This window comes from Xenopus laevis, chromosome 9_10S, assembly GCF_017654675.1.
Source record: "Xenopus laevis strain J_2021 chromosome 9_10S, Xenopus_laevis_v10.1, whole genome shotgun sequence".
Classification (NCBI taxonomy): Eukaryota; Metazoa; Chordata; class Amphibia; order Anura; family Pipidae; genus Xenopus; species Xenopus laevis.
Window position 1 is genome coordinate 28,442,100 of NC_054388.1, and position 72,089 is coordinate 28,514,188.

Genomic DNA, 72,089 nt, shown 5'->3' on the forward strand with positions numbered 1-72,089 from the left:
AATACTTTTCCTGCTGCTTTAAAGAAATAAAGCTACGTTTTTCATTGCCAAGCAAGCTTCAGCAACCTCTGTTAAAGGGCCCACACCACACTTGGTGTCAGAAGTGGGATGCCATTTCATTGCTGAAACTAAGCATGAACAGAGATTAATGCTGAAGTATGTTGAGAAGGCGTGCTCCTAAAGCTGGTGCAAAGAAAATAACCGGAGTACAATCGCCTGGCAGTATAGCTATTCGAAGGCAAGAACAGCTAGAAATAAAGAGAGGTCTTTCAAAGAAAAGAGCTATGACTTCTGAGATTGATCGTCAGGAAGAGGTTGCAATTGCATCATCTGAACCTGTTCCACTGATGGAAGAAACATCTGCAACAGGTTATGCACAACCTTTATTCCCAGATGTAAAGCCTAAAGTCACTCCAACTATCCACCCACAGACTGAGACTTTGCCTACTCAACCTCCAGAGGATCTCGCTAGCCTTCTAAAATGGATGGTCTTGCAGCAGTTAGACGCAGAGTCCAAAAGAAGGGAAGCTGAGGAGAAACATAAAAAGGAGGCACAGCAACGCTTTGCTGAAGAGAGACATCTCAGAGCTGAGCAAGAGAGAAGGTGGGAGGAGCACTTGAGAAGGCACCAGGCTGAGATCACTATGTTCCAGAAACAGCATGCCCAGCAAATCACAGAAATTCTAAAGATAATGAGCAAGTCTCAAGCCGAGCCTACAGAAGAGCTAGTGGTGAAGGGTCTCAAAATTCCCAAGCTTACTGCAGATGATGATATTGAGGCATATTTCACCATGTTTGAGCGTGTGGCTAAAGCCAGTCGATGGCCACCAGAGCAATGGGTAATACGTCTTGCTCCAAATCTGACTGGGAAGGCACAGAAGGCTTACAGCTCACTGAGCCTAGCAAATGCTGCAAACTATGATGCTGTAAAAGAAGCCATACTTCGAAGGTATGACATCAACTGTGAGACATTTAGAAGGAGATTCAGAGAATACCGTTACCGGAATGCAGATGGACCTAATGAAGCCTACGCCCAACTGGAAGAGCTGCTCCTGAAGTGGATCAAACCAACAGGAAAAAGTAAGGAGGAGATCCTGGATGTGATCGTCTTAGAACAATTCCTTAACATCCTGCCAGATGGTGTGCGCATCTGGATCCAAGAGCATCGTCCAGAGTCAGGATCCAAGGCAGTAGCCCTGGCTGAGGATTATTTCCAGGCTAGGAAGAGAACTGTTCAGCAGCCTGTGGTGAGATTACCCCATGTGACTACCCCTCCACATAGTAGTGATGCAGGAGCAAAAGCTCTTACTGCTCCGCAGGTCTGTTTTAAATGTTGGGAAAAGGGGCATATTGCTCGCTTCTGTAAAAAAGCTAAAAACCCAAGTCCAGTATCAGTAGTGGGTGGGAAAGGGCTCTTGAAAATGGTTAAAGTTAATGGAAAACCAGTTGAGGCCCTGATTGACACTGGAAGCCCACAGACCTTACTGAGAAAAAATGTCTTGAGGCATTTACCCAGAAAGGGCAAGATTTTTATCAAATGTGTCCATGGTGATACAAAGTCTTATTTAACAACTCAAGTGACTGTTGATCTTGGACATGAGTTACAGATCATTACTGTTGGAGTAGTTGATAATTTGCCCTATTCTATGATTTTGGGTAGAGACTTTCCAGGGTTTTTTCAAATATTGAGTGAAGCTTCTATGCCTGTTATAGCTGTGACCACACGATCTCGAGCAAAAGAGGCAAAAGATGAAAACAAGCTTTTGCATGAGATTTTTCCATTTGAAGGTGACGTTTTCCAAGGTGAAGGGAAACCCCGTAAGTCTAAAAAAGAAAGAAGAAAGCTTAAAAAAAAAGGGAGACCTGAACACCTTGTGAAAATGTCACCTCATATTAATTGGGATGCTGATATTGCAGATGAGCAATATAAAGATGAAACTCTTAAAGAATACTATAAAAATGTGATTGGAAATGACAAAGAATGTGCAAATATACCAATGTATGTACTGAAAAACAGAATTCTGATGAGAGTGTGTCAACACCCCAAACTTGGCTACAAAGTTGAGCAGTTAATGATACCAGTAAAATATCGCAGAGAAATCCTTAGACTGGCTCATGAAATTCCTATGGCAGGTCACTTGGGTAGAGACAAGACTCTCAAACGAATTTTGTACAGATTTTTCTGGCCTGGTGTGCATAAAGATGTAGCCTCATTTTGTGATACCTGTTCCACTTGTCAAATGACAGCACCATTAAGGCAAAAAGACAAAGCTCCACTGATACCTAGTCCCTTGGTTGATAATGCTTTTGAAAAGGTGGCTATGGACATAATGGGTCCTTTAGAGATAAGTAGTAAGGGGAATAAGTATATTTTGGTTGTATGTGACTATTGTACAAGATATCCAGAAGCAATTCCTCTTAGCAACATTACTGCAAAGAGAGTTGCAGAAGAAGTTGTAAAAATCTTTAGCAGAGTAGGAATTCCTAAAGTTGTATTAACTGATCAAGGTACTAATTTTACCTCTGCATTCTTAAAAGAATTATATAACCTGCTAGGGGTAAAAACCGTTCGTACAAGTCCATATCATCCTCAAACGGATGGCTTGGTCGAACGAATGAATCAGACACTGAAGCGCATGCTTCAGAAGTTTGTTGAGGAGGACCCAAAACATTGGGACAAATGGCTTCCATACTTAATGTTTGCCTATAGGGAGGTTCCACAAATGTCCACTGGATTTTCTCCTTTTGAAATGCTTTATGGGAGACAACCCAGGGGAATTCTTGATGTGATAAAAGAAAACTGGGTTGAGGATACTGCAGAGCCTCAAAACTTGGTAACTCACATTATTAACATGCGAGAAAAATTATCCAAAATATGTGAAATAGCTCAGGAGAATCTAAAAGAAGCCCAACATAAACAAAAAAATTGGTATGACCATAAGTCAAGATACCGCACATTTCAATCAGGTGAGAAGGTCTTATTACTGTTGCCAAATAAGGAGAACAAGCTACTAGCAAAGTGGCAGGGTCCTTTTCCAATCACCCGTAAAGTAGGCCCTGTTGATTATGAGATTGAAATGCCAGGTAAACGTAAGAAAACAATTTACCATGTTAACTTGCTGAGAAAATGTAAAGAGAGGGATGAGAAAGCATCAATGGTGGTATTAAAGGAATGTACTCCTGATATGGCAGAGCAAGCGTATCAAAGGTTATCTTCCTCATGTGAACCTTTAAGGGATGTTGATATTGGTCCCCTTGATGATAAAATGCATTATGATCTTTTAATTTTATTAAATCAACATAGAGATACGCTAGTAAAAACCCCTGGACGTACTTCTTTAATTGAACATACCATTTACACTGATGATGCCAAGCCCATTCGGCAGAGACAATACAGAATGCCTGAGAAATATAAGTCAGTGGTAGACCAAGAAGTTAAAAAAATGTTGCAACTTGGAGTTATAGAACCCTCAAAAAGTGAAAGGTGCTCACCTATTGTCTTGGTACCAAAAAAGAATGGTGAAATAAGATTCTGTATTGATTTTCGTAAGCTAAACAGTGTATCTAAGTTTGACTCATTTCCACTACCCAGAATTGATGACTTAATTGATCAGTTAGGTGGGGCCAAATATATATCCACCCTAGATTTGACAAAAGGGTATTGGCAAATACCTCTGGACTATGAATCCAGGGAAAAGACTGCTTTCAGTACCAGGAAAGGTCTTTTCCATTTTGTAACTATGCCATTTGGCCTACATGGAGCCCCCGCAACTTTTCAGCGCCTCATGAATTCTCTCTTAGAGGGTCATAGTGAATACTCAGCAGCATATCTTGATGATGTGGTGGTGTTCAGTTCTACATGGGAAAAACATTTAGAGCACCTAAGTAAAATCTTGTCTGTTATAAAGTCAGCTGGTCTCACCATTAATCCATCAAAATGTGCCTTTGCCTTTGGAGAGACACGGTATTTAGGCTACATTTTGGGTAATGGTGAAATTAAGCCAGAAAGTGTGAAAACCAAGGCTATCAAAGATGCAAAGGAACCAACAACTAAAAAAGAAGTTCGTTCTTTTTTAGGACTAGCTGGCTACTATAGGAGATTTATTCCTCAATTTTCCTCTATTGCAGCACCTCTTACAGAGCTAACCAAAAAGGCTAAAAACAATAAAGTTGAATGGAACAGTAAGTGCGACGAAGCTTTCTCCAAAATTAAAGAAATTCTTTGTGATGGTCCTGTGCTTAAAAGTCCAGACTTCTCCAAATCATTTATTGTTCAAACAGATGCATCTGAAAATGGTCTTGGAGCGGTTCTAAGCCAAAAGCATGATGGAGAAGAGCATCCTGTGCTGTATATTAGCCGTAAATTGTTTCCAAGAGAAACCCGATATGCAGCCTTAGAGAAGGAATGCCTAGCCATAAAATGGGCACTAGAATCCTTAAGGTGCTATTTGTTGGGTCAGGAATTCCAGCTGATAACTGACCACCGTCCTCTCATGTGGCTAAATTCCATGAGAGACAAAAATGCTAGAGTGACAAGTTGGTATTTGGCACTGCAGCCCTTTCGTTTTTCAATTTTTCACAAAGCAGGCAAGGAACATAAAAATGCTGATTATTTGTCTAGATATGGAGCAGTCATAGACGAAACAGTAATGTAATTTTTTTTCCTTGCTTGAGAAAGTGTCCTTTCTCTTAAGGAGGGGGATATGTGACAGAGTTATGTCACTTAAATAAATTTTTCTTTTTTTTGTTGTTGAGATATGTGTGGAGGACAGTACTTTCTTACTTTCTTTCTTCTCTGTCTTTTCTACCTCTGCTGGCCAGCGCAAACTCTTTCTTAATCTGTCTTTCATTACTTCTTGTGTCTGTCCTACACCATTCTCAGCCTTGAAATATATTTTTTCTCCTGTGTTCAACGTGGCAACAACAGGGTTAAAAGCCATGTGAAAGCAGTCTGTTTGCAGCTCTATAAAGTTAGATTTAAACATTAGTTTTTCCTCTTAGAAAAGCAACTTGCCACTAAAAAATACCCTTTATATATGAGTTCAAACTTTAACATTTAAAGTTTAAAATACTTACCTGAGTTTCCCAAGTTGATCAGTCTGCACAGGGTTTGGTGAAACACATGGGTGTAGCCTGATTGTTGTCAGCTGTGCACAGACATTTCACAGCTTGGAATTCAAACTTTGTTTAAATGTGAGTTTCTTTTTACCTTTTTTATGTTGTAATCCATGAAGACTAATATGTAAATGTATATGTGGAAATTGCAATTATTGTTAAAATGTAACATTTGTTTAATGTGAGATGTATGATGTCACAGAACCACAAAGCATTCTGGGAGCCTTGGGTATAAAAGGCCGCTCCCAGTCAGCAAGACTCTGTCTGATGTTGGCTCTCTTCAAGGAAAGACCTAGAGAAACTGCTCTGCTTTTCTGATGCCATGCTGAAATTGAGCTGTGTAATACTTTTCCTGCTGCTTTAAAGAAATAAAGCTACCTTTTTCATTGCCAAGCAAGCTTCAGCAACCTCTGTTAAAGGGCCCACACCACATGTATCATATGATGTCACTTCATTGTTCACATGTACACCTACAACAGATGTATAGGAAATCGACTGCAGCAAGATAACACCCTCAGCAGCAGAACAAAGCTCAGTCCTAACCAAGTATGTTTGTTGCTAGATTTGTGCCTTAACACCACATACTTCAAATACAAGGACCTCTTTTATAGACAGAAACATGGCTGTGCAATGGGTTCTCCAGTCTCTCCCATTGTAGCTAACTTGTACATGGAGGAAGTGGAAAGGAGGGCCTTACTTACATTCCAGGGCACTGGTTCAGGTATGTGGATGACACTTGGGTTAAAATCAGATCCAGTGAAGTGGCGGCCTTTACAGAACACATTAAATCAGTGGACAATAACATCAAGTTCACAAGGGAAGATGTTCACGCGAACAAACTCGCCTTTTTGGACTGTTTGATATCCATCCAAGAGGGGGGTAACTTGAAAACGTAAGTATACAGGAAACCCACTCATATGGATCAATATCTGTTATTTGATTCCCACCATCCGCTGGAACACAAACTGGGTGTCATTAGAACTCTGCACCACAGGGCGGAATGTGTGGCAACTGATACAGAGTCCAAAGACAAAGAACAAAAACATCTCAGAGGAGCTTTGAAAGCTGTCAAAACAGCAGCAACCAAGCCCAATAGAAATAACCACCCGAAAAACAAAGTAATGTGGTTTACAAAGTCCAGTGTAGCAAGGAGTGCACATATCTATACATTGGGGAGACAAAACATCTGCTCAACAAACAAATGGCTCATCATAGGAGGGCGAACTCTACAGGGCAAGACTCGGCTGTCTTTCTAAAATACATGGGACACTCCTTTGAAGATAGTAAGGTCCAAATCTTGGATAAAGAAGAGGCAATTCATGTCAAGGTGGAGAAACCATCTCTGAACAAAGGCTGGGGCCTTCAACACCACCTGTCTGCTACATACCCCGGCAGATTCAGAACCCTTAACATATTAAAGGAACCCTTAATTAAATTAAAAACTATTTTAAGTGTTTTAAGTCAAAATGGTATTCTTGGGTTTATATCCCCTTTAGGGGTGAACTAAACCCTAAAAACAAACATGTCTAGAAATTCTGTATTTCATATAATAAACTTAATGCACCAGCCTAAAGTTTCACCGTCTCTATAACAGTAATGATTTAGGCCTTCAAAGTTGTGGACAAGAGCTCCATGTCTTGGATTTTGTAAGTGTGCTCTGGGCAGTTGCTTAGACATTCATTAAGTAGAAAATTAGGTTCACATGTCATTGAAGCTGATGATTTAGGCCTTCAAAGTTGTGGACAAGAGCTCCATGTCTTGGATTTTGTAAGTGTGCTCTGGGCAGTTGCTTAGACATTCATTAAAGGAGAAGGAAACAAAAAAAATGACACCTACATCATAAGGTTTGCCATCAGGCCCCCTTCTGAAACGCCACATTAAGAACTCCTTTATCCCTGCAGTTTTTGTGCACCTGCGTTGTGAACTTTCGGCTCTGTGAACATTTGGCGCCGCCATTTTCAAAATGAGCATCACTTCCGCCCTTTACTGCACATGCGCCCCCTGCGTGACCCACAAGTGACTACAGACCTCACAGACAGACCGAATAGCTGGCTGCCTTCTTTTAAGCTCCCCTCCTCAGCTCCTGCGCTCGCTGACAGACTGTAAATTAAAAGCAGAGCGAGCGCAGGAGCTTCAAAGATAGTTTTTTTTAGCAACGGAGAAGCTGCACGGGCTATTGGTGCTTGTAATTAATGAGGCGGGCAGAAGGTCAGCTTGTAATTTATGAGGCAGGGGGAGCATAGTCATCGCTATAAAAGATTCTTGTGCGCATGAGCACGGCACGGCTGGAAACTATTGCGCATGCGTGTGCCCTATCCAGACGGTTTTCTGGACAGAAACAAGGGTATGCTTTTTAATACATGTTTTAACTTTTTAAAAAATAAATTGCAGCAAAAAGATTAAGGGCAAAACTAATGAGGGAATGCTTGCTGGTAAATATATATACTATTTATTGGCAACACTTAGAGCTTAAGTATTTTTTTGGCTTTCCTTCTCCTTTAAGTAGAAAATTAGGTTCACATGTCATTGAAGCTGATGCTACATGATTATTAAGAATCGCACTGGTTTCTGATGTGCCATGTAATAAAAATCTGAATCAATTACTAATCAGCCTTGTATAGTAACTGTTATATTCTATATATTATAACAATATTATAATATTATAAGTATATTGTGAGTTGATCCCTTAATTAATTGCCAGCAACCCAGAGCATGTGTAGTGAATCAGCAGGAAATAGGATTAGAAGCTATTGGGGCATTTGAGTAGCATTCTACTTTGTTAAGATTTATTTACAAAAACATAAATTATATAATTAAGATTTATCTCTTAACAGTAATTTTTTCCACTGGACAATTAAAAAATGCAAAAAAAAAGATTAAAAGGACTAATTCACAGTTATAGTGCAAAGTGTTGCAATAAATGTAAAATCTATATATGTGCCCATACAAACGTCTAACTTGCAGCCCTTCAGCCTGATCTAATGAAATATATACAACTACTTGGACCTGGTAGTTAAAAGAACAGTTCAGTGTAAAGATAAAACTGGGTAAATAAACTGTGCATAATAAACATGTTGTCAATATAGTTAGCCAAAAATTTTATCTAAAAAGGCTGCAGTGATCAGATCTATAACATAATAGCCAGAACCCAACTTCTTTATAGCTCTCTAACCTCACAGTTAATCAGTGATTGGTTACTGACTGGTAAAAGTTCCAATAATACCTTGGCTTCCTAGTAATTAACTCGACTTTCTTGTGGGGAGCACATTGAACACTAATGCTGCTTCTAAAGCAAATACCATCCCCACTGAATTAGTGTGTGAATCTGTGGGGAAATAGGTAATGGCTTTGTATGTAATTCTGGGGAAAAGGGAAAATTGTATCATACTTACCATAATTTTCCTTTCATGGAAAACTCCATGTCATACGTAGCGGGATAGCCCCCGCCCCAGTGCTCCCATCAGAAGGACCCTCCCCAAAGCTTTAATAGCTTAACCCTACCCCCCAATCTGGTGTCTCGTAATAAGCTTCTAGGAACTACTGAAAAAGGGATGGGAACTATGACATGGAGTTGTCCATGAAACGAAAATTACGGTAAGTATGATACAATTTTCCCTTTTCACTGGACAACTCCATGTCATATGTAATGGGACGTAGCAAGCTAATATCCCCAATGGGAGGGTAATTGTTCCACAAAAAGAAACCTGGCCAATTGTAATCTGTTCCAGATAAAACTCAGAAGAACGAAACCTCTACAAGTGAACAGAGAAACACCTTGTAGAAAACTAGTGAACTCTTTCTTCAGAGGAAATGGACTGCCAGAGAAAAAGAAGAAATAGGATTCTTTAGAGAACCCACACCAAAGTAATGATACCAGTCTGACACTTCCACCTGAAAGGAGACAACTACCTCCACTGAAAGAGAAGTTGAAAAAGAAGTGGATAGAAACCCAGAGTAACACTTCTCCAGAGTCACACTTCCACTACTTACCAGCGCAGCTGGGCCAACCGTGTACCAAACACAAGAATGCTCAGAAGCTCAAACAGCTCAAAAGCATGGTACCTGCAAAAGATGACTTAGTAGGGGAGTTGTCCAGTAAAAGTGTTTTTCCTAATGTGAAACTTACACTTACGCTTACAAATACATGTTTATTTTTCTGGTACTCATCTACTTTGGTGTTGTTAAAACAGCAGTACTGGCTTTATGGATTCAGCTCTAGACAAATTGAAACAAAAGTCACAACAGAAACAGTGGAACAAGTGTCTCCAATGATATTCAATACTTGGTGGCTACACCTATTGTAGCCTTGTAAAATGTTTTTGGAATCTTTATTGGAATAATCAAGTATAATAAAGTATTTTGAGAGTTTTGCCTGAAAGGAAATCTGTTCTAGGAACTGATTTCATCTAGCTATCCACATAATTTGGGTGATTGATAAGTGTTCCTAAAAGCGAGCAGTCACGCGATTTACTAAGTCATATTTAATGAGTTCCTCCATATTTGCATAATGTTTAATCCTACCATAAAGCTAAGGCTGGTCCTTTTCCCCCCATTATTTATATTTTTCTGAATGTTCATTTCATTTTCAAAGTTTATAATTTCGCACTGTTTTTCTGTTTTACTCTGTGCACTTTCATACTGGTATTTAGTATTTAAGTCAGGCATTAAAGTTTATCTTAAAGTGTAAGAGACAACCTAATGTAATATATTTACCCACACCAATATGGGACTTAGCCTCCAAATGCGAATGAACAATACTAGATAACCAAGGCCATACAAATAGTATTAAAAAGCAATATTTATTATCACCATGCCAAAATTGCTAAAACCATTTAAAATAAGCAGCGCTGCTTGGGGGGTGGGGATCCCATTATCCCTATTGTTTCTCACAATGCTGTAAGGGAGGCTACGTGCACACTGTTAATGGAAGCCACCAATTATTTCAGTTGTAACAAACTTTTGATCAAGTGCACGGAACATCAATCTGGATAGATCCGTAATTAAATGTTCATGAGAAGAGGAGAGCGATAAATCATCGCAGCTGTGGTATAGGTCACCAATAGGGTACTGTGAGGCACAGCGCTGCAAGGGGAATTCCGGAATCCTGCTCTCCCCCCTTTTTCTCCTGAGGATGATGCTCAATAGTGGAACAAGCAGTTGTGAGATTCGGATGTGAGCACGAAGCGTTGAGTATTCGGTGTGGGAGGTGATCCATCACGGTCAGTATCTTTTCTGTTTTGAACAGCGGCTTGCTGCAGTGTGGTTGGACGAACACGATTGCACAGCGATTGCACAGCGATTGCTACACCACCAAGGCATTGGGATCCGGATGTCCATTGGATGTTTATAAGTGATACTCCCTTTCAGCGCCTTATGTTCATATCATACAGCCTGAACTATTCTGGGCACTAAATATTTAACCCCACACCGGCTCCGCCCTCACATACCATTATATATCATACTACTCAATAACTTTATTGGATTAACTACCTCTTCCGTCACGGAATTGAGTACCCTATTGGCGACCTATACCACAGCTGCGATGATTTATCGCTCTCCTCTTCTCATGAACATTTAATTACGGATCTATCCAGATTGATGTTCCGTGCACTTGATCAAAAGTTTGTTACAACTGAAATAATTGGTGGCTTCCATTAACAGTGTGCACGTAGCCTCCCTTACAGCATTGTATCTAACAGTGAGAAACAATAGGGATAATGGGATCCCCACCCCCCAAGCAGCGCTGCTTATTTTAAATGGTTTTAGCAATTTTGGCATGGTGATAATAAATATTGCTTTTTAATACTATTTGTATGGCCTTGGTTATCTAGTATTGTTCATTCGCATTTGGAGGCTAAGTCCCATATTGGTGTGGGTAAATATGTTAATGTAAAGTAAATGTGGACACCACTTCAATGCCGGCTACAAATCAGCCACTACTAATTGTATGCACCTTGCTTGGGTTAAATGGGTACATGAACCTAATGTAATATTTAATGGTATCTGGGCATAAGGTTTCTGCATCTTCCATTGGTCAGCAGCCACATGCGTCTTGAGCTAATCACACTTTAGTGGTTACCTTATTTGTCTTTGCAAATGGCCAACATTGCAGTCTATGTTAAAGCAGCAAGAGCAGAAACATAAATTGCTCAATCCCTTGTTCAGCTCCCCACATATCTCATAGGTTGCTGTGTCATGTACTCTTCTTTCTTTGAAGAACATAGTGTAGGCAAAGTTCTTAGCAGGGGGCACTCTGCATTCACAGTGGCTGGTTTCTATGTAGTGGATTGAATGATGAACTGAAAGACAATAAGAAAGGAGATGAATGGAAACACAGTTCCTGTGACTTTGTCCTCTACTATGCTACCTGCCCACTATTGCTGATCATAACATACAGTACATACATATAGAACTATGTTGAGGCACATAGATCTGCATAATTGCTGCAACTATGTACCTTACTTAGCTGTTTTTTTTCTCCAGGGTCATATATACTATGTACAAGTTTCTGCTTGCAACATGAAAGGTTGGGGGCCTGAAGAAATCACCGACCCACCATATGCTGCACCTTCCAGTAAGTTGCATTGATTTGTAATAAGTGTACGGCCACTGAGCTTCTGTGTGGTAAATGAGTTTGGGGAGGTAGAAATTCCCTTTTTTTAACTGCACATAATTACTGTTAATATGTTTGATATTTGTTGAGTTTTGATTATAGAAGACAAATACTGGGGCTGTGTGTGTGTGAAAAAATACAGTAAATATTAAAATTCTTGCCATAGGTGTTTTGGCTGACAGTTCTTTCTCTCCCAGATGACGAGAAGTCCAATGTCCTAAAGAACAATGTTTCTCTTCTAAAGTATAGAAGTTTAAAGGGATAAAGTTGATTTACAGTTCCCGTCTGTCCCCATATCAGGACCTAGATGCCCATGGAAACGTTTCCCCATCTACAGCTCATTGGTTTTTTCATCCACCCCACAATTGATAGCTGCAGTCATTTTGCCAGTAGACACAAGGTAAAACATGTGGTTAAGGGGAAGTGACCAAAAAGTAGATTAGCATGATGTGCTTTAGGTATCAGACGTGTTTAGGCATCCTGGATTTCAGTGGTAACCTTAATTATCATTATCCTGATATATACACACACACATACATAAAGGATTTCATGAACCGTCTGGCACGCCTATCCTTTTCTTTTTTCCACACCAAAATGAATGTTGTGCTTTAGTATAGATAGATGTACTCTAAAAAAAACACCTTTGTTAGGGCTGGCAAGGCAGGAGTTATGTGTTGGTGACAGAGTACGAGTCAGTGCGGGCTGGCGAAGCAGACTATCAGAAGTGAACACAGGTTTTTTAAAAACCCTACGAGCGCATATACCTGTGCCAGTTCAATTTGGTTTTGTGTAGTCGCGGCTCCCGGGTCCTCTTCTGTAGTGGAACTTCCTCACTGCTCGTTACTCCTGCCCAGTCACTAACATTCTCTCCTGAGTAGTCTCTCCTTCCTGGAAGGTTACAATAGTGTCAGCTCTCAGCCATTGGGATTTGCAACATTGTAACATAAGTGTGGTGTAACAACCTTATTGATGTGTCTGGTGCAATTAAATCAAAATTCTTTTCAGTAGGAAAAAGGATGTGGTAGCATGTGCTACATGCTTCGGATAAAGGATCAGGCAAAGCCATGGTAAAGTTTTTCAAATTGTTCCCTGAAATTGGTGCCCCAGGTTGTCCAAAGGATTTCATTCATCCAGGCCATGGTATATGTAATAGAAATAAATCTAGAGAAACTGGACTTGCTGATTAATCATTGAAGATGTTTCTCTACTCATCTGAGCAGCTTCTTTAGTTCAATTGACTGGTATGGAGCCCCACTCAGGCCTATTGTCAGCAGCATCAACTCAGCTAACATCTTAACAAAACTTGGCTAACACCTTAGCCCCATTGGTAGGCAAAACCGTACACGACATTCTGAATTCTAAAGAATTTGTCACCAATATCCATGAAGTCAAATTAGAGGTATAAGAGGTGATGGTGTCATATGATGTCACTTCATTTATCACATGTAAAAATACCACAGAGGCTATTGAGACTGTAAGAAGTAGACTGCAGCAAGATAACACTCAGCAGCAGAATCAAGCTCAGTCCTAGCCAAGTATGCTTGTTGCTGGACTTGTGTCTAAAAACCACATACTTCAAATACAAGGACAACTTATACAGACAGAAACATGGGTGTGTAATGGGTTCTCCAGTATCATTGTGGCAAACTTATACATGCAGGAAGTGGAAAGGAGGGTCTTGCATACATTTAAGGGAACTTCACCAAGTCACTGGTTTAGGTATGTAGATGACACTTGGGTCAAAATCAGAGCTCATGAAGTTGCAGCCTTTATAGAACACATCAACTTAGTGGACAACAACATCAAGTTGTCAGGTTGTCCATGAGAACAAACTTGCTTTTTGGACTGTTTGATATCCATCCAAATGGGGGTAACTTGATAACAAAAGTATACAGAAAAACCAAACATACGGATCTGTGCTCTGTGTTAGCTCTGCTGCAAAAAAGAATATGAAATATGTCTTGTGCTACAAATAAAATAAATATGTACCAGTGGCATCTATGTAATATGAATTGTGGATTTGTTTCTTGTAGGGCTATCCTATAATTTAATGTTCGCAGCAGGTGACATTTTTAAAAAATTAAACATATTTCAGCAGAGCTGTTCAGTTAACGTCAGCTGGTAGGCTTTTGGAAACAAAGGAAAAATACAAAAAACACAACTTACATCATAGTAATCATTTACGAAATGTTACGCAAATTGGCATTGACACTAAATCTGCTTGTTGCACTTTCGCACAGTTACAAGCACGAGTGCATCTATTGATACAGGGCAACCCTGGATCTACCACAGCCTTGAAGATGATGGTTCCGGTGTTCCACAGTGGTCAAATAACACATTGAACTTGCACCTAAAGAATTGGTGAAAACATTATTATGATCATCATAGTTGGAAAAAACCATTGCACTCAAAACTACACTTTGCATACAGCACTTGCTCTCTGAAATAAGCCTTACATATTAAAATACAGGTGTAGCCCTATTCTGCTACTGGAAGGAATCTAGTACTGATTTTCCTGGTGCCACTACAGGAGTCCTGTATCTCTGCTACTGGTGAGAACAGGTACACTATGATTTGGTGTCTCCACCCACGATCAGGATATACTGGGCTGTAATAAACCTTCTTGGCAGGCCTGAATTTGTGGAAAGCCCACCAAGACCTGGGCCTAGGGCGGCAGTATTTTAGGGGCAGCATATCGCCGAACAACTTCCACAGCTTTGGGGCTGCTCACGAGACAATGTCATTTCCCGTGCATTAATCCCCAGTGCTCCTGACCTGATTATTATGTGCATGAATGAAGGGAAATGAGACAGGGGTGATGAGCGGCAGCGGGCCTAGGGGTGCCCACTATGTAAATCTGGCCCTGCTCCTTGGGAATTTATCTGATCTGCAATCACACACACACAGAGGAAAGGTTTATGGGTTTGTTTGCAGGACACTGTACTTTTAAATAACTGCAATACATACAGCCTGCCAGCCAGGAGCAACTTTACATAATATTTTAGATGGTTTTATCTCTGAGCTGCTGGAGGGGGATCCCCATCTTTTGGGGCAGTTTCTTCAAAGTCCTGAGACAGACTCCCTTTGGCTTTCTCTGCCCTAAGTGCACGTTTTGCTCTTTTGAGCCCTGACAAGGACCCCCTTTCAGCAGAGCCGGACCAAGCGGGCCGGGTGCCCTAGGAAACCCAATTGGCTACCTAGCCCCTCCCGTGCATGTTTGTTGATGTAGTGATGTCACATTGGGGTGCCAGAGTGCACAGATACAATCTGCAGCATGGAAAAGAGGCCCCGGACTAGGGGTAAGCAGGTGGAGGTACATGCCCAGTGTGCCCTTCACCTTTGCACCCTAGGCATGTGCCTCTTCTGCCGACCCCTAGTTCCGGCTCTCCCATCCCTTCCACATCCTAAATAGAGTGCGCTTTTATGCCACTTGGGTTCCTTACTGAGTTTTTTTACACAGTAATAACTGGGACCTTGCAGCACCTTTTTTCACTCTGCTGCTTCTCTTTCCCAGCAGCACTTCCTGTGCAAGCCTTCCTTCCTGTCAGCTCACAGGAGTGGGGACTCCTCCCTCTTTTTTCACAGAACAGTACAGAGGAGAGACAAGTATTATACATAGGGTAGGACCCGTCCGGTTTGACCCAGACAGCCCGTTTTCAGAAGGGCTGCCCGGGTCAAGACAGCCAATTGCTGATCACAATGTCATAGCCTCGCCCCGCCCGTAACGTCACCGGCCCACCCTTTTGTGTCACTGACCCGCCCATGTGATGTCACAATTCCGCCATCTTCCCGAATCGTGGACTACAAAAGGTGGCAATCCTAACACAGTTTAATTATGTGGTGAAAAGAATAATTTTTCATACATCGGCAGTCATTGTCATGTAAAAAAATGTCATAAAAATAGGCAATTTTTTTACATGCTTTTTCTTTAAGCAACTTCCGCCTGAACTTAGTTACAAAGGTTTGAAGCAATGTAAGTTAACAGCAGAAAATCTGGCGTTTGAATGGCATAAAATATCACACACTTAATTAGTTCGCCATTTATTTTACACTGCATTTTACAATGCTTTCTGACGCATTTTGTTTTACACATCATAATAAATAGGCCCCATAATGTTCCCCTATACAGGGATTCTTGCCCCATGCTTATGTGATATGAACATCATTAGAGCACACTTTAGAAATAATGATGCTTGCATTCAGAAATTCTTCTAGATTATAAAACCAGCATGTGTGAATTTTTTAGTGTAATGTGGCACCTAGAGATGAGCGAATCTGTCTGTAAAAAATTTGTGAAATGCATTGAAGTCAATGGGCGTTTTTATGCGCGCAACAATTTTTCTCGCTCCAGATGCATTAAAGTCAATGGGCTTTTATTTATGTAACTTCTTAGTATTCCACAACACTGCTGCTCTTATTAAATTTTTTTAAGAAATCATTTGAAGTCAGTGAGATTGAAAGATCGTTGGATTGTGAGGGGTAGAGAGATCTACGTTGACTTCTATCCAAATGTACCCAAACTTGTGGTGTATTATTTCTATGATTTGAATTTCAAGATTTCACATATTTACTGACATGGCAAAGGGGGGTTGCATTTACAGTTATAGGTGCTTGGTAGTTTGAAAAACCCTTCCTTCATACGAAGATATACCAGCGCTAAAAGCTTAGGGATAGACACCAAGAAAAACAAAGATACAATATAGTGTAGTATTATCAGATATGATATGCACCCCTCTGTGCAGTTGCTATATGATGTGATTTGAAGTCTTCCACCAAGGGATTTAATACCCTTTATCCGTGACTTTTATAGGTATACGTGGCCACCTCCTCTGTGGGGTAGTGGGTACTTACGAGCGTTTAAGTCTGCCACTAGCATATAGTAAGATTCTTTGTCCCAATCCTGATTAGCTTCAGATTTCTAAAAACATATGCTAAAATCGTGTAAAATCTTCTTTAATACAATAAAAAGATAAAAATACAAATTGCACTCACATATGTGTGCTTAGAATAGGGGTTCTCCAGTCCTGCGTTCCACTTTAGATGTTTTAAGTTGTCTGGCGTTTGTTGGTGGGACACGCGCTCTTGGTCTCCCTCTGATGACGGCACTGTTCAGCCGACGCGTTTCGTCTATTGCGACTTTCTCAAGGCTTTACAATTTTCTACTGCGCAAATGCGCCTTTTGTGGACGGGTCTTACCATGGGTGCGCATGCGCATGCACAACTCTCCCTCTCATGGAACGCACGCGTCTCCATGGCAACCCGCCACTCAGTGTAACACGATAATAGCATAGAATTGGGGTTTTTTTCTTCGTATTCATTTTCTTAAGAATTTGTAGTAACTATAATTTGATTATATTAGGATAAGTGAACCTTTCTGGTCTACCATATGGGAAGTACTGTGATCTACAGTTGCCATGGAGACAGAGTGTTGTATGTCTAAATTGCATGGACATCTATGGTTCATCTGACTTATTTAGACAATTTAGACATACAACACGCTGTCTCCATGGCAACTGTATATCACAGTACTTCCCATATGGTAGACCAGAAAGGTTCACTTATCCTCATATAATCAAATTATAGTTACTACAAATTCTTAAGAAAATGAATACGAAGAAAAAACCCCCAATTCTATGCTATTATCGTGTTACACTGAGTGGCGGGTTGCCATGGAGACGCGTGCGTTCCATGAGAGGGAGAGTTGTGCATGCGCATGCACACCCATGGTAAGACCCGTCCACAAAAGGCGCATTTGCGCAGTAGAAAATTGTAAAGCCTTGACAAAGTTGCAATAGACGAAACGCGTCGGCTGAACAGTGCCGTCATCAGAGGGAGACCAGGAGCACGTGTCCCACCAACAAACGCCAGGCAACTAAAAACATCTAAAGTGGAACGCAGGACTGGAGAACCCCTAGACGGACTGTTTTTATGCTTATTCTAAGCACACATATGTGAGTGCAATTTGTATTTTTATCTTTTTATTGTATTAAAGAAGATTTTACACGATTTTAGCATATGTTTTTAAAAATCTGAAGCTAATCAGGATTGGGACAAAGAATCTTACTATATGCTAGTGTCAGACTTAAACGCTCGTAAGTACCCACTACCCCACACAGGAGGTGGCCACGTATACCTATAAAAGTCACGGATAAAGGGTATTAAATCCCTTGGTGGAAGACTTCAAATCACATCATATAGCAACTGCACAGAGGGGTGCATATCATATCTGATAATACTACACTATATTGTATCTTTGTTTTTCTTGGTGTCTATCCCTAAGCTTTTAGCGCTGGTATATCTTCGTATGAAGGAAGGGTTTTTCAAATTTTGGTCGATCTGAGGGAGAACAGATCCTTTACCGGCAAAGGGAGTGAACTGCAGAACCTTGGATTTCACTTATCTTTCATAGCTTGGTAGTTTGGATGTAAAAGTTATGCAGCCCAAAGATGAGGACTTGGAGAATAAATCATTACTTTTATTGGCAGGAGGAGAGATATATTTGCACTAAACTTTATGGAAATGTTTAAAAAAAATACAACATCCATTATTTATTGTGGCAGTAAGCCTTGGTGAACTCTAATTTGGGGGGCTGAACCTTCTTTCAGGGTGCTGTATTGCACCTATGCAATAGTGCATTAACAGAAAAGTTTGGTTGTTTGGTGTATGCTTTCTCTTTTAAGTGAATGTTTGAGTTAACATTACACACTTCCCTATGGAAGGAATTTCCAACCTTCTACATTTTGCATGATGTCTTGGAATTTCCCAACCATCTACATTTTGAATGATGCCTTGGCCAGTGATTATGGAAGTAACATGTTGTCTCTTAAGTAACCAGACTGTGACAGCTCTGTAGCTGTAGAGCTGCTATCACATCAGAAGCACTTTAACATATTCTACTCTGTGGTAATGTGTCTCTGTATCTGGGATACTTGCTCCCCTCCAGTAGTGAAAGAAAGTTACAAAGAAAGGTGCCAATTTCTTCTTACTAATTGCAATGTGTAAGCAAATTGCTCACGTACGCAGGGACAAAATTGTGATGGGGGGAATAGGCGTGCACCCCCAAGCTTCTATGGCATAACAGACCAAACAGTATTCAGACTGGGCAAATTATACAATATAGCATTTTGGAATGTCAGACTGGGATTTCAGGGGCCCACCAGAAACCCTTAGATCAGGTATCCCCAAACGTTTTTATCCATGAGCCACATACAGACGTGAAAAGGGTTGGGGAGCAACACAAGCATGTTCCTGGGTGGGGCCAAATAAGGACTGCGATTGGCTTTTTGTTAGCCCCTTATGTGGACTGGAAGATACAGGAGACTCTGTTTGGCAGTACACATGGTTTTATGCAAGCAAAACTTGCCTCCAAACCAGGAATTCAAAAATAAGCACCTGCTTTGATGCCACTGGGAGCAACATCCAATGGGTTGGTAAGCAACATGTTGCTCACAAGCCTTTTTCTTATGTATTATCATAAAGCCTTCTCTGCAGTTTTATACTTTGTTCTCATACAGAAAAGAGGAATGATAAAGGTTTACACATACAAGGCAAAATGACTGCATTCGAGGAATGGCTACTGACAAAAGGGCCCATCAGGAGTTTTCCTGGTGGGCCAGTAAGACACTCTATTCTTGCATCTGTGTTTTTCTATTGAAGTAAACCACCAGTGACAACTGAGTTTGGTTTCACAATCCATGATCGCAAAGGGCCCATCCAAAAGATTAGCCTGATAAATGGGAGGGTGAGTATTGTCATTTCTGTGGTGACACAAGTCCATGAATAAATGGCTAATACCTAGCAAACATAGCTCTTTCTGCAACTTATACAGTATGCCCTGCTTAAAAAGTGGTAAAATATTAAGCATTAAACACAAAACAGCCCCAATTGCTGGTGCTGTCACCTAATAATTTGTAGTAGAATTGCAGTAGCACTGTGTTGGTGTTCCAATTGCAAGGGTTGAGTGATACATGTAGTGATTGTGATACCCCACAATCACTACATGTAGATATGCCATAGACCTTAAATGGTAATAACCTTATTTATAAAAATGGCAGAGCACCATCTGTTTCCCCATGGATTGTGCAGCGAGTATGTGTTAATATCATAATTGCCATCCGGGATTCGGCTTGGGATTTGGCCAGTATTCGGCCTTTTTCAGCAGGATACGGATTCGGCCGAATCCTTCTGCCCAGACGAACCGAATCCGAAATCTAATTTGCATATGTAAATAAGGGACGGAGCGGGAAATCGTGTGACTTTTGGACACAAAACAAGGAAGGAAAAAGTATTTTCCCCTTCCCAGCCCTAATTTGCATATGCAAATTATGGTTCGTTTGGTATTCGGCCGAATCTTTCTTAAAGGATTCAGGGGTTCGGCCAAATTCAAAATAGTGGATTCAGTGCATCCCTAATGTAGAGCTGACTTGATGGTAAAGACTGATCAATAATAAAGCAATTGTCATTTAAAACACTGAACCGTGTTTGGTTTCTGGCTGATTACTTACCTGATTACACACAGTTCTATCTGCAGCTTTTTTATGATCCTGAGCTTTAAGAATCACCGGAAGGCTTTCTATTAAGCCCTCTCATGGCAGGCTTGTCATCAGGTAATCTGGCAACACATTGTTCCAGTGTATGCAAAGCCTGGGGGTAATGACATTTCTTTTCATGTCCCTTCCCAGTGGAAATGAAACCCTTTCAGCTACACAAAGTGTGTTGATGGTACATTCTCTATGGTAATTAGTATCTACTTTGCTGCGTTCAGTACGGTGTCACGTTGAATAAAAGTCTATATCGCCTTGTCAAAGTGTTTTACAGAACAGGCATTGCTTAATCTCATGTATGGGGTGGCGGCAACCCTCTCCCAACCTATTAGTTAAAACCATATTTCAAATCTTTTGCAATATGCTGTAATAATCTCACGCAATGTATGCATATTCTAGTTTAGCCACCAAGGCACCCTATGCTGCTGTATGAGCCAATGTATTAAAATTCAAGTACTTATATGTTTTAATTTTAAAATTGCTTTTCTTACTATATGGTATTGTTGGTTTTTAATGAGTTGTTTTAGTGGCCAAGTAATCTTCCCTAATTGTGTCCCACAATATGCTATAATATGGTTCTTTTCAAAGACGTTTTGCCTCTGTGTTAAATGAAGCATCATGCCCAATGAGAAGATGATTTTCACTCTTAATGGTCATATTAAAGATCACAGAAAAGTAAAAGTCTAGATCACCTCATCAATGTGTTTTACAGAGCAGGCATTGCTTAAAGGAGAACTAGCTTAACTAAAGAAGTAGCTAGAAATGTTATACATTATGTCACCATTAGAATTTTTTCATCCTTTATTTTATCTTCCAGTAGAATCTATATTTTAATGTTGCATTTGGGGATGAAAATTTTGCACATTTACAAGTCAAGCAAAATTATTGGTGACACTTGGTTGGGGCAGAAAAAAGCATGGCATTATGGAAAAGAGCATTTCACTCTGTATATACTGTAGATCAGTGCTGTCCAACTTCTGTGGCATTGAGGGCCGGAATTTTTCTGACCTTCATGGTGGAGGACCGATAATGGAAGCCAGTGTTGGCCACTCCCTGTTTTTAAACACACCCACTTAAAACCACACCCATGTTACTACAAGACCACGTCCACATTAATGGTGGTAACACACCAAAAAAACAAATGATTGGTACTCACTGCAGGGATATCACTCTATACTATATGCCTCATGCTTCCCTGTGGATAACACAGCCCTCAGCACATGATTAAACACGTTTGGGGCCCCTAACAATAATTTTCAAATGCTAACAAACCCCCAGAAAAAATACCAGTCTTATGTTCCACAGGTAGAACAGGGCAGAGTATGGCACACAAAGGAGGGAGTATGGCACACACAGAGAGCATAGGACAAGCAGAGTATGACACACACAGGGAGCATTAGGCAGGGAGCATAGGGAAGGCAGAACAAAGCAGGAGACAGGGAAATATATCAGGACCACTCTAAGATGTACTACATGCAGTGACACAGTACTGGTGCCCCTTCAGCACTTTGTATGAGTGGGAACAGATGAACAATGTGGCCAGTTTCAGTCTGGGTTTTAGGTGTGATGTTACAAGTGGGAACAATGCAGGGGGGATTACAGGTTGAATACAGGGGATTACAGTCTGAATTTGAGGTGTAGACAATGCAGGGGCCAATTAATCTCTGTAGTGATACCTTAAATCTTACACATGGTAAACAGACACAGCAGGCAGACTTTCATATGGGAGGCCACACAAGAGGAGGTCGCAGGCCGCATGCAGTTGGACAGCCCTGCTGTAGATCATGAGTATGCTTTGGAAAGTCAATAAACTGGTAAACTTACCCTTCTTTCTTGTTCTGGTCTCAGAAACCCTTGCTTCCATCGAAAGCAGTATAATCATTGAATCCAATAGGTGGGTAATGAAACCATTAAGCGCAGGGATTCTGCTGCAAGGTGCTTTTATTAACAACATGGCATGTTTTTAGCTTAACAGCTCTTTATCAAGTGTCACACTGTTAAACTCAAAATATGTTGTGTTGTTAATAAAAGCACCTTGCAGCAGAATCCCTGCGCTTAATGGTTTCATTACCCACCTATTGGATTGAATGATTATGCTTTGGAAACAATGGACTTGTAAGTGAATATGCAGATGAATGCAAAAAGTAAGCAACAGTCCTCTGTAAAATGTACATTAAAAAAGTATTATACATTTGCGACTACACCAAGCTGATTACAAATTGCCACAATGCTTAATAATCTGTGAAAGTACTTTTAACATCAATCAGCTCTCTGTTGTGATGCATTATGGGTTGATTATTTTAGACACCGTTCACATTCCATTCCATATATTCCAGAATTGAGCTTTTGAAAAAAAGATAAGGGATCTTTCTTTAAACTGGACCTCCATAGCTTAAGTGTATTAAAAATCTTTTTAAGCATTAAATAATACCTAACTGTATTGTTTTGCCTCCAATAAGGATTCATTAAATCTGACTTGGGATCAAGTACGAGGTAATCATTTTTAAAAATAGGAATTATTATTATTTTCTTTCTCAATATTTTTATTAATGCGTCATCAAAGAAAAAGTATTACAATAGAGATAATTTGTCCAATATAATTTACAAGTCATAAATATTACTCTGTTACAATATCTCTTATTAGCATAGAATCTCATGACGCAATTTTTATATAACAAAAAAATAAAGCAATAACCGTAAGATGTAAACAGAATGTAAAAAATAATAAAAAAAAGAAAACAAAAACAAATTTCTCCTGATATCTCATTGCTAGCTATATGGAAATGAGTGGATGTTTCATAAAGTATTACCTGTTAGACTTACACTCAAGGTGTGAAAAGGCCAAAATAGCAGGTTGATGCCTAGGACAGAGAAAATCATGGTATAGATCCTGATCCAATGCCTCACTACCCTCGGACAAGTCCACCAAATGTGATACATAGTGCCTATAAGGCGGCAACCTCTATAACAATTACCATCGGCATGTGGATAAATCCTGGCTATTCGAGCAGGAGTCATGTACCATCTAAACAATACTTTATACCCTGCTTCCAACATAACTGTATTAATAGAACTTCTCCAATTGTTTTCCTAGGTCTTCAACCACTGTTGTTCAGTAGAAGAATGACCAATGTCTATTTCCCATAACTTAATGTATTTCACATCTAGAATTTGGGTTGGAGTATTAAATTGTTTATATAGAAGAGAAATGTCTCCTCTCGGTGTTGTCCCCCCTAGACACAATTTTTCATAAAAAGAGTAGGGCCTCTCATGGGGTGAACCTGTTTTCCAACATGCCTTAATAAAATGGAGAATTTGGAGCGCTCGAAAACTCTCAGATTCTGGCATTTGAAAATGTTCTTTAAGACCCTCCAAAGTATAGGGTCCTCTAGGTGTAATTAGGTTCTTATGGGTCCACCATGTAAACTGATTTTTAGAAGTCCCCAATGGGAAAGAGGGGTTACCCAATATTGAAGCAGCTGGAGTATATAGCGTTAACAGAGCTTGTTGAACTAAGGGATTATCCCACAGCAGAAGAAAATGGTGGAAACAGGGGCTTGTATGCTTTGGTCTGTGAGCTTTAGGCAACCATAAATAAGTAGATGCATCATATGGGGATGTATAAGTATACATTGAGAAAGTTGAGCTGCTAAGTAGTGATGGGCGAATTCGCGAATTTTGCGAAACGGCGAATTTTTGCCGCGAATTTTCGCGGGCGTTTTGCGAATTTATTCACTGGCGGCGAATCGCGTGAATTCGCGCCTGCCGAATAAATTCACCCATCATTACTGCTAAGTAATAACTCCAAAGATTAGGTAAGCCCAACCCTCCATGTGACATGGATCTATATAATACTGTTCGGCTAACTCTGGGAGTCTTATTGTTCAAGATACATTTACGGTAAGAATCTTAGAAACACATTTATACAAATCACCTAGTTTGAGTGGAATGGGAAGGACTCGGAAAAAAATATAAAAGTTTCGGAAATAATGTCATTTTGACTGCCCAAATCCTGCCAATCCATGAAATATGGTATTTACTCCAGTCTTTCAGCATTTTCCAGAGTTTATGATAAATTCTAGGATTAATTAGCTTGGTAGAGCGAATCATAGCTATTTGTTAGGGAAATTCCCAGAAAAGATATTGCAGATTTCTGCCATTGGAATGTAAAATTAAGGGCTAAAAGTTTAACTACATCTTGGGAAAGACCAATATTGAGAGCTTCCGTTTTTTCTGGGTTTATATTCCAAACCTGAAATATGACCGAATAATGACAGTAAACTGTATAGATTCGGTAAGGATGTCATTGGTTGCATCAAGAACAATGTCACATCATCAGCAAATAAGCTGACTTTGTGGTGATGAGTTTTGATGTCTAAGCCCTCAATATTGCTGTTAGCCCTGATAGCGATCGCCAAGGTTTCAATAGCTAAATTGAATAGCAATGGCGACAGTGGGCACCCTTGGCGAGTTCCTCTAGATATAGGAAAAACCTCTGACAAGTTTGGACCTATGTGGACTCTGGCCGTAGGTTTTGTATAAAGAGCAGTAACCCATTTCAGAAAGTTATCACCAAATCCCCATTGAAGTAATACTGTTCTCAGGTATGACCACAGAATAGAATTGAAAGCTTTCCTAAAATCAAGTTTTAGGACCATGGCTTGCCGCGATATCTGTTTAGCTCGGGAGATTAATAATACTAATCGTAAACTGCATCGGATGCTTGACGACCCCTCACAAACCCTACTTGGTCATTGTGTATTAGTTGAGGTAAAATGGAGCTCAATCTAGTTACTAATATTTTTTATAATATTTTTACGTCAATGTTCAGCACAGAGATGGGCCTAAAATGACTGCAGTCTACCGGTTCTGATGAAGATTTAGGGATAGGTGATATATATCGGCTAAAAGTGATTCTGCAGTAAATTGTGTTCCTTGGAGTAGTCCATTAAACATTTGAGTAAGGTGAGGTGCCAGGATATTAACAAATGTTTTATATTAAATGGCCGAGAAACCATCTGGCCCTGCTGTTTTAGTGAGTTGTAACGAGCTGATGGCTGAAATTACTTCTTCTATTGTAATCGAAGCTTCCATAAGTTATGTCCTGAATCTAATGATGGGAGTCTATACTCTTGGAAAAACTGTAGCATCAATTTCTGTGAGGGTTTAAATGGGTTAGAATATAGTTTACTATAGTTAAAATTCTTTAACGATTGCCTCCAGAGATCTGGCTATCTGGCCAGATGCAGTTTTAATTGAGGTGATTGGGGTAAAGTCTAATTTATGATTAGGTCTACGTGCTAATTATTTCGTTGGTTTGTTCGATTCTGTATATAGTCGATGCTGTGACCATCTCAAAGATTTTTCTGCCCTTATAGTTAAAGCGAGATCTAATTTAGTTTTAACCGACTCAATTTGAACTTGTATTGCAGGGGCTGGGTTATCCACATTTTTGACTTGAAGGGTAGTTAGTAACTTTTTTAATTCAAGTATATGTTCCTCTCTAGCATTTTTCCTTAGAGACCCAATCTGTATGAATTTGCCTCATAGCACTGCCTTATGGGCCTCCCATAAAATAGTAGCAGAAGTCACCGAATTAACATTATCACAAAAGTAATCTTTCAAAGACTGTTCAACTTATGGTATTTTCAGGAGGGATTCATTTGAATTATTATTTTATTAAAAATAGAGTCTATGGGAGATGGTCTTGCTGATATTTGGAGCTTTCTGGATAATGGGTTTTCAGATAACAGATCCTATGCCTGTATATAATTATCTCTTGCTTAGATGCTGCACATGATAACATTCCCTCATGAGAATTCATAAATACTGCACCTTTTCCTTTAAACTGTCCAGACAACTTACAAGATTTTCATAACCCCTGAAACTTTCCTGTAAATCCTCCTGACCATTCTTTGTCATCCCGAATCTTTAGCCATTGAATTCAATGGGCTACGTACCAGGCAACTTTTAAAGGACTATACATTTTTCCACTTTGAAATGATATTAAGTTAAAGGAGAAGGAAAGCTAGATAAGCCATAATAGTACAAGCTATAACACTATTTATTCTGTAGAATGCTTTACCATACTGGAGTAAACAGCTCTAGAAGCTCTCTTGGTTTGTTTAGGATAGCAGCTGCCATATTTTCTTGGTGTGACATCACTTCCTGCCTGGGTTTCCCTGCTCACTCATAGCTCTGGGCTCAGATTACAGCAGGGAGGGGAGGAGGGAGGGGGCAGAGGAGCAAACTGAGCATGCTCAAGCCCTGCCCTGGAGGTTTAAGCTGAAAACGGGAAGTCTGATACAGAAGCCCATGTGTACACAATAGAAGGAAAGAAATGGTGTGTTTCTTTTGACAGAGGACTCAGAGCAGCATTATTTTGAGGGTTTACTTGTGTATTTATATAGACCTTTTTGATAAAGCTTACTTAATTTTAGCCTTTCCTTCTCCTTTAAACAAGTTATCATTTCCCTTTTGCTTTTTATAGCTCTGTGAAAGTGTATCTATGGATCTGCTTGTAGTTATATCCATTCCTAGGTTTCATTGGCTTACACTGGTTGACAACTTATCTCCATAGCCCTACTCTGGTATTCTGATCCATTCAAACAGCCAGAACGAAGAATGGCATACCTGTTCTATGGGTGGGTACACTTTGAGCTAGAAACAGTAGCTTTACTGGTTACACACCTTCCCTCCAGGGAAATTGATAAATAATCGGTGTACTGTGAAGCCTCAGCCTAAACATGTTATGTTCTATTATATTTGTAGCACTATTTTCTTATCCTGTTTAAATAAACATGAACGTTACTAAGGAGGAAGATCCAATAGCAATAGCGTTGGCTGCAGAAAAAGCTGTCAGTATACATCCTCGTACTTCGTAGACATCCTGCAGATTCCAGAACTTGATAAAGATTTTCACGTCAAAGTCTCATCTCCATTCTACACTCTTAGCCAGGAGCTAAAAACCAAGGATAACAAATGTAAATAAATAAAAATGAGCCAGTTTCTAGTGTACTGATTTAAACATGATTTAATTTTATGCCGTCAGTTTCTGTCGACAGATTGGGAAACGTTTGCTCACAGCAGAAAGACTTATTGACATTTATGGTTCACTTTGCAGACAAGGTTCACTTTAACAGGAAGATATCTTTATCATCGACATATTTTGCAAATCATGCATTTCTTAGGCAAACAGATTCATGTGGCATGATAACGGATTTAACCAGTGTCAGTGTTGAGTTGAGGTCAGGATTATTGATATATTTTGTAGTTAATTATGGATGTGGTCCCTTTAAGAGTAGGGTATTTAAAGTCAGGTAAGATACGACTTCCTGTTTCTAACTGCTTGATAAAGCCCTATAGAAGCGAAATGCGTTGCAGCACCCGGGGGGGCTAACTCCTAAGGTTGGATCATCTTTTTCTGTGTTTTACTCCAATATTGTAAAATTTGGGAAAATTGGCAGGTTGCCGGTATTTCATGAACTGTAAAATTGTGAAGACAGTGAAAATTGGTAAACTAGTGGAAATTTATTCAAAAAGATTTAGAGGGTTGCGCTCCGCAGTGGAACGCACGCACTGAAGTGAACCAGGCACTATCTTGGATCTTTGGGAAAAGGTGCCTGCAAAGTGGAGAAATCGTGAACAGGCTGTCTATCACTAAAAGTCTATGCCCGGCTGTGCCTTTGAGGAAAGACCGGAATGTAGGATCTGGGGAGATTAATCCGAATATTTTGGGGGCACTTACAGCTGGAAAGAAACAGGGAGTGGGGGACACCCCAGTAAATCCCATTGGAAACCTGTTTCATCTACAGCCTCACTTAATTAGCTTGATAATCCACTGAGAGAAGTACCTTGTACCTAATCACCGAATGGGAGAACTGTAACTCACACTCCGCAAATAATTTTTCCCAAGTTGGAGAACTTTAACACACAGCCTTCATTTTTACGAAATTGCTACTTTACAATTGGGGTAACCACCTATCATAACCTAAGAGTATACATTGTACTACTGAATTTTCAAAGAGTGACCATCCATCTGAAGTAATTTGACAATTATTTTTGTGTAACCTTATTAATTATTTATTTATTGTGTTTTCTGGCCGGCCAGATTTTAAGTAGTCTGTTTGACAAATAAATGATATCCTTTTTGAACACTTTGGTCTTAAAATACACCATTAATTTATGTCTATGATAACGGATTTAAAGGAGCAGTAACATAAAAAAATGTTATTTTAAAAATTTGTTTCTACTTAACGAAAAAAAAACACCAAGGCAGTTTTAACTTTCAATTCGCAAAGTCTTTATTAAGAAATGACTTTCCGATTCTCTGCTTGCGCTCCTCTTCAGAAACGGCGACAGTGCGACGATCCATCATGCCGTGCTCGATTTCTCCTCCCTGGCTATAGAAGGCAGGGAGGAGAAATCGAGCACAGCACGATGGATTGCCTCCCTGTCGCCGCTTCTGAAGAGGAGCGCAAGCAGAGAATTGGTAAGTAATTTCTTAATAAAGACTTTGCGAATTGAAAGTTAAAACTCACTTGCTGGTTTTTTTTTCATTAAGTAGAAACAAATTTTTTAAAAAATAAATTGTTACTGGTCTTTTAACCAGTGTCAGTGTTGAGTTGAGGTCAATGTAGGTTATGCATTAATGGTCGTATAAAATCGTGTTGTATACATAGAGAGACACTTCAGTAAATATGACATGCACCTCACCCATACTTATAGTGGGTTTGCATACTCATCTGCACACCCATGCCTAATTCTACATTTGGACTAGTGATGTCTCATTTAGCATTAAAGTTCTCTCTCTCACATCAGAATAGCATGTTTGTAATCACCAGTTAAGTGCACAATATACACTATGCTTGACATTTATTTAATTATATATGCATGGCTTAGGTTAGGCAGTACGTGTTTACTTATCGCCCGGCTGTCTTTGCGTTTATAGAGATAACAGTCCATCCTCTGGTCCTATTGAATCGCAGTTCATCAGTCCTCACTGTAATGTCCAACTGCCAGTTATGAGGCATTGGCAGAAGAACAAATGGGATTGACTGCAAGTCCTGTTCATTTTTATCAGGGCTACTTGACCATATGCATGGTTGGCTATATCTTAAAATCTCAGCCCTTACACCTGCATGCCAGATTGTCACATAACTTCATAGATTGCCTTAGAGACCTAAATGTATGGTCACCTTAAAGATTAACAAAATGGCATGTCTAAGCCAAGTTGATTAGACTCGTGTTTACACCATTTCTATATACGGCTTTTTTAAGAGGAATAGAAAGCATTATTTCTTAGTGCCACTGCACTCTGGATTCTGGTGATTTTGTTTTCCTATATATTGATCTCTCTCTTACAACTAGGCCCCCGAGGGACACCAGAATATAAATCTCATGTAGAATAATGTTCTATAGACACCAGTACCAATTCCTCTCCATGTGTAACTTCCAGTAGATGCCATGACCCATTGCTCTCACTGTATAATGTGTTATAGATCCTGGTTTGAAAAATCAATAAAAAAAATCAATACTTAAATGAAGCATCTGAAGTATGGATAAAGCTGAAACACCAATTTAACTCATATTTTTGTTCAACAGACTGGAAAGACTATGATGGTCGAGACTTCAGGCACAAGGGACAAAGTGAAGCATTAGAGTGTTTGCTGCAGCATGTCCGGGCTGTTCATCAACATTACAGCTGTCGAGGTAAGAATAAAAGGGTGTACATTTTCCCAACAATGGATTTTATGGGGAAATGTAATAAAGGCATTAATGCAGAAGAAAAAAAGTTCATATTGTACATATTTTTTCCATTAACTATATTTTTGCATGAAGGCATTTTGTCATTTGTGATGTGTGAAGAAGCAGTTATTTTGTGAAAAATTATTCACAGCAGCTCCAAATTGATATTATAAACTGCCTAATGACATTATATTGCATTGCAGAATGTGATTTATCTTTTTTACTCACATTTCTCTGATTTCATTTGTGTTTGTCTTTTATTTTTTGTGTGGACCTGTTGCTACACACTGATTCAGTCCTGAAAAATAATTACTTGGTGTGCCATATGGTGAAAAAAAAATTAAACATTTTTGGATTAATTAATTAGAAAGTAATCATACTGATTACATCTAGGAACAAGTCTTTCCACTTTACCCTGGGGCTTATCTTGCCCCACCCTGCCCTTGTATAAGTAATTAAATTATAGTTAACTCATTACTAGATCAAAGCATACCTGTATGTCCCAGTTGAAGGCTACAAGAGGACAAAATTGATGCTAAAAGGTAGCCACCCATGCAAAGATTTACTTTTACAACCTTACATGGCGAAGTCACCAAACAGGTAGATCTGGGATCAGTTTGGCCATCTACATTCTGTGGCAACTATAAGGAGGTTGTTATGAATATATTGCCAGCCTTTTTATCCTTATTTCTACTAAGGTACAAAAGAAAATAGTTACATAGTTGTTAGTTTGAAAAAAAGACCAAAGTTCATCAAGTTCAACCCCTTCTAATGAAACCCTGCGCACATACATACACTCACACTGACCCCTCCACATACTCAAATAAACTATACTGTATATACCCATATCTATATTAATTGTAGATTTTAGTATCACTATAATTTTGGATATTATGCTTGTCCAAGAAATCATCCAAGCCCCTCTTAAAGGCACTTAAAAAAAAAAGTAATCATGTCTCCTAGCAAGCGTCTTTTTTTTTCTCAGAGTGAACAACCCTAACCTTGACAGTCTACCCTCATAATTTGAGTCTTCCATTCCTTGAGTTAATGCCCTTTTTATGCAAGAAAGTACTTTATTTACTTTAGTAGCCAAAGAATGACATTGCTTGGAATTAAAACACACGGGCAAATAGGCACTAAAAAGGTGTGTGAATTATCTGATCAAATTCACAATCCTTGTACTTATTTACCAGAAGTCAGGCCCGGATTTGTGGAAAGGCCACCTAGGCCCGGGCCTAGGGTGGCAGGATTTTAGGGGGACGGCATGCTGCCCAACCACACCCACATTGATTCAAAAACAGTGGGAATGTGCTGGAGATACAACCATTTTGTTATATTTCCTATGCTCGAATCCCCATTGCTCCGGTCCAGCTGATAAAAGGGGAGGGAACAGGGGCGACAAACGGCAGTGGGCCTAGGGGCGCCCACTATGTAAATCCGGCCCTGCCAGAAGTCAGTGAATGTCCATAATGGATCCAGTGGGTCACTGTACCATTTGTGAAGTCACGTTGTATACTTGGTGTGCAGCCTCCTCAAATGTACCTTGGTGTAACGATACTAACTTACCCTGGTGGTCCAGTGGCTCTCCCTGGTGGGCTAGCATCTGGCGCAGCTCCAGTGTGGACGCCCGCTGTGTGCCTCCTGCTTTCTCCAGCGCCGCTTAACTTGTGTTGCGTGCGACCACGCTCTTCCTGGTTTATGCGATGGCGTGATGACATCATCGCTCAACTGTGCGAGATTCAAACTATTTAAAGGGGCTTTGTAATTAAACGCATTGCCCGTTGTTAGGTTCAATTAGTTTGTTCCTGGTGTTATTCTTTGTGTAACCTGCCTGATCTTCTGTGTATTGACCCTTGCTTTGCCTGACTATTCTGAATTCTGTATCCTGACCCTTGTCTGACTGTTTACTCTGACCTCTCCAAGCTGAACCTTGCCTGTCTGACTATTCTACATTCTACAATCCTGATTCTGGCCTGTCTGACTATTCTACGTTCTTCAATCCTGTCTAACTATTCTGCTTGTGCTGGCCCGGCCTTCCTGTTTCCACGCTGTGTTGTCTTCCTTCCAGTATCCTTGGGGAAATGATGGTGCCCCTTTTCTCGTCCAAAACCTTTAGCTTTGCCCCCTCTTAGTAAGACCTGGCATCATCCAATTAGCCGAGGGCTCCTTCCGAGGTGAAAGGTGGCTGTTAAAGGCAGATGCAAGAGCCGAGGCCAAGGAGCCTAGCACTGGTTCTGGATTTAGGGTGCTGAACGTGACACTTGGTTTGGTGCGGGCCGTGCAGCTGGGCAACCCGCCCCCCATCCTTGTCCATGCGGCGATGCAGCCGACTCCAGCCAGCGTGACTGCTGGGGGGCCCTGCGGGGGTGCGGGCCCTGGCCCAATTGCACCCTCAGCTCCCCCGGTAGTTACGCCACTGCCATCAGGGTTTTGTACTTTGCCTAATCAACATCTGAACAAGTTTCAATCAGATATTTATTTAGAAGACAATTTTAGATTCTTACATAGGGCAGGCAGTCTACCAAATTAACGGCAACATTCTAGGCACCTTTAGTAGATATCTCTTATATTGTCTGCTCATGTTTGCAGACAGCGAAACTCAGAAATTTGCAGCGAATCCATGCCTGCCAAATTTATTCACCCGTCACTACTCATGCTCCTTTCTACTCAGTGATGCCTTATACTGGGCAGAGAACATGCATGTAGTAAACCATATCTGCTCAGTGATTTCAAACTCTGAGTCAAGACATGCACATACCCCCTTTCTGTTGCTATTTTCCTTCTTATGGAAGGCAAGTCTTTGGATGGTTCCCAGACCTGGTCAGATAGGTTTGTTTTCTTAATATTAGAGTTCTTTTAAAACAATTTGTCGCTCACAAGATAAACTTGTAAATATGATTATAGCATTCTCGTAGAAGAAACATTTGAAGGGGAGGCATTTCTACTTTTAAAAAAATTAAATCCTCTGATTTCTCTAAGGAAGGTTTCTGAGGAATGAGATGTGAAAGCAGTACAGTGCTAAGCTTTCTTGAATCCCACTTATATTAAAATTGCATTTGCAGCTCACATTGCCATCCAGCTGGGAAGGATAAATGTGTCATTAAACATTCTGTATGCATCAATGATCTTGCCCTATGTGGCTACTTACAATGCTTTATGTCTGGTTAGGAAATACTGTATGCAAAGTAGTAATGCAAATTTCAAAATTAAAAGTAGTAACCTCCATTGTATGCTGGCAAATGCACAGAGTTTGTCAGGTAAAATGGGAGACCTAGAATTAATTGCATACTCTAAAATTATGATATAATTGGTATCACTGAGACCTGGTAGAATGAAACATGTGACTTTGCTGTGAATTATAAATGGTCACACCCTTTTTAGGAGGGAAAGAGGGATTAAAAAGGGGGGAGGGGTTTGTTTGTATGTAACGCCTGAATTAAAGCCTTGCACTAAAGAACTAACCATATCTGGCACTGCTGAGGGAGTGGAATCCCTCTGGATAGAGATTTTGACTGGGCAAAAGGTTACAAAGAGAATTATCATCAGCATAAAATTGTTACAAAGAGAATTATCATTGGCGTATGCTATAAACCACTTCGTATAAGTGATGAGTATAAAGCCCAGCTACTCTTGCAGATACAAGCGGCTTCACAGCTGGGTCAAGTTGTTGCTATGGGTGACTTCAATTATCCAGATATTGACTGGGGTAATGGGGTTGCCAAAATAGAAAAAGCTAGTAGGTTTCTAAATATGCTGAATGACAACTTTTTATTCCAGCTCGTTCAAGAACCTACCAGGAATAACTCTCTTTTGGACCTTGCAATAACTAATAATACTGAACTCTTCACTAGCATTTGTGTGGGTGAGTATTTAGGAAATACTGATCATAACATGGTCTCCTTTGAGATTCTGTTGCAGAAGCAATTCTATAAGGGAGTAACTAAAACACTAAATTTCAGACGTGCAAACAGTGACAGTATTAGGGCATCTCTGCAACATATTAAGTGGGAAATGCTTTTTCACAGGGTTAAACACAGAACAAAAATAGGAAGTCTTTAAAATGCTGCTTAATAAATATACATGTCTTGTCTTGATCAGGGCCGGAACTAGGGGTAGGCACATATCTGCACTGTCGCCTACCCCATGTCCAGTCCTGTCTCTCCCCAGCAGCCGCTTGAATCTTTGTGCTCAAATGCGCTTCTGCGCATGCACGCATGAGCGCAGTATTGCGCATGCGCGCTTGGGCACAGTTTCACACATGCGCAATCAAGCTCAATATCAGCCGGCGCCGTGGCCTTCCAGGTTGTGTAAGGGCACCTGGCCGGGTTGGCCCGGCTCTGGTCTTGATGCAGTGTACAGGTCCCAAGCTAGAGCCCTAGGATAAGAAAATAACCCATCTCTAGCAGTATTATTGGTTGTTATACTTCCTGGAGTCAGTCAAATTTCTTCCTATAGGGTAGACTCATGGGAGCATGCCATACGGATTTGATTCTAGGCCCAAACTATGGGATACAATAACTTCAGCTATGTCCAGGTCACATCCGTGAAGGCTCAAGGACTGTATCATAGCAAGGTTATGCATACCTGCATGCATTTCTGTTACCCGGCCCACTCCAGGGCACGCTGATCCTTAATACTATCCAGTCTTGTTTGGTGGAGGATCATGAGCTAATGATAAAAACAATTTCAATCTGTGCAGAATGCCCCTAGATACCTCAGAGGGCAGGTAAGGTATGCCCACAGTGTTAGCACTCCTTCTCCATGAGTCATTTTACGGACCTTTCATTGAGAGGTGTATTGGTTATGGTCCAGAATAAATACAGGTTCTTAGTATTAAAGAGAACTACACTAGGTGATGCTATGTATTGGTGGTGTCATACAGAGCTGGGTCTTGTAGAATACTAGTGATGGGATTTTTCCTACCCCTACTGAATCCTCTTTTGCAGGTACCATGCTTTTGAGTCATTTCCAAGAGTGCTCTTGTGGATGTTATGTGGTTGGAATTAATGTGCTGGTATGTAGTGGGAGTAAGACTATGGAAAAGTGTTACTCTGGGTTCCTATCCGCTTCTCTTTAAGTAAAGATAGTTCTCTCTTTTTTTAGGTGGAATTGTCATGCTGGTTTCACACTCAGTATCATTACTTTGGTGTGGGTTCTTCTAAGGCGTACTATTTCCTTTTATTTCTCTGGCAGTCCATTTCCTCTGAAAATACAGAGTTCACAGGTTTTCCACAAGGAGATTTCGGTCCACCTGTGGGGGTTTCATTCTTCTGAGTTTTATCTGGTATAGAAAATTACACTCAGCCAGTTTTCCTTATGTGGAACAATTACCCTCCCATTGGGATATTAGTTTGCTAAGTCTCGGTAAGTATGACATCGAGTTGTCCAGGAAAAGGGAAGATTGTATCATACTTACCGTGATCTTCCTTTCCTAGACAACTACATGTCAAGGTTCCCATCCCTTTTTCGGTAGTTTCTAGAAGCTTATTACAAGACACAGGACTGAGGTGGGGTTGGGCTTTTAAAGCTTTGCGGAGGGTCCTTGTGATGGGAGCACTGGGGTGGGGCTATCCCGGTAAGTATGACTTGGAGTTGTCCAGGAAAGGAATATCACGGTAAGTATGATACAATCAAGTGTTGGTGTTGAGGTGGGTAAGAAAAGGTGTGCTTTTAAGGCTTTCAAGTTGGTTGGGACAGCCGAATCATTTATAAGGTACAAGGAGGCCAACATCATTCAAAAAAGATATAAAGCAAGCTAAAATTGATGTGTAAAAGGATATTGCAGCAAACAGTAAAAAGAAACCAAAATTTATTTTTTAAATATGTTAATAGTAACTCAAGGGATGAAAACATATTTATGCCTCTTTTTAGGTCCCTGGTAAGACCTCAGCTGGAGTATGCAGTGCAGTTTTGGACTCCAGTCCTTAAGAGGGATATAAATGACCTGGAGAGAGTGCAGAGACGTGCAACTAAACTGGTTAGGGGGATGGAAGACTTAAATGATGAGGTTAGACTGTCAAGGTTGGGGTTGTTTTCTCTGCAAAAAAGGCGCTTGCTAGGGGATATGATTACACTATACAAGTACATTAGAGGATATTATAGACAATATATTATATTTTACACATAAAGAGGATCACCACACCAGAGGCCACCCCTTCAGAATAGAGGAAAAGAACTTTCATTTGAAGCAACGTAGGTGGTTCTTTACAGTGAGGTCAGTGAGGTTGTGGAATGCACTGCCGGATGATGTTGTGATGGCTGATTGTGTTAATGCCTTTAAAGGACAAGGAAAGTCTAAAATAGAATAAGGCTAGAAATGCTGTATTTTGTATAATAAACATAAGCACGAACTTACTGCACCACAAAGCCTAATCAAACAAATGATTTATTCTTTCAAAGTTGGCCACAGGGGGCTGTCATCTTGTAACTTTGTTAAGCATCTTTGGCTGACCCTGACCCTGCACATGCTCAGTGTGGTCTGGGCTGCTTATGGATTGTCATAAACAAAGCTGCTTGAATTCTGCATGGCTGGTAAGTAAGGCGGGGGCTCCCCCTGCTGCTCATAAGTATGATTGTTTCCCTGCTCAGCAGTTAGGGACCATCTGGCAATTCCTATCCACAGCAGTAAATGAAGGGAGAACTTCACTGCATACAATCAGGTTTGTTATAAAAACGGTACACATTTTTTAATTAAAGTATATTGAAGATAGGTTTCTTTTTCATTAAAGGAGTAAAAATGGGATTTTATTTTTTTTGCCTTTCCTTGTCCTTTAAGAGTGGCTTGGATGATTTCTTGGATATACATAATATCAAAGGCTATTATGATACTAAACTCTATAGTTAGTATAGATATGGGTATATATAATTTATGTGAAAGTAGGGAGGGGTGTGTGTGTATGAATGCTGGGTTTTCATTCGGAGGGGTTGAACTTGATGGACTTTGTCTTTTTTCAACCCAATTTAACTATGTAAATATATGTGTTTGTGATTATTCATTGTGTGCAGCACTCACTGTCTAGACAGGGTAGCTCTCTCCTTAATCATTCTATAGGAACCCCTCATCATACCCTCTTACATAGTTACATAGTTAAATTGGGTTGAAAAAAGACAAAGTCCATCAAGTTCAACCCCTCCAAATGAAAACCCAGCATCCATACATACACCCCTCCCTACTTTTAATTAAATTCTATACACCCATACCTATACTAACTATAGAGCTTAGTATCACAATAGCCTTTGATATTATGTCTGTCCAAAAAATCACCCAAGCCATTCTTAAAGGCATTAACTGAATCAGCCATCACAACATCACCCAGCAGTGCATTCCATAACCTCACTGTCCTGACTGTGAAGAACCCCGTATGTTGCTTCAAATGAAAGTTCTTTTCTTCTAGTCTAAAGGGGTTGCCTCTGGTACGGTGATCCACTTTATGGGTAAAAAGGTCCCCTGCTATTTGTCTATAATGTCCTCTAATGTACTTGTAAAGTGTAATCATGTCCCCTTGCAAGCGCCTTTTTTTCCAGAGAAAACAACCCCAACCTTGACAGTCTACCCTCATAATTTAAGTCTTCCATCCCTCTAACCAATTTAAGCTGAGCTATGCATATATGAGGCTATGCATTCTATCTGTATTACTCACTAGTTTTCCATATCTCAGGATAACAGTGTGGTTACCGATTCTGTATCATTCACATTGCCCATTATCTAAGCAGGGTAAAGGTGGCCAAATAAATGGATCTAGGCTCATGCACAGGGTTGATCCCTAGGGGCCAATAATCCGATCATATACTATACTACCTACAGAGGCACATCAGACAAGGGCTGTACCAACATGTTAATGCAGTCTTTATCTAATGGGATTTTTAAACCTGCTAGATATATATATGGTCGATTTTTGGCAAGATATTGGTCAGGCACACCCTTCAGAGGCACCCATACACAGTCCCATAAAATGCTCACTTTGCTCTTATTCTGGGTACGGTACTGCTGAAATATTCTGCCTGGGCTATTCTGATTTGGTTTGTTTTTCTACATTTATTAGTTATCATGCCCTTGCCTGTCATTGCCATGAATTCCAGCAATTGCCCAAAAACATGCAGCAAAAATAGGGCCTTTTTATAATAAGCTTCTTGAGCAATTAAATACAAATAAGGGTCTGCATCCTTCTTGGTAGAGGTGCATCCTTGTGACACTTTGATCTAAATTAAGCCTCTGGCAGTGCAATAAAAAGGCCTTCAAAGCAACTAAGTGTTCATTACAGTAGAAAATCAAGGGAAATGAATGTAGCAATGCTCTCATTAGTTCACGAAGTGCACTCTGAAAGCAGAACAATCCTTTCTTAAATGCACGAATAAAGCAGTTTGCTTTTATTTGTTTGAAACAGTACCTGCTAGCTTTCCTACATCCACATCCATTGTCCCTTATACATCCACATCCATTGTCCCTTATAATGAAATGCCAGGAAAAATAATTTTTAACCCCATTAACACAGATGCTGCCCTGGAAACCAAAATAGCAAGATTATGTATGGGAGTTTTGCACACTCACAGAACAAGTGTGTGTGTGTTTGTGTGTATGTGTGAAAATTCTAGCAATGATTTGTGATTTTGGTAGTCTGGAACGGACATAGATCTTACCCATGTTGAAACTGTCAGGGTGCTCTTTTCAAAAATATATATTCTGGGTAAAGATAGGCGAATTTGCGGCAAATTCCTGTGATTCACCACCAGCGAATAAATTCGCTAAACCACCACGAAAATCCGTTTTTAAACCGAGACGCCAGCGCTGTTTCGCGAAATTTTTCGGCGAAGCAAAACGCCCCAAATGTGCCCATCAATAATTCTGGGGTCATATATTTCTGGGGTCAGCTTGTTGTTATGGGGTTTTCATACACATAAAAGGCAATGTTTTGGTTGCATACCAAAAGTGTAAGGAGAGAAACGTAGTACAGGACCAGTTGTCCAGAATGCTTGGGACCCTGGGGTTTTCTGGATAAGGGGTCTTTCTGTATTTTTTTTTAACATTAATGAAACCCAATAGAACTGTTTTGCCACCAATAAGAATTAATGATATCTTCAAGTACAATGAACTGTTTACTATTATTACAAAGAAAAGGGAAATTATTTTTAAAAATTAGACTTAAAATAGAGTCTATGAGAGGATGGCCATAATTCTAAGCTTTCCAGATAATAGATCCTATACCAGTAGTACATGTTGTAGTACAGGTATGGGACCTGTTATCCAGGATGCTCGGGACCTGGGGGTTTCTGGATAACAGATATTTCTGTAATATGGATCTTCATGTCTTAAGTCTACTAAAAAATTATGTAAACATTAAATAAGCCCTGTAGGCTGGTTTTGATTCCAATAAGGATTAGTTACATCTTAGTTTGGATCAAGTACAAGGTACTGTTATTATTACAGAGAAAAAGAAAATAATTTTAAAATGTTTGGATTATTTGATTATAATGGAGTCTATGGGAGACAGCCTTGTAATTTGGAGTTTTCTAGATAATGAGTTTCCTGATAAAAGATCCAATATCTGTACCTGCTCTTTCGATTTTGGAGTCTCTCGATGTGCTTAAATTAATAGCACTTTTAACTGTTCACAGTTTAATTCTGGGAATTTAAATGTAGGATGGTTTTCCCTCTGTACCTTATAATGTGGTAGATTAGGGTATGTAAACGGCAACATGTCAGTTCTCAGAAACATTAGCAAACATTTGGAGCTTTGTAGTTTGGAACAGAGACATATTTACCCATTTTTAATTTTTCAGAGTGTTAATGAAACTGATTTTCTGTAGTTAGCTTTCTATAAGCCGTTTTGGGCTTGCATAGTTGTTTATTCACGCATATAATAAAATAAGTTTAAGAGAGAGAAATATATTATGGAAATTAGGTGAATTTTAAAAGATATTTCGAGTCTTGTTACAGAAGCAGAATTACAAAATTCAGGCAAGCTTGTATAGTTTTCCTAGGTATAATAAGATTTCCCCCCAGAAAGCCCAAAATATTTTATTAATCATCTGTCAGTTAATACAAGTGAAGTGCATGGATTTGTCTGGCAGTGAAAGGGTTAATGTATGAAAACAAACATCTATTATATTCAGTACCACGGACAGCATTTATTTTTATTGTCATGCAAAGATCTATACAGCCTCTGTGAATTTGTTTATAAATAACTATGTAAACCAAGGAGCTGGCAGGTGCTGAGAAGAATTCTTCTCTCTGCCAGAATGCTCTCTACTAGAAGTTTAGGCAATGTAGGGCATCTCAAAACACCACTTCTTTAAGACCTTTTAAATGTAATTAAATATTCTCCAGAGAAGTTTAGTCCAAAAAAAACTATTTTCAAATTCCTGAATAACTGCTATTATTCTAAGCCAGTTTCCCACTTGACTAGCTTTTATTTTGTTTCGATGCCCCCAGTGATGCCTGAACACTTCTCTTTACCAGCAATGCCACCTTTTGGCCAAACAGAAAAGAATGGCTTTTCATGTGCTATCTCCATAGAAATTAATGATAATAAAAGAGGCAAATAATACCTTTTCTTGTAATATTTTTTTGTTTTTTATTTTTTTCATAGCAATTGTCCGAGTTGCAGTAGCCAATTAACCCTGCCATGAAAATAAAATAGATATTATAGATATGTTCTATTCTTTGTGAAGTTTCCTTCCCTTTACTGTTCTTTCTTTATTAAACCTAAAAAGTCAGCTTGTGAACAGAAATGAGTAAACTTTGTTTCTTCAATTCTTAATTATGAACGAGAGTAAATTAATTGAGAGATTATGTAGGCCTCTAGGTGGCACGGCAGAATATCTACAGAGGGCTCATCAGTCTGTAAGTGTTCTTAACAATCGAGAAAATATGAAGCAGATGGTTAATTTAAACAAAAGCAAAACTTTCTAATTAGAATTTAACAAGCAAATAATTAGCCTGGTAATTATCGGAACTTGCTTGCCCATTGATGACACAGTAAAAGTGCAAACTTAACAGAAATCATTTATTGAGAACAAATGTCTTTTTGTGTCTCTAAGGCATAAGCAGTTGGCCATGGTATTAAAAAGTCCATCATCAACTATTTAGTTGCTAAGTATTTATTTAAGAAAAATCGGAGATCTGTTCCTTTACAGCAGAACTAGTCTTGATCAATTTGGGATAAGAAATATTGCTGGTTTCTTATAATGGAATCCAGTGGTATAGAGTGCCCAGTGGGAGTTCAAAAAGATATTCAATTACATTATTTGTTTGGAAAACAGACCACCTTCTAAATGGTTTTTGGGGAGGGGAGAGACTGATTTCATCGCTCTGCTAGACATTTATCAGATCAATGTTAAATCAATAACCACACTAACAAGGACATGCTAGACAGAACTCTTGGACCCAATCCAACTATTCAGAAGCATCTTATTGTTTGCCATTGCATTTTCTCTGTAACTGAATGGGCAGTCTTGAATGGGGCTGAAATGAGCAATCCACCATAAATATCCTCTACAGAATATCTGCCACTATTTTTTCAATTGCTTTCCATCTTTTATTTTTTACCATTTCCCAAAATATAAGTTTAAAGTTTAATGTTCCTGTCTCTAGTGTCTGTCAAACAGCCCAGTGATCCAGGTGCAGATTCTGAACTGTTATAATTTGCAAAATTTAATTGATTTCTCAGAAGCATCTGTGGAATATCAGCAACTATTGTATCAATTTTAAGAGCTGCCTTTAATGAAAGTCAGGGTTTCGGTTCAGCAGGGACAAGTATAACAAATGTATCAACTAAATGTATCAATTTAGAACAGTAAGGGGCCGATTCACTAACTTCGAGTGAAGGATTCGAAGGTAAAAAACTTCGAATTTCGAAGATTTGTTTTTGGCTACTTCGACCATCGAATGGGCTACTTCGACCTTTGACTACGACTACAACTTCGAATCGAACTATTCGAAGTAAAAATCGTTTGACTATTCGACCATTCGAAAGTCGAAGTACTGTCTCTTTAAAAAAAACTTCGACCCCCTAGTTCGCCATCTAAAAGCTACTGAAGTCAATGTTAGCCTATGGGGAAGGTCCCCATAGGCTTGGCTAACTTTTTTTGATCGAATGATATTCCTTCGATCGTTGGATTAAAATCCTTCGAATCGTTTGATCCTTCGACTTCGATATTCGATTTTAATTCCTAGTCGAATATCGAGGGTTAATTAACCCTCGATATTCGACCCATAGTGAATCGGCCCCTTAAAGTGTCGCAACCCCCCCCCCCCCTTCCCAGAGCTGCTTTAGAACATGCATGTCCCAAGTGCGGCCCGGGGGCCAATTGCGGCCCGTTTTCAAATTTACACAGGCCCTCAGCCTCCATCATCAAATTAATAATAATGAGGCCTCCCAGCACAATACGATCAGGAATCCTATAGCAGTAATATTTGGGCACATTAGTGAAATGATCTGCCACTTGGTCTATACTGCCTGTCTATAGAGACGCGCCGCTCTCACATACTTCTTTAGGGCTGAAGGTGTTAGTAATAGACACGTACTGGCACATAGTGACGTGTCTCACATACTTCTTTAGGGCTGAAGGTGTCAATAGACGTACTGACGTGCCAGTACATTAAACGAAAGAAGTATGGCGTCACTACGTTCCAGTACGTGTCTATTGCTAAAACCTTCAGCACACAGGCAGCAGTATAGACCAAGTGGCAGATCATTTCACTAATGTGCCCAAATATTACTGCTATGATTACTTGATTCCTGTAATTTAATATCAATGGTTCAAAGAATGTCGGGATGAATGGTCGGCCCCCACACATTTTTACCTCACCAAATCTGGCCCTCGTTGCAAAAAGTTTGGGCACCCCTGCTTTAGAAGGTGAAAAATGATGCTTTACGATATTACAATACAATTTTAGAAAAATGGTCACAAATAGAAATTAGAAAGTTATTGGAAAAAAATCTTTATTTCTGGTGAACTGTTTGAAACCAACTGAACTGAAAAAAGGAATTCAAATTGAACAACCCTGTAAGGAGAATGCCACTGGATACACAATATAAATCCTACCAGAAATCTTGGGGGGGGGGGTATATTCACAATATTTTTTACACATTTTCATCAATAACAAATGTTTAGCAACATTGTAATTGGTGCTCATATGAGACCTGTACTAAGAGGGAATAATGGACCATCTATATCCTTAGTGGCAACTTCTTCTTGACTACTACTTCTTGAGAACAGTTGCTGGTTTTCTGAACATAACATCACTTCTTTACAGCTAATGTTTTTTAGAAATTCAAGGAGAAATGTATCTAGCTACCCAATCCCTACACTTTCCCCTGATGTTTCGGGACAAATGGCATCTATGATATGGTATAATTTCTAACTAAATACCACTGGGCAGACAACAGTTAAGTGACATTAAAATACCTATGAATAGCATAGATCAAATTTATCACATGTACATTGGAAGAAGGATCCCATTTCCTTATTGTCATATTGTTAGTATAGTGATTTAAGGGCTATTTACCTATGTTTATATAAGATCTAATTACCTTTAAAATGATTTTCCTATTTGTTATCTGAAGGACCTCCTTAGAGCCACGCTAGCTAAACAAGCCATTAAGGGAACAGCTAAATAAAAAATCAAGCATTACGACAGAAAAAGGAAATGGTTTTATTTTGTGGTCTGAACCAATTATTTGCTGGAAAGTTCAAAGAATTTAAAATATTACGGATTTTGAGCAGTTGTAAATAAATCCCATTCGGAGTTAATCAAGATGAATTTGTGCAAGGATGAGGTGGGAAAAATATTTAAACGATTTGAAAAAAAAGTTATTTGAAAAGGTTAATTTGCATTTCCCGGTAAATTGCAGCTCAGGGAGAGAGAATTAGTTGAGACCTAATTCTTGGATAAACTGAGTATTTGCCTTAATGGTTCATGTAAGTGTTCAAGCAGCTGAATGACATTCTTTAACTTGGATTGATACCCTGAGAAAAAAATATCTGAAGCTGGATGTTCTCCCCAGGCAGTGCTATCACGATCAGACTACAGATAGAGCAACTTTGTGGGACAAAAATATCTTGGGAGCCAGAAGTTCTTCTACAAACAATTTACTAATAAACTGGATAGTAAAAAACAGCCAAATGCAAGTTATAGTGCTGGGGCATTCAAAATTGTATCAGTCAAGTCTGCGAGGAGTTCCTGTATATTTTACAATATGCTATGCAGTTTTGGTTACTAGTACTTAAACACAATATTATTTAGTTCCAGTCCAAAGAAGGGCAACTAAGCTGGTAAAGGGTATGGAAAGTCTCTGTTATGAAAATAGACTGGCCAAGTTGGGATAGTTTACAATCATCTGTTAATGGGAGAAATAACTACATATTAATGTATGTGGGGCATACAGTAAACTTTCTGATGCTTTATTCACCAGTAAGTCCTTTCAACAGACTCAAAGGCATCAATTCAGATTAGAAGAAATGAGGTTCCATTTTAAGATGCAAAAAAGTAGAGCTGTGAAGGTGTGGAATTCTTTTCTTGAAGAGGTTGTACTGGCAGATACAGTAAGTGAGAAAATATATGGTTACTAGAATTAGGTTTTGGGACAAAGTCCAGGGACTAGTCCAATTGCCATCTTTGAGTCGAGAAGGAATTTTTCCACCTCTAAGGCAAATTGGAGAGGCTTCAGATGGGGTTTTATTGCCTTCCTCTGGATCATCTAGCAGGATGCTTAAATTTAGATTTAAATGTAAAATGTTGTAGTTTTTCAAGAAATGTAACTATGTAAATTCAGAGGGAATAATTTCTACCCCATCATAATCTTGGAGGGACATGGAGTCCCTGTACTGGTTGCGAAGTCCAGAGCCAGGCCAACCCGGCCAGGCGCCCTAGGCAGCCTGGCGGGCCAAGGCGTCGGCTCTGTGTGCGCTCGACTGCGCATGCACGAAAGTGCGCTCCAGTGCGCATGCTCGAAAGTGCGCTCGCGAAAATGTGTGTGCGCATGCGCAGAAGCGCATTTACGCCAGTGCCAGTCGGGGAGAGACGGGACCGGACACGGGGTAGGCGACAGAGCAGGTACGTGCCTGGCGCCCCCTCAGCTTTGCGCCCTAGGCACGTGCCTACACTGCCTACCCCTAGTTCCGGCCCTGGCGAAGTCCTACCATTATCCTACTATAAATATAGTTTGTAAGTAGAGAGAACACTTACAGGGTTTCCACAAAAGAAAAAACAAATAATTATAGAAACTGGTTTATTAATCCATTTTGGTTCAAAGCCGCACAGGAACCTTTCTCAAGGAAAAAGGAAGCTTTGGATTAATAAACCGGTTTTTTTAATTATGTTTTTTTGGTAGACACCCTGTGAGTGCCATCACTACTTACAAACTATATAATTACTTTTTTGCATGAAACCCCAAGGTTAATTTACTTTATTTCAAGGTATGCAACCTATATTTGTTTCTACTACAAATATTAAGTATGCATTTTTGAGGGAGCTTTGAGCTGCTTGGATTCTAAGTAGTGATGGGCGAATTTGCGCTGTTTCGCTTCGCCAAAAACCTTGCAAATTTCCTGTGAAACTCGTGAAAATTTTTTTTTTACGCCGGCGTCCGTTTTTTCGGACGCTGGTGCACATTCAAATTTTTGCCAGCGAATTTTCGCGCCCGTCTCGCGAATTTATGCGCTGGCGGTGAATCGTGCAAATTCGCTGCGAATTTGCGCCTGGCCAATAAGTTCCTATTCCTATCTACTGTATCATGCATTCCCTCATGCCTGGTATGCACTTTTCAGGTGATGCCTACCAAATGGTCTAGAAACTTACCTACACCCTCATCCATGACTGAGAAAAGATCTAGATCCAGACCATTTCCAACATAGTGCACTAATATAAAAAATTAAATAAAAAAATTAAATGAAATATATTTAAATTAAAAGCTGCTTCCATTAATTTTCCCTCCTTTAGTAAAGTTCCTTATAATTTGCATATTTGCATATTTTCCTGGACAGAAACACACACATACTATTAGATGATTTTTACGTTTTTTTACCTGGGAACGTTTAAAACTAATGCAAAAGACACTTTGCATAAACTAAAAATCAATTTGAAGTGTGCAGCCATTTCAGTCATCGGCTATGTTGCAAGCCATTTAATTAAGACTAAAACATCCTGGGAATGACTGGTAAAGACTTGTTTTATATGTTTAATCTTCTAGAAAATGCAAATGGTTCTCAAAACCAAGTCATTCATTTATCTTTATCTGTAGCATGCCAACACAACTAAATGATTGTTATTACTTGTGACAACACATTTAATTGCCATAATTTGGTTTAAAATCGAACAAGCCCAAATTATCTGAATATGGATTTAAAAAATAAAAAAAAAAGTTTTATTTTCTGCATGTTTGTTAAGAAATTGCAATTCATTATAATCCTTTAGTAACAAATCAGGGTTAGTGTGATTGTATAAGTCACAATTTTTTTTAAAGTAGTGTATAGTTATTTTGCTATTGGATAGGAAAGATATATTAATAGGACATATTCATTACAAAATTTTTATTTTTTTCTGATATTAAAAAACTCAATCTTGAATGTTGACTTCTTTATTAAAAAAACCTAACCACATAAATTTCTACCCACCGTTTTCAATCTGTAGAATTTCAAATGGATCTCAAAAATTCACCATAGATAAATCTGTAGATGGAGTACATGTAATGACTAATACAACATGGTTCTTGATCTAGTAGCCCACAGCCACCACTATACCACCATACCAATAGTGACCAGTAGCTGTTGATTAGATTGCTGCTATTATTTCATTACTCTCAGTGATGCCTCGTACATCAGTGAAACTGGACATATTTGGGTTGAGCAGGGTGTGTTCAAAAACTATAGAGTGATGAGATGTATGTGGTATTTATTTTAAATTCTGGCAAATCTGTTCCCACAAGAAATAAAATAGTCCCAGGAGAAAAGGGGTCAGAATAATTGTTGGAGATTTGTTGCTGATTTGTTTCCAAGCCCCCTGTCCTAAAAGGATAGCTGAAATGTAGCACTATTTCTGCAGCTTGGTAGGTTGATTAGTAAGCTATAAAATATCTAAAAATGGTCAAGAGGAACAAGAGAATTTAAATCTTACACAGCCATACATGCTCTCAAAAATGCTTGCAAAATATTGGTGGAGGTTTAGTTCTCTTCAGTCAAAACTGGGCATGGAAGAGAACATATTGTATACTTTTCTTACACTCAATATATTATATCATACCTCCTCTGGATTTCACTGCTTGGAGATCAAAATGTAATGTCATTCAGCATCTAACAAGCCCCGTCATATAGCCAGGTTTTAAGAGAACATTTAGCAAGCAAGCTTTTATGTCTTTGCATAGAATGAAATAGATTTGGAGGCATTTGGCTGCTAATGATGCATATATGACCTCTTCTTATAGTGAAAAGGTTAAGTAAAGGAAGATTATAAAGCACTGGGGCTTATTTGTGAAACAAGAGCTGTTTCTGGCTAAACTATTAAAGAACCACATTCCGATCCAAAGCACAGGTACACTGGAGTCTGCTGAGATGCCTATCTGAGCAAAGCACCTCCAAGGGGAATTCTCATATGTACAACAATGAGACTTATTACAATTTTATCTCCTTAAATACACAAACGTTCTGTAACCTTTCCAGGCCTAACAAAATAAGCAAACTTCTAATAATGAATAGGGATGTAGCGAACTGTTCTGCGGCGAACTTGTTCGCGCGAACATCGGCTGTTCGCGTCCGCCGCAAGTTCGCGAACGTCGCGCAACGTTCGCCAATAGGCGTTCGCGACAAAATCGTTCGACCATTCGACCATTCGGTCGCTAAAATCGAACGATTTTCGTTCGATTCGAACGAAAATCGTTCGATCGAACGATTAAAAATCCTTCGATCGTTCGATTAGAACGATTTTCGGATGTTCGAAGTTCGCGAACTGTTCGCGAACTGTTCGCATTTTTTGCCGGTGTTCGCGAACGGCGTTCGCGAACACATACTCGGCGGTTCGCTACATCCCTAATAATGAAAAGAAAGAAAAAAATAAAACAACAAAGGCTGGCAGACTATAAGAAAATGTTGTACTTGACACAATGATGAAAACTCAGTTCCTGTTTTATTGAAAAAGTCCCATTCACGTTAGGGAAGTTGCCTCACTATTCTTCAGTTATGAGATATTTATGCTGCCAACTAAAAGTGTGTACTTGTAGAGAACAGTTTTTATATAACTGATTGGCCCAGACTTGTCTATTCACATACTTTTTTAATGTGACTGACTTTTTTGTCCAAATGCATTAACGTCAATAAGCGTCAAATAATTTTAACGCACTTCGATTTTTACATGCACAACTTTTTTTGCAGCAATTTTTTTTTCAGCAACACATTTTTGCAGCAGTTAAGTGCTAAAATTTGCAGGTGGCGAAATGCGGAAATTCGCTGTAAATCCATGCCTGGCGAATAAATTTGCCCATCACTACTCATAAGGACTCCAGTAAGGTATTGGACACTGTCAACACTGTAGCTCTTCTACTGTAATTTACCTGCAACTCTCAACATCTACTGACAGGCAGAACCATAAACTCTAGTTGGACATCCTTAACAAAGTCACATGTGTGCCCCATTATCTTGAATGTTCTCATTTTAGCAATTTATATATTGTAGTCCACATTATATTCCCATAGCATAAAAAGGACCAAATAGATACTTCACTTTGGTTCTGTTCACTCTGATCCCTACCCAGGATTACTGATGGGCTAATAAATTCAAAATTTGCAGGTGGTGAAATGCGGAAATTCGCTGCAAATCCATGCCTGGCGAATAAATTTGCCCATTACTACTCATAAGGACTCCAGTAAAGTATTGGACACTGTCAACACTGTAGCTCTTCTTCTGTAATTTACCTGCAACTCTCAACATCTACTGACAGGCAGAACCACTTTACTTTGGTTCTGTTCACTCTGATTCCTACCCAGAATTAGTGATGGGCTAATAAATTTGAATTTCCACGAAAAATCCGCAGCGAAAGAAACTTTGTCATTTTGATGCAACAATTTTTATGTGTGCACCAATTTAGATGTGCGCATAAAAATTTTGAGCGTCATGATTAATCGGACGCCCATTGACTTTAATGCATTTGGACAAAATAGTCATGTGTATAAGAATTGTCACTCACGTCAAAAATTGTCGCACTTCAAAATTATTTTGACGCCCATTAACTTCAATGCATTTGCAAAATTTTTTGTTTTGTGAAATATTCTGCAAACTGAAACGGGACAGATTTGCTGCCCAGGAGCCCTACCCATGGCACACTACATACTCCAAAGCTGACTGAACTGTGCATACACAATACTGGATACGGTAAAGTAAATGCTCACTGTTCATCAATGGAGGGAGATGTCAGTCTGCACATTCTCATTTCCAAATGCATTTCTTTAGGCCAAAATTAAGGGAGTTGTAGCCCATGTTAATCTGAACTAAGGAGAGCGGAACCTTCAATATCCATTATGCTCCAAAGGGCTTGAGTCCTCTTTCTTTCTTGGTGCCCCCCATATCTATGACCATGATAACCTTAAAATGCACATCTGTATGGCCTGATTCAGATGCATTGAAGGTAAACAAGTGAAAACACAACCAATAGGAGTGACTAATACTAGATGCAGAGAAGGCAGATGTGGAAGAAGACAATGATATAAACTACGGTGAACGTTAGGGAGGTTACTGAAGTTGCTAGATATAATACAACCCTTCGACTGACAATTCCTGAAAACGAGTTGTAGTTTAGCTACATAAATAAGCCAGCCAGTTAGCGATTGTTGAGAAAGACAGTAGGAGACAGGCAGAAAAAAACGGATATTTTTTATATAATTAATGACGGGTATTGCAAAGCTACTAAAGTCAGCCTGCAGATAGATTATGCCCTCTGGATATTCATTGCATGGCTTCAGCATCACATTGCATTCCTCAGGAGTATACAATAGCTGCCTTTTTAATCTGGCAATTCTGTCTCCTGTTACTGGTATGTTGTAGCATTCATGTATTTGGCAACTCATTTCAGCAGGATCATTCCTGGGCCATGTGAGCTGCCCTATGGCTTCACCTTTTATAGAAGCACACCAAACAAATACGTGTAGCAGGCTGACCTCTGTCCCACCCTGCTCAATCCCTTCCATTCTGCTGGGTTTATAGGAATGAATGCATTAACAGGCCACTGACAGCTTCTTTCATAGTTCGCTAAAACAGCCCTGTTGTCAAAGGCTTGGCAAGTTACAGGGTGACCTTTATATCCAGGGATTATCTGATTAATTCCTTTAAGTCTTCTCCCCCTTTCTCTCTAGTGCGGGTTTCTGTTTGTATAGACTGCCTTCCAGGAAAAATTGCCTAACAACCACAAATAAATGTTTTGTTTGTTATTGTAAATTCATGTATAGCAGCCGCATCTCTATAAATTAATACGGGAGAGCTTTTTTCTTTAACCAAAGTTCTTTTAACCAATGTTATTAATTACATGAAACTTTAGGGGCAGATGTATCAAAGGTCGAAGTGAAAATTCGAATTAAAAAAATTAGAATTTCAAGCTAATTTTTGAGTACTTTTACTAGGGAATAGTCCAAATTCGATTCAAATTTGAAAAAAAATTCGAACATTTGAATATCGAAATTTATCATGTACTGTCTCTTTAAAAATTAGACTTCGACCATTCGCCATCTAAAACCTGCCGAATTGCTCTTTTAGCCTATGGGGGGGGGGGACCTCCTAGAACCTATTTGGAGTCAATTGGTGGACTTTGAAAAATCCTAAGGTTTTTTTTGGAAAAACTTCAAATCGAAGTTTCAAAGTTTGTTTTATTGATTGATTAGTAGTGATGGGTGAATTTATTCGGCAGGCGCAAATTCACGGCGAATTCCCACAATTTCGCCAAAAACGGACGCCGATGTCCAAAAAATGGATGCCGGCATCAAAAAACTAGACGCCGGTGCCGTTTAACGAATCTTTCGCCGTTTTGCGAATTTCCCTTTTCGGCGAAACGAAACGCCCCAAAATTGCCCATCACTATTGATTAGTCTTTATGCAAGCGGACATAGTATGACTAAATCAGGGTTGTCCAACCTGCGGCCCGAGGCAACACACATGAACACACTAATGGGGCAGATTTATCAAAGGTTGAGGTGAATTTTCGAATGAAAAAAATGTCAAGCTATTTTTTGTGTACTTCGACTAGGGAATAGTCGAAGTACTAGGGAATTAGATTTGAATTTGAAAATTTGAAAAATATGCAAAAATTCGACTTGACCATTAACCATCTAAAACCTGCCAAATTGCTTTTTTAGCCTCTGGGGAACCTCCTAGAACCAATTTGGAGTCAATTGGTGGACTTTGAAAAATCAAAGTTTTTTTGGGGAAAAACTTTGAATCGAATTCGATCGAATGCGCAATTCCTTTGATTCGTATGATTCAAATTCAGCCGAAAATGGACCTATTCGATCGAAAACAGACCTATTCGACCAAAAAAAACTTCAACTTAATTTCGGTTGGTCTTTTTGAATTCGAATTTCGAAGTTTTTTCAATTTGAAATTCGACCCTTGATAAATATGACCCTTAGAGTAAAATTAGAACCAAATTATCTGATGAGCACCTTGAGAATTCACTGAGAATTGCAACTACTTCCATTCAACCAGATATTGATACATTCGTTTCTCAAACACAATGTCAAAAATCCCACGAGGTTTATGATACCCTCTTTTCTTTTACTTTTAGAATAAAATAAATCAAAAGTTAGCATTTGTGTTTGTGTGTATTTCGAGTGTGGCCCCAGAACATTTTTCTTCTTCCAATGTGGCCCAGGGAAGCCAAAAGTTTGGACACCCCTGGACTGAATCAGACATAACTTTTTAGGGGCTATCCTGTTATCCAGAAGGTCCTCAACATCTTCTTTTTGTGCCAAAAACATAGGTTCCATGTGTGGAATGTCCCTACAAATCTTGGGCTTCTGTCTGCAGTGTTATTTTGTTTTTCCACATATTTCCACATATTTGGACATGGTATGCAACAAAATTGTTCAAAAATTGTCCTCTTATCCAGGAGGAGGTCAATGTCTATTACTACAGGTATGTGACCTGTCATCCAGAATGCTCAGGACCTGGGATTTTCTGGATAATGGATATTTCTGTAATCTGTGTCTTCATACCATAAGTCTACTAGAAAATCTCTTTAAAATTAAATAAACCCAATAGGCTGGTTTTGCTTACAATAATGATAAGTTTTAATTTAGTGGGATTAAGTACAATCTACTGTTTTATTACAGACAAAAAGGAAATAGTTTTGAAAAAAATTGGATTATTTTATCATAATGGAGTCTATGGGAGACAACCTTAACTGTAATTCTGAGCTTTCTGTGTAATGGGTTCCAGGTTAACGGATCCTATATACCTGTACTAGGGTTTTCAAAGTTGCCAAGTTTTAGAGGCACTTTTATCAACGGTCGAATTTCGAATTATTGTGAGTTTTTAAAAACTCCCCTAAACTCCCATAAATTCAAATTTCAACCAATCTAAATTTATTAAAAAAAAATAGAATTTTTGCAACTCTGATGAATTAGATCGACCTGAAAAATCCAATCAAATTCGAAAAAAACTCAAATGTCAGGAAGACTGCAGACAACTCCAAAAAAAATTAAAATTTTCAATTCGTCCCTTGATAAAGCTGCCCTAAATCTGCCATGCATTAACCCCAAAAATTCATGCCTGCCCATCTGACCAATAAGTGTGCCCCATTCCATAGTACTGCAGAACTACTTAAAGGAAAAGTCACCAAAAAATTAGTGTTTCAAACAAATGACAATGTAATGTACTGTTGCCCTGCACTGGTAAAACTAGTGTGTTTGCTTCAGCAACACAGCTATAATTTATATAAACAAGATGCTGTATAGCCAAGGGGGCAGTCATTCAGGCACAGGATACGCAATAGATAACAGAAAAAGTCTGAAGAATCCAACTGTGTACTACAGAGCGTATATGTTTTCTGCTGTGTATTCAGTGCCTTTTTTCCTTTTTTCAACTTTGAATGGCTGCCCCCATGGCTGCACAGCTTGTTTATACAAACTATTGAAAAGTTTCTGAAGCAAACACACCAGTTTTATCAGTGCAGTCAACAGTACATTATATTTTCACTACTTTACTTGTTTTGATGTTTTGTTCCTTTAATGGCGCATTGTGACAAAAAAACATGCCCAGAGTTCTTTGGTGTGTTGAGCTTCAGTCTGCCAGCTGTTTACTCCCAAACATCAGACCTGCCTATCTGATCAATGGACAATGGGTAATTTACTATCTTGCAAATCTTTGCACCTTGTGCACGATACCTGAGGCCCAAAGTACATCAATCATTGCTACTGATGGGCTAATATAGGTATAGCTCTTGAAGCCATTTGTAAATCTTGTGCATTTTGAATGCACACTGTTATGGGCATCATGTAGGGATGTTCTTTAACACGCCCTGTATTTGAGCGTGTTCATAGCATACAGTTGTAGTGCTTAATACCTTTAAAGGGTAGTTCTCAAGTGCAGGGTCTCCTAGCACACATAGCACCATGAAACAGGCACTACAATTGTAATGCTACATTCTGCAGTGACAAGGCAAAATAGTTTTAGAAATTTAAACCGGCCCTCAGCCTCCATCATGAAATTAATAATAATGCAGCCTGCCAGCACAGTGCAATTAGGAATCGTGTAGCTGTAGCAGTAATATTTGGGCACATTAGTGAAATGATCTGCCACTTGGTCTATACTGCTGCCTGCAGGTCTGGACTGGGAGTCAAAATAGGCCCTGGCATTTCAAGTTCAAAGAGGCCCAAACAGCCCCTGACCAGCCCACTACATGTGTGACTGTCTATGGCAATTTACAGCAGCCCCTCTGGCATTTGCCAGAACCTACAGATTGCAGTCCGGGCCTGGCTGCCTGTGTGCTGAAGGTGTAAGCAATAGACACGTCCTGGCATGGAGTGACGCTTCTCTCTGATATAATACTTTAGGGCTGAAGGTGCAATACTCATGTGCTAGTACAGTAAACTAAAGAAATATGCAAGTGCAGCACGTCACTATGTGCCAGTACATTGCTAACACCTTCAGCACACAGGCAGTAGTATAGACCAAGTGGCATTTCATCTCACTAATGTGCCCAAATATTACTGATACAGCTACGGCTACGCAATTCCTTATTTAAATGAGTTAAATGATGTTAACAGTTCAAAAAATGTCAGGCTGAATGGTCGGCCCCCACACATTTTCACCTCACCAAATCTGGCACTTGTTGTAAAAAGTTTGGACACCCCTGCCTTATACAGTATAATAAGTGATCCAGGAGTCCTGTTAATTATATGAATGTTTTTATTCCTTGAAACTTCAGCCATCATGGACCTAGTGATGATCTGGGGATTTTGGCTAATGTGGTTATACATGGGCTAATAAAATCTTCCAATTCAGTCCTTCCGGACAGATATCAATTGAGCAGGTTTCATTTTTCTATCAGGGCAAGGACCACATTGGCTTGTGGATGCAGCCCTCTCCCAGTGGTCTGAATTTACTTTTGTTATGATCTGATCATTGGTAGTGATGGGCGAATGTATTCACCAGGCACGAATTCGCAACAAATTCCTGCAATTCGCGAAACCGGCGCAAAAATTTGCCAGCGTCCAAAAAAAATGGACACCGGTATCAAAAACGAGATGCCGGTGCAGTTTCGCGATTTTTTTCGCTGAAGCAAAACGGGACAAATATTGTCAGTTTCCCAGATGCCCTAAGTCATGTGTCTGTGTAAAGCAGTCTATTAAAATCTTGTAAGATGCGCCCGGGAGATTGTTGCAGTCTCTTACCTCCCGATGCGTCTCGCCAAGTGTTGTGACGTCACAATTAAATCCCATGACAGTATCCCTTTGAAAGAATACGTAATCATAGGCACTTTTCTAAATAAGTGTGTTTTAAGAGATCTTTTGAAAGCAGAAAGGTTAGGAGAAAGTCGGACAGACTGTGGGAGAGAATTCCAGAGGAGAGGTGCAGCCTTTGCAAAGGCTTGAAAGCGAGCGTGAGTTGGTAATGAGAAAAGAGTTGAGGTGCAGGTCAGTAGAGGAGCATAGTAAGTGGTTGGGTGAGATCTAGAGATGAGTTCAGAGATCTCCCCATTCTGTACACTAGTAATCTCACTCCCAGATTCAAAGTCTGCTTTTCCACATTTGGATGCAACTGCATAAAATCCAAAAAATCAGATGTGTGTCCTGAATACACACAGAGCTTAAAGTGGATCTGATGCAATGGCCAATGCATTTGATTTCATGTGTACACATGAATAAGGAGCCTGGTAATTTTCCCATGCATGAGTCAATTCAAATTAAGTGGTTAGAGGAGAGCATGGGAAAAGTTTAGTCATCCCATTGAATAACCCATTGGCAGTTCAAACCAATGAATTGCTAAGCATACAGGTAAATACACCTGGTACATTTGTAGGTTGGTTCTGGCCAAATTACTTTGACTCAAAAGTCGCTTGACTTGAACACTCACCAGGAAGGGCTTACCCAAGCGATAAAGTTTTGTCAAACTCTACTGAAACGTCTAAAGGATGAATATTTCTCCCATTGATACTGAGTGTAGTCAATATATGAAAATACATTCACAACACAAGCAATGCCTTCCTGTCTGGTGGTGGTTTAATATGGAATCATGTATGAGGATCCCTAAGTCACAAGTTTTTGTTTAGATAGCTATTGTAGTGTTCTGTGCAGGCTAAGCAGGTGTTATGTAAAACTCACAAAACTGTTTGGTAAAGGTTGATCTTCAGTTTGAAATGTTTCAACAAAAGAAGCTAATAAGTTTACTTCCAGAAAAGGGCAAATGCTTCCTGACAGCTCTTGTAAAAATAAATTGCTACTCTTCTTCGATTTGCTAATTTGTCGTTTTATGCTCTTGGGACAGCTGCTATGTAGTCTCTCCAAACAAAAATGTTACATTCCCCTTTGGCAGAAGAGGAAGGGCAAAGTTTCCCATAAAGATGTGCTTACTTGCAGAGAGAGGAGGCTGTGACGGATGCAGGAGACAAATGTTTCCACTACTAATCTGTATGGGGTACACGATGCTCCACTGGACTTTTTATTAGTGCATTAGTATTTTTTTCAGCTTTCCTAATTATACAAAACATTCTGTCTAGTGAATAGAAATAAAAAATAGAAATAAAAAAAGCTGACTCTCATTAGTGAATAGTAAAATAATTAACATAGTGGGATGCATGACCTGGGAATAAATGATGGAAGAGCAAGATAAAGAATGCCTATTGATTTCATAGTTAATGGTTTATTAACTGGGCCTATAGAGCTGCCACATTTGTTTATCTAAAGAACATCTGATACAATAATGTCTTGAGTTGTATTTGCTGATTTCCTTTGCCTTTCCATTTGGTTCTAACTGCCTATAATATTTGTTGCCTTTCTTGATTGTATTTGTATCCGTACAAACTGAACAACTGTATATATTTAACAGTGACACCTTGTGGTTATTGTTCTAACCTTCTCTATTCCAGTTCTGGAAACCTTCCGCTTTTGCCGGTGCCACTCCGGGCGTAGAAGTGCTATGTAGTGGAAAATAGACACATTCTTGTAATGTTTACATGTGCTGTAGTGGAGCAGATTTCTGATTATTGATTAATCATGTGCAAAAGTACATTACATTTATTGCCATTTCCATGTATAATTCATTTTGTTTGAGTAGATTTTACTGAAGGTTGCTAAAAGTACTTTGTGGAATGGAATATAATAGGGTTTGCTGCCTTATTTGGATGAATTGGATCATCTTGTATGGTTTTACAAAACTAAGATCCAGCAACCCACTGGGCAAAATGACTCCTTTACAGTATGATCAATGTACAGAACAAGATTCAGTCCCTACATATCTGCTATTCCTTTAATAGCTACATTGATGAATTATCATAATGTCATATAGCATAGGACTTTGAAAGCTACCACAAATAAGCATGCCTTGTCAATACAGCTCAATAGATCTAAAGCTTTATCATCTTAGCTGATATTCAGAATAGAATAGAAATTCAGTACAGAATAGTCTGTCTCACAGTGATATATCAATATCATGAAACGTCCGATAGGGATCAATACTGTATTCTATGCTATAAATGGAGCTTAATTTTTCTCTTGATGATAATCTATTGTCTGTGTGGGCAGATCAGCACATGGGAATTAATGTACAATACTGGCCTGTTCTCCATGGCATGCTGGAAAGCTCTTTGTATACTAATCACTTACTAGTCATTTACTGAAAGTACAATTATATGAGCAAAAAAAGTATAGCATGGAATTTGTTTTTTCTGTGAATCATTTGATGTGTTTAGCTCCCCATATGTTGCTAAATTCCACAAGCCTTATGCATCAGGTACATTCTTGCTAACTAGATTACCATTTTGGAGAACTTTTCACAACTTATTCACCAAAGCAGAAAAAAAATCTTAATGACCTGGCTCGTTTTATCCACTTTTAGTTGGGTTCTCACAAAAAAAAAAAATAATAACAGGAAAACAGTGAGACAAACTTTTAAACCACGAAGAAAGCAAGATTTTTCATAAATAACCTTCCGTTCAAGTTGTGAACATATGAATTTATGAGTTAAAAAAAATTCACAAAACTTCGAAATTCAACCTATAATAAATCTACCCCTAAGTGAAGGTTTCATATAGTCTTTCTTATGTATGTGTACGTACTGATAGTAGTTCAACCAAAGTATTTTACTGTTGATAGTGTTATGTGAAACTGACCCATTCACATCACTGAAAAAAATCCAAAACCGTTGAAAAATTAGCAAAACGGTGAAACTCTGTAAAAATTTACCAAATGCATTGGCGTCTAGGGGCATAAAAAGTTAAAAAAATTTTAATATTTTTGGATTTTTCTGGGGGGGACAAAATGTATAGTAAAACAAGTTTTCTGTGCATTTTTCCTGAATGAAAAATCATGGCAAAATTCTATGTTTTGTGGAAATGTTTGCCACTACTGAAAAAGGAAATTTTGATGCAAAACTGCATCTGGTGACAAAAAGTCACTTAATTAATTAATTAATTAATTAATTAATTAATTTAAAAAAAACAATTGCTAAAGAGAAAAGCTTATCCCATGGGGCAAAAAAAAAGTCTGTTCCAAATTCAGTTCATTGTGGTGAAAAATTGTTGCAAATGTGATGGAATTTGTGTCAATAAAAACCTTTCCACTAAAGAAAAATATGGATGATTTTTCTAGAAAAGAATATCTGCTGGATTTTTTCCACTGGTTATACTGTAAGTGACAAAATGTAATTTTTTTTCTGGAACTGCCCCATAGCAACTAAAAGACTTTTGGTGGCATTTGGTTTTCACCTTTTTTTGGTGCTATTCTCTGATAGGGGCAAATTCACTAAGATGCGAAGTTGCGCCAAGCGCAACTTCGCCGCACTTCGCCGCACTTCGACAGGCGTAGTTTCGCCAACGCTCTGCAAATTCACTAAAATCCGAAGTTGCGCTCAGGGGTAGCGTAAGGTTGCGAAGTTGTGCTAGCGTTGATTCGCTATGTAAAGCGAAGTTACGCTAGCGAAGGCTAATTTGCATACGGCGCGAAATTTAAATTTCAATGGAGGAATACGTATCAGCACTGCAAATGGCTATAAAACCTTCAAATCTTCAAATAAAAATTTTATTTTGCCCTAAACATGTGCCCACTGTCTAGGTAAGTTGCCATGAGTCAGGAAATGTAGGGGGGAAGGAGGGGAGCCCCAAAAAATGTTTAGATCTTTTTCAGCCTATCACCATGTAGAAAACACGCCAGCGTTTTTTGGGACTTAGAAAAAATTTTGACTTTTTTTGAAACAATCCCTATCTACTCTATTGCGCTTCGCCAGGTCTGAGGTGGCAAAGGAAGTCTAGCGTAAAAGGTAGCGTTCAGTACACTGCGCAAGTTAGTGAATTTGCGTAGTTACATCGCTAGCGAAAATTCACCTAGCGTAAGGATGCGAAGTAACACTAGCGAAACTATGCCAGCGTTCGTTAGTGAATTTGCGCAGTAACCAAAATGCCAAACGCTAGCGAATTAACGCTAGCGTTCTGCGCTTCGGCGCTTAGTGAATTTGCCCCATAAGGTTTTATTCCAAGTTGTCTGCCTCTCTGATCAGAGTGCACAAGACAATTACTTTTTACACAAACTACATAAAAAACACACTGTACATTTCCATTGCCTGTCTGCATGAACATTTTTTATTCAACTAAGCATTGAGTGGTTTGTGTTCTCTGGCTGTGCTGCTCGGAAGTCATAGGTTAGAGGTTCTTGCTCGGTGGAATGCTTATTGAGCACTGCAGTATGTTTCTACCAGTGGCCTTGTACTAGGGAAGAAAGCAGAATAAACAATATCAATAAACAATAGCAAGCACCATGGCCATCATGTTCTACAGATAGCTTTTGATCTTATTTTTGCTGTTGTCTACCTTTGAATTTTGTGGTTGCTTAAATATTACTGGTCAAGTATAGCCCAAAGCTTAAGCAGTTTTTATATATGGCATGTTTCTTTTATGACTGCCAATGCCACCATCAGGGGTGTACAGGCAGGTACAGCAGTCAGGGGGCCAATGGCATAAGAGGTCCCTGAGATGGCAAATGTCAAAGGTTTTGGGGCTTGTGGACAGTGGGTGGAGTTTTGGTGGACCATGGTCAGGGTTTTTCCCATAATTGGGGAGTTGCCAGTATTGGTGAAAGATGCAATAATGCTTGAAAGGTGCCATTTTTACATGTTGTCATGGACAGCCATCCAAGGTGCTCAGTTGATGAAGAGGTTAAGTTGACTTGTTTGGAATTAGAAATAATTTTCTGCCTTTTTCTGCACCTTTTTTTTCAATGGGAACTTTGGATACAGGTACATACGCTTTCATTAAGATTCTAGTCTAATGCCTTGTTTTTAACACCAGTTGGGTTTTTTTAGAGGTTTTCACATAACTAGCTTAGCCCTTTGTTTTTATCACATTTAATGTCTAATAGAAAATGAGCAGTAATATACATTTTGTCTCACATTAAGTGATTTGGTTTTTAAAGGAGAGCAGAAATGATTGCCTAGAATGCATTTCTGTATTTATTATCCTTTCTGTGGGTGAAATGATAAGAAAACTTTTTATAGGTTTTCTCAGAGAGGCAAGTTTATGAACATTATGACCAAAAACAATTTTTTGATTTCTTTTTGACACATATGAAGCTTTTTCTAACATTTCTGAAAACCCTTCTTGATATGCTAAAAATTTCATATCTTTTCTCAAATAAAACAAAATTATGCCAAACCACTTTATTAAACATCTATTTATTTTGTCCATAAAGCTCTATCCAACTTTGAGCAGTCAAAACAATCTATTCCATTGGGCAAAAATGTAAGTGTGCTTCAAAACCCAAAGGGAAATGTCATGAAAGCTGTCCTGTAAAAAATTTGTTATTTTCATTAAGAAAAAGGATGAAAAACATGGGGAAATTTACATTTTTCTTACTGCTGATAAAATGTAAACTAAGGATTTTTCCCCCTCTAACTAAAAAAATTGTGAAACACTCAAAGCTTCAGTATATACTGCCAAGTACATTCTTTCTTCCTTTTTTTCACTGAGGACTGACTTCTGCATTGCTCTAAATCAAAGAGAGTCCGTTATGCTGAATTCATCCATAAAGTCTGTCCGTTTACCTTGATCCTAATACAGTACCTTGACAATGACAGTTGTAGAACCATATACACAGTCTGGGGAATGTCTGTGTAGTGCTTTAATAACAGCTAGGCAACAATTGTCCACCCCCTTTTGGTATAAGCATAAGAGAACATAAAATCAAGTTAAAGAAACATACATTTATTGTACATTGAAGGTTGTACATAAACATCCCTATTCCAAATCCGGAGATTTTGTAACCCTTAGTAATTATTTAGCTATTGTCATATGATGAATTGTTATTTCTTCTGCAATTATAGCAAACAGGAGTTTTGTAGAGAAACAAAGTATTGAATAGAGGGCACAATGGCATATGCAAGAATGGAGAGACAATTAATCTTGTTTGTCTTTTAATCTTGGTTTTATCCTTTTTTGGGATTTCTGGATTTAGAGGTCAATGCTTGTTAAAAGGAACTATGTAGGTTTGATTACATGCTATTGCCTCATGTTTTGGTCTGGATAACTGAATAGAGTCTGATAATTGGCCTCATAGTTTGTGTAGAGGTTTCTTTCACCACCTAACCATTGATTCCCCACCTCAGGTACCATGGCTGGTTATGCTTTCTTCTCAGTTTACTTTGTAATTTTATTAATCAAATATACCAATGCCTGATTTCCTTTGTAAATACAGATAAAATAATAACAGCTTATTCTTGTATTTTTAGAAAGTGTGAAATTACAAAATACAAGCCGCAAACAGTCGGTGTCCAGAAGTTTGAAGCATCTTTTCCACTCCTCAAACAAGTTTGTCAAGACGTTAAAAAGGTGGGTCGTGTCTGGAAAATTAGACTGTGTACAGTAACATATCCACATATTATATTTCTATTTTTCTCCTGCAAAAAAATGAGATTTTCACGATTAAGGAATTTCTATTTGTTTTTCGGGGGACTGTCTTTATTTTACTAAAAGTGTGCTAAGACACCACACCTTACTGAAAAAAAATGCAGTAAGGTTTTTTTCCCCATCAGACTGTATGTTATAAGTATGAAGGCATTGGTTATGACGTGTTACAAAAAGTCCCTTTGCTACATGATTGTATTTGAACATTGAACTGTCAGGAGCGCTCGCGACACTCCTGTTCCCGGCCGCGGCAAATCCAAGATGGGCACGTTGACATCAGTGCGCAAATGTGTGATGTTACGACTCAGCGTTTTGATGCCATATTCAAAATAAAAGAACGCCCAGGATGCCAGTTCAATGCCCGAGTATAGGATTTGTTTGGTGCATTCCTGTGTGTTCCTCAAATCCGTTAATTGCTGATTCCTGGACTTTTGACCCTGCCTGTATCTTGACTTTGCTATTATCTGCCTGCCTATTGAACTATTGCCTGAACTTATCCTGAACCCTTGTCTGTACCACAAACTTGGACATTTACCCAAAGCTTCCTTCTTGGTCCGGATTTCCCCCGCTGGGAGCCGATAGGCCCCCTGACATGGACAAGGAATGCCACATTGTTTTTGCCAACTAAGACAGACAACGGTGCTGTCCATTAAGGATGAGGTTGTAATTCTGCTTATGGAGCCTGCTCAAACCAGTGTCAGACTGGGGTGTGTGGAGCCCACCCATGCTGCCACCTTAGGGCCCCCTCCTCACAGGTCCCCCATCCCCCATGCCAACCTGACCTCCTCGAACACTCACCCCACACATGGTGGGGGGCAACCACGGTATCTGACAGTGATTGTGTTTTTCCCCGGTTTCCTGCAGGCCTAGTCCGATCCTGCCTGCAACAAAATTATGCAGTATCCACCAAATATATAATTGTAAATATTCTGGAGCTTCCAGCTTTATTTGCTGCCATTTAAATGAACTGCTAGAGCCGAGATGCTTCATATCTTAAACTAGGTAATTGTAGCTTCAAACCTATACAAGATTATTTAAAATGTAACATTAATACATAGGGTCAACAGTATAATAGTCCTGTTGCTTTTGTCTCAGTGAACCTGTAATTTGGACCCTCAAGCAGAATTTTGGTGTCTCTGTGCATGTTATAAAGGGTAGTACAGATTTAGGTTATATTTTCTTTAGATAGCCTTACATCTAATATGGATTTACTTTCTGTTTACTTTCTGTCTGTGTGTCATGTCACATAAGGAAGTGCAGAAATAATGAATTATAATTGTTTGTGTGCAGGGTAAAAATATGTCATCATTACTAGTAAACTAAAGGTCCCCTGGTTTAATAAGTAACAAATATTTTTCTATGTAACAATCCTTATTTGTTTTGTTTTTAGGGGTCTCTACTTAGCAGTGGTATTTTATTACAAAGACAACATGTTGGTAACCAATGAAGATCATATCCCCATTGTAGAAATTGATGATTCCTGCACCAGTTCTGTTATGCAAGATTTCCTCTGGTTTACCAAGGTAACTGATATTGTCTATGCCTCAGAGAAGTGCTAATTTTAGATATCCCTCAAAAAGTAGCTTTGCAGCTTCAATGGTACAATTACAAGCCTGTTCCCAAAACAATTGGGAATAAAAAAGAGAATGGAATGATATGCAAATCATCTAAACCCTATTATTACGGTGAAACCTCAATTTTACATCCTCTGATTTTTCATTATACATAATTTTTGTGCTCCCACCTATATATTATGCATAATACATTTCCCTGATTTTATATTTTCTCAGATTTTACACCAATTGTTCTGGTCCCCTGACCCCCCTGAAAATAGTTTCAATATTTGATATGTTGCTTTTGTACTGAGGCATTTTATTGTTTTCTAAAAAATATATAATCGTTTTGAATTTGATGACAGCAAATTTTGGGATTGGGGCATGTTTGCTACTGTGTTGCATCACTTCTTCTTTTAACAACACTATGCCACCTTTTGGGAACTGAGGAGACTGGATTTGAAAAGTAAAATATTGTCCCATTGTTGTCTGATACAGGATTTCAGCTGCTAAACAGTTCAGGTTCTCCTTAGTCAAATTTTTCCTTTCAAAATGAAACAGATGGGGACTGCAGGCAGGTCACTGTAGCACCCAGACTTTCTCACTACAGAGCAATTCTGTTTTAATACTGTATGTGCAGAATGGGGTTTGGCATTTCCTTGTTGAATAAGGCCTTTCCTAAAAAAGACTCTGAAACCTGTATACAGTATATCATTCAGAATTAACTACCCATGCCATGTGCACTAATGTACCCCCCATACCATACGGATGCCAGCTTTGGAAACTCTGCAGTTTCAACATCTGATATGTTGTCTTTGTACAATTTACAATTAAATATAGGATTTAAAAATCATCCCATTCTCTTTTTATGTATATTTTATGGAACTTTTTTGAAAACGGGGTTATATACCTAACACCATACTCTGTAAATATTCAGTATGGTGTGTGAATCCCCAGTGTCACACTCCACCCCAGTGTTAGAACACCAAGAGCCTGTCCAGAAGTTACTTTTTTCCTATGGGAATACATGACCATAGGAGCCTGTCCACTCATAGTAAACTACATTTGTTAGGGCCTCCTTATGATTGCTGGGTTTATAGCTGTTGACACAAAAATAAATTATGATACATAACTTTTAACACCCAGCCCTCCCTTTTCTAAGCACATTATTCATTTATAGAATACACACGTGCCAATTGGTTTTCTTGTTACTTGCAACTAATTTATAACTTTGTTAAAACTACTATGGTTTTGATATGGTCTCTCTTCCAGTTGTCGTGTATGTGGGATGATATCAGGTGGCTGCGACGGAGCATGTCTATCTCAATGTCCTCTTCTACTGCTCTCCAGGCCAGACAGAAGATGTTGGCAGCAGCAGCTCAGCTCCAGGTTAGAACCTGTGCTATTCAACCATGTATCAGCCTTTTTTATGTTCCTTTCAGAATTTCTTTAATATAATTTGTCTTTGTATCGCATAGCCTAGAGAGTGATGCTGTTCTGATTTGGGATCAAGAATAATTACTGTAATGTTTCAAGAAATCCATGCCTCTTTTGGAAGAAAAACGTATCCACCCTCCCACTGTAGGGCCCTCTCTCACATAGTTGGCGAGGGGAAAATACACTACAGATCTTCCCTTTCTTATTCATCACACTCCCAAGAAACTAGGCAAATTGCTTCTGCTGTTCAGTACAGTTTTTTTCTAAAAGCCTTTTACTGCTATTACACACTAGGGGGTAATATAATAACATTTACAAAAAATATTAACCAGTCCTGTAACCCATAGAACCAATAGTGGTCTTCTGTTTGATTGCAGTGGGTTATTAGACTAGTTGCAAAACAGATCAACCAGTTGGTGAGCTATACAATAATGTGCATTAGGCTTCCTCAGTGTTTACCAACCAATCCAATTTCAAGCAGAACAATAAAAACTAAGAAAGAACTACTGGAACTGGAGCAATCTTGCGTGATGTGTGTCCATGTCTTTCTGTTTTGCTGATCTGAATTAAATAGTTAGCCTATCAAAGATCACAAATTATAGAAGCGGTTTGTTGGCTCTTTTGCCCACTTAATATGCTGCCCAAACATAAAGAAATGTGTGGACTTTTGGAGTCTGTTTCAATTACCTTTTTAAAGGAAAAACTAAATCTGTTTATACCCATTCTTGATTAGGGATGTCGCGGACTGTTCGCCGGCGAACTTGTTCGCGCGAACATCGGCTGTTCGCGCTCGCCGAATGTTCGCGAACGTCGCGCGACGTTCGCCATTTTGGGTTCGCCTTACCTGGCGCTTTTTTTTGACCTCTCACCCCAGACCAGCAGATACATGGCAGCCAATCAGGAAGCTCTCCCTCCTGGACCACCCCCACACCCCCTGGACCACTCCCCTTCCATATATAAACTGAAGCCCTGCAGCGTTTTTTCATTCTGCCTGTGTGTGCTTGCAAGAGCTAGTGTAGGGAGAGAGCTGTTACTGATTTCACTGATTTCTTTGAGGGACAGTTGATAGTAAGTTTGCTGGCTAGTAATCTACTTGATACTGCTCTGTATTGGAGGGATAGAAGTCTGCAGGGATTTGAGGGACATTTTAGGGTAGCTTTGCTGGCTAGTAATCTACCTTCTACTGCAGTGCTCTGTATGTAGCTGCCTGCTGTGGGCACTGATCTCTTCTGATCTCATCTGCTGACTGCTGTAATAACCCAATAGTCCTTGTAAGGACTGCTTTTATTTTCTTTTTTGTTTTTTTACTTTGCTAGTTGCTACTATAAGCCCAGTGCTATTAGTCTAGCAGTGTTGGGGAGTGGGACTGGTGTGCTACTGTGCTGCTCCTAGTAGTTCAGCAGCACCAACCCGAGAAAAATATTTTTTTTAATATACATATATTTTTTTTTTCTTTTACTTATCTTACTGTTCTTTAACGTGTACAGTGCTGTTGCTGTTCTTCATAGTAGTGCACCAATAGTAGTGCACTTGCAGGCATTATTTGCTCAGTGTGTTCTTCATTTTCAAACAACAACCATCTAGCTGTGTGAGCTTGTTCACATTCTGTCTAAATATCAATAATAATACCGTCTCTAGAAACACCACCCGAGTGACGTTTTTCAGGCAGCAATAATATATTCCGTATCCACTGCTGTAGTAGTGTATACGTTAACCTTGTAGGCATTATTTGCTCAGTGTGTTCTTCATTTTCAAACAACAACCATCTAGCTGTGTGAGCTTGTTCACATTCTGTCTAAATATCAATAATAATACCGTCTCTAGAAACACCACCCGAGTGACGTTTTTCAGGCAGCAATCATATATATCGTATCCACTGCTGTAGTAGTGTATACGTTAAACTTGTAGGCATTATTTGCTCAGTGTGTTCTTCATTTTCAAACAACAACCATCTAGCTGTGTGAGCTTGTTCACATTCTGTCTAAATATCAATAATAATACCGTCTCTAGAAACACCACCCGAGTGACGTTTTTCAGGCAGCAATAATATATTCCGTATCCACTGCTGTAGTAGTGTATACGTTAACCTTGTAGGCATTATTTGCTCAGTGTGTTCTTCATTTTCAAACAACAACCATCTAGCTGTGTGAGCTTGTTCACATTCTGTCTAAATATCAATAATAATACCGTCTCTAGAAACACCACCCGAGTGACGTTTTTCAGGCAGCAATCATATATATCGTATCCACTGCTGTAGTAGTGTATACGTTAACCTTGTAGGCATTATTTGCTCAGTGTGTTCTTCATTTTCAAACAACAACCATCTAGCTGTGTGAGCTTGTTCACATTCTGTCTAAATATCAATAATAATACCGTCTCTAGAAACACCACCCGAGTGACGTTTTTCAGGCAGCAATAATATATTCCGTATCCACTGCTGTAGTAGTGTATACGTTGACCTTGTAGGCCTTGTTTGCCCAGTGTGTTCTTCTTCTTCATTTTCAAACCACTGCCACTTAGCTGTGTGAGCTTTTTCACATTCTGTCTAAATATCAATAATAATACCGTCTCTAGAAACACCACCCGAGTGACGTTTTTCAGGCAGCAATAATATATTCCGTATCCACTGCTGTAGTAGTGTATACGTTAACCTTGTAGGCATTATTTGCTCAGTGTGTTCTTCATTTTCAAACAACAACCATCTAGCTGTGTGAGCTTGTTCACATTCTGTCTAAATATCAATAATAATACCGTCTCTAGAAACACCACCCGAGTGACGTTTTTCAGGCAGCAATAATATATTCCGTATCCACTGCTGTAGTAGTGTATACGTTGACCTTGTAGGCCTTGTTTGCCCAGTGTGTTCTTCTTCTTCATTTTCAAACAACAACCATCTAGCTGTGTGAGCTTGTTCACATTCTGTCTAAATATCAATAATAATACCGTCTCTAGAAACACCACCCGAGTGACGTTTTTCAGGAAGCAATAATATATTCCGTATCCACTGCTGTAGTAGTGTATACGTTAACCTTGTAGGCATTATTTACTCAGTGTGTTCTTCATATTCAAACAACAACCATCTAGCTGTGTGAGCTTGTTCACATTCTGTCTAAATATCAATAATAATACCGTCTCTAGCAACACCACCAGAGTGACGTTTTTCAGGCAGCAATAATATATTCCGTATCCACTGCTGTAGTAGTGTATACGTTAACCTTGTAGGCATTATTTGCTCAGTGTGTTCTTCATTTTCAAACAACAACCATCTAGCTGTGTGAGCTTGTTCACATTCTGTCTAAATATCAATAATAATACCGTCTCTAGCAACACCACCCGAGTGACGTTTTTCAGGCAGCAATAATATATTCCGTATCCACTGCTGTAGTAGTGTATACGTTGACCTTGTAGGCCTTGTTTGCCCAGTGTGTTCTTCTTCTTCATTTTCAAACCACTGCCACTTAGCTGTGTGAGCTTTTTCACATTCTGTCTAAATATCAATAATAATACCGTCTCTAGCAACACCACCCGAGTGACGTTTTTCAGGCAGCAATAATATATTCCGTATCCACTGCTGTAGTAGTGTATACGTTGACCTTGTAGGCCTTGTTTGCCCAGTGTGTTCTTCTTCTTCATTTTCAAACAACTCCCATCTAGCTGTGTGAGCTTGTTCACATTCTGTCTAAATATCAATAATAATACCGTCTCTAGAAACACCACCTGAGTTGTTGTTGTTGTTGTTTTAAAAATAATGCCAGGCAAAGGCAGGCCGCCACGCAGAGGCACAAGGGGCCGTGCTGCTATGCTATCCTGTGGCCCTAGGAAATTGCCCAGTTTTAAAAAGGCAATGACCCTGAACTCCCAAAATGCTGAAGAGGTAGTTGACTGGCTTACACAGCACACCCCATCCTCTACCGTTTCTAACTTTACCACAACATCCTCATCCTCCACTGCTATGGGCACCCCACGTTACACTTCCTCCACCACCGGCGCCCCTTCTTCACTGGAGTCAGAGGAGTTATTTTCACATGAGTTTCTTGAACTGAGTGATGCGCAACCATTATTGGCAGAAGAAGATGAAGGAGATGAGGACGTTACACCAGATTTAATTCTGGCAGAGAACACAACAGAGATGGACATAATGAGTGATGACGAGGAGGTCCCCGCTGCTGCTTCCTTCTGTGAGCTGTTAGAAGAAATTGATGCATCTGAGGAGAATGAGGATGAGGAGATTGATGTTTTATGGGTGCCCAGTAGAAGAGAGGAAGAGGAGGATAGTTCAGATGGAGAGACGGAGAGTCAGAGAGGCAGGAGGAGAATAAGACTTAGAAGAAGCAGGGAGGACAGCTCGCAGGGAACAGTAAGGCAACAACATGTATCGGCACCTGTGGTCAGCCGGCCAACGCACCCGCCATTGCCGCCAACGCCGCCGACTTCTACTGTTACCGCCAGATTGCCAGCCTCAAAAAGGTCAGCAGTGTGGGATTTTTTTAATGTGTGTGCCTCTGACAAAAGCGTTGTCATTTGCAATGAGTGCAGTCAGAAACTGAGTCTTGGGAAGCCCAACAGCCACATAGGTACAACTTCTATGCGAAGGCACATGAACGGCAAGCACAAAGCACTTTGGGAGCAACACCTCAAAGGCAACAGGCAAACTAAAAGCCACCCTCCTTCTGGTCCAGCATCTTACTGCTCTACCTCTGCTGTCCTTCACCCGTCTGAACCACCCTCCACTCCGCCTTCCACCTTGACCACCAGTTCCCATTCCCAGTCATCTGCCCCCAGCCAAGTTTCTGTGAGGGCCATGTTTGAGCGTAAGAAGCCAATGTCTGCTAGTCACCCCCTTGCCCGGCGTCTGACAGCTGGCTTGTCCGCACTCTTAGCCCGCCAGCTTTTACCATACCAGCTGGTGGACTCTGAGGCCTTCCGCAAATTTGTAGCAATTGGGACACCGCAGTGGAAGGTACCCAGCCGCAATTTTTTTTCAAAAAAGGGAATACCACACCTGTACCACCATGTGCAGAGCCAAGTCACCGCATCTCTGTCACTTAGTGTTGGGCCAAAGGTCCATATGACTACTGACGCATGGTCCTCCAAGCATGGTCAGGGCAGGTATGTCACCTACACTGCCCACTGGGTGAACTTGGTAATGGCTGGGAAGCAGGGAATGTGTAGCTCAACAACGACAGTGGAGTTGGTGTCACCGCCACGGATTGCACGCGGTTCTGCCACCACCTCTACTCCTCCTTCGCTCTCTACCTCGTCTTCTTCCTCTTCTTCGTCCTTTGCTGCTGGGTCCTCCTCCTCCACACCTGTGCACCCCCAGCTCCCCCTAGGCTATTCGACGTGCCAGGTACGCCGTTGTCATGCTGTCTTGGGGATGACGTGCCTGGAAAGCAAAAACCATACCGGATCTGTACTCCTGTCATCTCTGCAGTCACAGGCCGATCGGTGGCTGACCCCACACCAACTGAAGATCGGAAAAGTGGTGTGTGACAATGGAAGCAATCTGTTGGCAGCACTGAGACTGGGCAATTTAACACATGTGCCCTGCATGGCACATGTTCTGAATTTAATAGTACAACGTTTTGTCTCAAAGTACCCAGGATTCCAGGACGTTCTCAGGCAGTCCAGGAAGGTGTCGGCCCATTTCAGACGGTCCTACACAGCCATGGCACGCCTTGCTGACATTCAGCAGCGGTACAAAATGCCAGTCAGGTGTTTGATTTGCGACAGCCAGACTCGCTGGAATTCAACGCTCCTCATGTTGGAACGTCTGCTGCAACAACAAAGAGCCGTCAACGAATACCTGTTTGAACTGGGTGGTAGGACTGGATCTGCAGAGCTGGGGATTTTTTTACCCCGTTACTGGGTGCTTATGCGCGATGCCTGCAGGCTCATGCGCCCTTTTGAAGAGGTTACAAATATGGTCAGTCGCACCGAAGGCACCATCAGCGACCTAATACCCTTCGCTTTCTTCCTGGAGCGTGCCGTGCGACGAGTGACAGATGAGGCTGTAGACCAGCGTGGCGAGGAGCAGGAAGCGCACGATTTCTGGTCGGAATCACCAGAACGAACCCAGGCACCTGCTGCAACGCAGGGAGAGGTGTCAGAAGTGGAGTCAGAGGAGGAAGGTGGCTTTGTGGAGGAGGAGGACCAACAGGAGCAGGCTTCCCAGGGGGCTAGTGGTGACCTTTTGGGGACCCCTGGTCTTGTACGTGGCTGGGGGGAGGAGACCGTGGATGATGCAGTCCTTGATAACGAGGAAGCGGAGATGGATACCTCTGCATCCAACCTTGTGAGAATGGGGTCTTTCATGCTGTCATGCCTGTTGAAGGACCCCCGTATCAAGAGGCTTAAGGAGAAGGACCTGTACTGGGTCGCGACTCTACTAGACCCTCGGTACAAGCATAAAGTGGCAGAAATGTTACCAACATACCACAAGTCTGAAAGGATGCTGCATTTAGAAACCAGCCTGCAAAACATGTTGTACAATGCTTTTAAGGGTGATGTCACTTCAGGAACTCATCAACATTCCAGGGGCAGAGGTGCCAGTAATCCTGCCACGAGCGCACCTGCAAGGACAAAGCACTTTGGCCACTCTGTAACGTCAGACATGCAAATGTTTTTCAGTCCAAGGCAGCGGCAGAACCGTTCGGGATCCACCCTCAAAGAACGCCTCGACCGGCAGGTAGCGGACTACCTGGCATTAACTGCAGATATCGACACTCTGAGGAGCGATGAACCCCTGGACTACTGGGTGCGCAGGCTTGATCTGTGGCCAGAGCTGTCACAATTTGCCATGAACCTCTTGTCTTGCCCCGCCTCAAGTGTCCTCTCAGAAAGGACCTTCAGTGCAGCAGGAGGGATTGTAACTGAGAAGAGAACTCGCCTAGGTCACAAAAGTGTGGATTACCTGACCTTTATTAAAATGAATGAGGGGTGGATCTCGGAGGGTTACTGCACGCCGGAAGACTTGTGCTGAGTTTCTGATTCTGACTCCCCATGCAGCTGTCCTTCTCTGCACGCCTCATGACTCCACATACAGCTGTCCTTTAGCGTCCTCCTCCCTCCACCACCGTTACAAACTAGGGTGCAAACCCTACTGGTTTAATTTGAATCCAGGTAAATCCTGAGTTTTTCTGGCCTCTGTGCTTCAGTGGCTGTGACAAAAAAATTGAATATTTTCAGCATTTATATGGCATATTTTTTATGGCCTCTGTGCTTCAGTGGCTGCGACCAAAAAAAACAGAATATTTTCTGCATTTATATGGCATATTTTTTCTGGCCTCTGTGCTTCAGTGGCTGTGACAAAAAAATGAATATTTTCAGCATTTATATGGCATATTTTTTCTGGCCTCTGTGCTTCAGTGGCTGCGACCAAAAAAAACAGAATATTTTCAGCATTTATATGGCATATTTTTTATGGCCTCTGTGCTTCAGTGGCTGTGACAAAAAAATGAATATTTTCAGCATTTATATGGCATATTTTTTATGGCCTC